Source organism: Amblyomma maculatum, chromosome 1 (genome assembly GCF_055883805.1).
Source record: "Amblyomma maculatum isolate TAMU_Amacu chromosome 1, ASM5588380v1, whole genome shotgun sequence".
Classification (NCBI taxonomy): Eukaryota; Metazoa; Arthropoda; class Arachnida; order Ixodida; family Ixodidae; genus Amblyomma; species Amblyomma maculatum.
The window spans coordinates 239,306,856-239,378,521 of NC_139344.1; the positions used below are offsets into that span (position 1 = coordinate 239,306,856).

At 49.4% G+C, this 71,666-nt stretch overlaps 2 protein-coding genes and 1 long non-coding RNA gene across 5 annotated transcripts; 1 reads left to right on the forward strand and 2 right to left on the reverse strand.

The window, feature by feature from the left end:
* Positions 1-4,044: 4,044 nt before the first annotated feature.
* LOC146206013 (uncharacterized) lies at positions 4,045-41,731 on the reverse strand. 3 transcript variants are annotated; one of them, XM_084590647.1, is made up of 3 exons: positions 41,402-41,730; positions 23,707-23,864; positions 4,045-5,752 (listed from the first exon to the last, which is right to left on the reverse strand). In XM_084590647.1, exon 3 carries the CDS (start codon positions 5,742-5,744, stop codon positions 4,191-4,193), a length of 1,554 nt encoding a protein of 517 aa, XP_084446773.1. In that variant the 5' UTR covers positions 5,745-5,752; positions 23,707-23,864; positions 41,402-41,730; the 3' UTR covers positions 4,045-4,190. The 3 variants fall into 3 exon arrangements, with proteins under 3 accessions (XP_084446773.1, XP_084446774.1, XP_084446776.1); XM_084590648.1 differs by lacking the exon at positions 41,402-41,730 and adding an exon at positions 41,227-41,379; XM_084590650.1 differs by lacking the exon at positions 23,707-23,864 and having other exon boundaries at positions 41,402-41,731.
* Positions 36,916-37,676, forward strand: LOC146206014 (la-related protein 6-like). The gene has a single exon (XM_084608419.1). The coding sequence runs from the start codon at positions 36,921-36,923 to the stop codon at positions 37,674-37,676; it is 756 nt and encodes a 251-aa protein (XP_084464545.1). The 5' UTR covers positions 36,916-36,920.
* A 21,688-nt stretch (positions 41,732-63,419) lies between the features above and the next one.
* On the reverse strand, positions 63,420-66,300 carry LOC146206015 (uncharacterized). Its single transcript, XR_014703236.1, has 3 exons — positions 66,118-66,300; positions 64,588-64,664; positions 63,420-63,479 (listed from the first exon to the last, which is right to left on the reverse strand). It is a non-coding gene; the product is annotated as an uncharacterized LOC146206015 (long non-coding RNA).
* Positions 66,301-71,666: the final 5,366 nt, after the last annotated feature.

The window sequence follows — 71,666 nt, forward strand, 5'->3', positions numbered from 1 at the left end:
TCTCTGCCAAACACAAAATAAATTACTCAAGATTACAACTTATCTCTAGGCTGCATACCTCGCGTCGCGACTTAGCAGCCGAAAACGCGGCCCGCTTCACTCGCCCAATGAATAAGCAGTCCTGAAATCACAACAATGCTTCTACAACGAGAGTGGGCATTTTACTTTGTCATAATCAGATACCTTGCAGACCTATGAGTTCGCGCCTACGCTGCAACATCCCTTTTCAGTTCGTTCTCACACAACAAATGCATGAAAGATGCAGCAGCATACATTCGCGTTTCCCGATTTCAGAACACACATGTGTGTTCTGAAATCACGAAACACACACACACACAAAATCTTCCTGAATGGGTAATCATACGCAGTCGATTTAGGAGCCGCTTGCGCAAACAGCTACAGAATTTAAAATATCTTGCACAGTCATATCCAGAGAGTTTGGACTTCTAGGAAATATTTTTTCAACGCAATATCTTTGTTATATTCTTGAACATCACGATAACAATCGCTATACCGTAGATCTTCCCTCGGTCAGCTCCAAGTTTTCTTTTTTGCTTTTTTTTTTTTTTCAGAACTACGGCCGATTGGACTTCCATGATGGTTGACTTATCTGTTGTGAACGCAGGGCAAACATCAGAATCAAAATTTCGGTGCGCATCATAACTTAGATAATTCCGATCAAAATGTTCATAAAAGTATCTAGCAACGTTCCACGGTTTCCTGACAATTATTTTCAAAAACACAGCCAATACGCTTTTTAGGGCACTTTCAACTACTAACTACTCAGCCAACATGTGCATATCTGTATCTCATTAAATCCCACTGCCGCTTCACAATTAAAAGGCGTCCCAGAAACCTGGGTCTCTGCATCGGTTCGCACATGTCAGAGCCGCACAAACTATTCGTCAGCGGCCACGCCGCATTTGCGGATCGCTACACACCAACGCGCCATGGTATGGCAGAGATCAAATTCCGACAAAACATAAGAAGGCAACTGAGATAGCTATGACGCCGGCGCCCCAGCATCCGGTCGAGTGCCGCTGTACGACTAGGGCGGTGCCGCGCATATGGCTCTCTTCTGTTTGCTCGTCTGCACGTGCAAAGCTGAGGGCGACCCAGCCGGCGGCAGCAGCAGCTGTCGAGTATATGTATATGCGGTGGCCGTGAGAAACTCGTAACCAATCTTTGCTCTTTACACTCATCAGCGATCGTATAAAGAAGTTCAGGGCGAGCATATGCGTCTCAGAAGCACTAAGAAAGCAATAGGATCTCTCCCTACGAAATACGTTGTGGCAAGAAATGAAGCCGCGTGTTGAAACAGAGAGCAGTACGACGAGACTGTGCCCCGAGAACGCGCCACACATATGTGCGTGTGAGAGATATCAGCTCATACTTACCAAACATACCATAACTAGTACATCAGCTGCTACACTTGGAGAGACAGTGCCTCTAGAGAAAGGCCTGGAAGTCGGCCCGGAGGATCATTAACTGACCCGCTACTCTGAACTAGGGAAAGGGGGAAAGACGAAAGATTTTCTTATAAGTGATGACGCGAACATTAGCGATGAGAATATGATGGAAGCACATCGGTGTAGCGAGCAATAGCGACCGTGGGTCAAGACAGAATGTTTAGGCTTACAGCCACGGGTCGAAGGCGACAATAGCCTGTAAGAGTCAAGAAAGAAAGAGATCACGGTTCAAATTATCCCCTTTCAAAGTAGGCCTTGAAATAATCCCTATTACGAGGCCAGGCACGCCTCGAACGCATAGGAGAGAGCTGCGGCAGGCATAGCAACTCCAGGGGTTTACCTGTGTGGGACTCAAAGAAGAGATTAAAGCCACCCGGCTACCGCGTAGATTGCGCAATGCTTTCCGCAAATGGGGATTTTCGCTGAGGTGTATATCGAAACACAGAGTCGGTATGAAAACAGTTTTTCTGTACTGCGAAATATCTGCCCCAGTATTCCGCATTATACAGTAACCTCATATTTTCGTACACCAAGCCCAGCACTAAAACAAATACAGTACTTATGGCGCCGCGAAACCAACTGATGGCGACTGAGAGTAGCGAGGCCAAGTCTGCAGTATTTTTAATGTGCCAGCATTATAGATGCCTCGCGTTGGGAAAATCCGGCTAGCTACCAATCAAGGAATTTTCCGACACCACCGTGCCTTTCTGCTCATATCGGCTCCAATGTTATAGAATTAAGACATAAATGTACACAACGTTGCGGAATCGAACGAACCACTAAAGGAATAATAGATGGGGTCGAGAAGTCGAGTTATTATACGGACAGAGTTCGAACGAGCGGGCGTAAGCGGTGGAATACGTTTCGTCGCTTTCAGAGTAGTGTACAGCTTGTTGACAGCTAGTGGCGTCACTTTGGTATTATATTTAGAATTCATTTCGCTTTTGAGCTAGGCTCTTTTGTTATTTAGTTGTCTTCCGTGCGTGTCCAAGAATAAGGCGCACCCAAGAAAGCAAACTTAATTTCAGGGCAACCACCGACTCTCCGATATATCCTTACCCTCAATGTAGGCATCTTTCCCTCTTTGGCCCTCACATCATCACCACTTGTGCCCTCCTTCGCACTGAATCTCACCTCACCAAGTGAATTCCTCGTGAGGAGAGGGTGAGGACGTCCTCATAAGGGCTCGCCCCCCCCCCCCCCCCCTCCTCAGGGTGTCCATATTCAGCTGTGACATGCAAATAGAGTATAGTGCTACACATTCCCATATGGCTGACGAATCGATCACTGCCCCTTTTTACTTCGCCCTCCAACGTTAACTAGTTCCAACCAATTATCTTCTTTTAATTATTACCTTTAGGAATAAAGTGTTCATTCAGAAAAGCCTTGAAAAACGGCTGGCCGAGATATTTGTACCAAGATGCCGCTAGCATTTTTTTTTTTTTTTTTTTTTTTTTTTTTTTTTTTTTTTTTTTTTTTTTTTTTTTTTACCGGTGACTCGCGCAGCAAGTAAGCTTCAAAGCGAAAGTCGCGCAGCTTGAACGTCGCAAGACGCAAGACGCGTGTCGCGCAAAAAAATCCGCTTTTCACCGTAGTGCTCTCCCAAACGGGGTTTGGCGTATGCACCGAGCGAGATTTATCCGTCAGCAGCTGTCATCTGGCATATAGCTTCCGTCTAAGGCCGGTAAAGAAATCTGATAACTCGATCAACTGTTTTCCACGATTATCTACATCTCAATTGCAAATTTATTGCCGAAGCCGATCATTAAAATATTAGCTCGTTAACCCTACATAATTACAAGAACGAAAGAATTTAGCGAATTCAAACAATCTCGGTTGCTTTCAATAGGCTAGGACACACCAACTATTTTAACAGCTAGGTTACACTTAGCTGGGACACATGGCATCGAACTTGTGTGTTAGCACTATACACAGCAGGCCTCTTATAGTTAACTTTTACCGCTTTACATAGAATACGTCAGCGGTGACCACGTGGATGCTGCCATCATATACTATGTGCTGGGCTAGAAGGACACCAGATAACAAAATAATGGTCATGGTTATGGGTCTAATTACCCAAAATTTGTTAAATGACGTTATTCACTTCTTGCTGCATGTGTGGTCGCAGTCTTCATTGTATTGGTTCAAGACTGACGGAACACCCAGCACTCGTTAAAAGGTAATAGATCTAGCGATATTCATCAGTCCTGCTTTTTCTCAGCTGCGCCGACACTGGGTGGTTAAAGCATAAAGTCTACCTACGTGACATTAAACTGTGCGATGTTTTACAATGGCGCTCAATGCGGGCAGTTTTTTCTTCGTCGATGCACTCATCACCTGCATTGAAGCCTCTATCTACTCTGTGCTTATGAGCGCGGAAAATGGTCCGTGAAAGATTATTTCACAAATTTCCTAATTATTTCAAAAGTATTCGTGCTTGCGAGAAGCTACCATCAACCCTCTGCGTTTTGTATGCCTAAACTGTATGAAAGGAGAAAACGGTGCCAGAGATCACGGCGATATCCTAAAAAGCACTTAGTAGTGTGACACTCGAAGAAACATTACACTTGCAAGACTGTGTGCTAACATCGCAAAACTTTAATTTTCATGACAGCGAACTCTCACCAGTCTCGTGCATTCGCACGCGTCTGAGCTAAAGGATCACTCATCTAAGCATCTGAAGGCACACCAGGTGCCGTCACTCTGGGCAGTGTACACGCACTAGATTTCCGTCTCCAGGCACTTGACGTTTCCCATAAGCAGCTCTTGGGACGAGCTGAGGTGTCTCTGGCATTCTGCTTCATCACTAGAAAAGGTGTCGCTCTTGGAAGAAACGCTGGCCGCCCATTCAGCCATCAGCGGCTGTTTGTCCAGCACGAGGGCGTCCTCCTTCGGCGCGTACACGCGGAACTGCTGGCCGCTTGTCGCCGGCTTGGGGAGCGGCGCCGGCGGCAGGCCGACGGTGTTACACCTGTGAAGGTCCTCGGGCCCGGCTGTACCAGCGTACGACGCCAGAGATGTGTTGAGCGGCGTCTCGGGCGCTGGCGCCGTTGTCCGGCTTGACTTGCCGTAGGAACTCGAACTACTGTCCAGAAGGGTGAGCTTGGCACCGCCGTCCTGCGGAAAGAAGTCTGGCACCGACTTGTGCTGAAGTCGCTGCTTGCCGTCTTCCGGCCCTTGGTCGCGCAGCGATCCTCGAGGCTTCTGCTCGGCCGGCTTGAGGCGGACGCGACTCAGGTCGTCCTGGCTCTGAGACGCTGCCGCGCCGGCGACGGGTGGCCGCTGCACCATGCCCGGTAACGCAATGCCTGTAACCTTGCGCGGCACCGGGGGCTTCCTGGAGACGGTGGTGTCTTCGCGCTGCCGCAGGTGCGCGATTCCCACCCGCACGGGCTCTTCACTCAGGATGTTGTGGCAGCTGACGGCGAGCCGAGGCTCCATCTGCGGCGTCTCCGGCCTGACGACGGTGCGCTGCTGGGGGGCCCGTGTGCTGGACTCGAATGACGACTCGTCGTCCAAGTCCGAAACAGATTTCGACGTCTGTTTGAACGCCGTGAGTGGTACCTTCCCCCGACCCTTGACCGAAGACGGCTTGCTCTTTGCCGAGAAGACAGCGTCGTCGTCATCTTGCAAGCCCAGTGAGGCGAAGTCACCGACACTGGCTGGGGCTTTAGGAAGTTTGCCGTTCTTCATCTTCGCTTTTCGAAGGCTGTCTGGTTGCGACCGCGAGCCGACAGGGATCTCAGAAACCTTGGGTGGCTCGGGAAAAACGGCACCGTCGCGAACGAGCTTCGCCTTTGTTGTCCTAGGAGAGCTTGTCACGGGTTTCTGCTGCGCCCTCTTGGGGTTCGACGGGTCAACCGATGTGTTGTGGAAAAACTCGCCCTTTTCAAGCGCAATGTTCAATAAGCCGTCGCTGGGCCGCGCAGGAGTCGCCGCGCCGTTCAGGTCATCCCGCGAACCCAAGGAAGCTTCCTTGAAGTCTGCGGTCGTGACGCCCTTGACTCCATTCGACGTTGGCGGCGCCAACTTCCGCGGTGCATCCTTGGAGGGCATGCGCCGGATGCAAACACAAGCCGACAGCGACACAAAGAGAATGCCGAGCACAATGGCAGAACCGGACGCAACGGCCAGGTAAAAAAGGATGTCCGGGTAGTTGACGATGAAGCCGCCCGCGACGACGCCAGCTATGATGAGGAGCATCCCCGATAGGTAGAGCAGTATGACGCACACTCGGGAGCACCCTCTCTCCATCGGCGGCCTCGAGGAAGCCATGGCGGTACCTGCGACCAAGTGAAGGCATCACATTAAAACGTATTTAACATACTTTCAGTCCTATTCGTAACCAAGATAGAAGTGGTTTAATAATTCCCTCGCAATAAGAGCGCTCTCCAAGGATGTGCATACAGTGCAGTCGTGCCGTTATAAGCACGCGATACACGAATGGCATGTGAGCTGTTTCTGTGCATTTAGCATGTTCGGGCAGCCTATTACAACATCGTGCTGCTTAAACCAAAAAAGAATTACATCGTTTGAAAAGCTTATCTTTCCTACATTCCTGGAAGATTTCTGGCTTGGCTTGTACGTTTTAACGTTCCAAAGCGACTTAGGCTATGAGGGACGCCGTAGGGGAAGGCTCCGGAAATGCTGAGGTTTTCTTTAGCGTGCACCGCTGACATGGTACAGTACACGGGCGCCTTCCTTTTCGCCTCCACGGAAATCTCGCATCCTTCGATTCAGCAGTCGAGCGCCCAGGCCACACATCTACTCAGTAGGGACACACTGTTCCTTGTGAACGAGTACTAGATTACGAAAGAGTAGAAAAGATAACCATTTCTCCTCGCGCAGCGCTTACGAATGTCGATCGTTCTGTGCTCATGAGATAACAAACCAGAAACCTACTTTATAGGGACAATGACGGAAAAACAGTTGGACTGTCTGGCCACGGATCCATCGCGCGAACTCAAAGAACAAAACAGAACAACACAGAAAAATGAGCCTCCGCGAAATCTGACCTCCTACGAAGAAGCTCATGACAGAAAACGCCCAAAGCTTCGTGTGAGTGAGGCCCCAAAAATTAGCTGTGGTTTATAACTCTGGTTAAACCTAGATAGAAGCTGAAGCTTCTTTTGCCTGGCTACACCTGTGGCCGAACTTGATTAAACACACTCTTAAGCAGTGGTTTAATTTGTGGTTTCGCGCAGTTTCCGCTTCAAAATTACGGGGAAGACAAGCTCCGCCTTTAAGGGTATGACGCGATAGCGTAGGCTACCAGCCCACGTATAACGCTCGGCTGTACCCAAGCCGCATGGACGTGCGTGCGTGGCCTAGAGGTAACGTGAATGCTAAGAATTCTGGCAGGCTGATTCTAGTATCACTTTTCCACGTGAAAAGATATAAGCCCGGGTTGGCAGCTCCTGTCAGACGTAATGTCTGACCACCCGACGTAATATCTGGCACACATCGACACTGACGTTGTGCTTGATCTGGCTGGCATAGTGGAGCTTCCACTTAAAAAGAAAGAAAGAATGAAAGAAAAAAAAAAACGCGGATGCAAGACGTGGCCAGCATTAAATGCACATGAATGCACACTGCGGACAGCGACACCTGCCTGTGGTCTATTCGATCAAAGGCGGGCGCTTTTAGGGAAACTACCGCTGCGGCCGGCCGCGAGCAAGCACGCGTGGCTAAGGCCTACCGCAAAACGGCGCCTTTCGGAAGGCAACGCGTGTACACTGCCTCAAACGAGGATGCGCCAAGTCGTTCCTAAGTCATTTTTCACTCGGATTCATTAGGTATACTACGCTGCCGGAGAAATTTCCCAATCCCGACTATCGAAAAATATTTTCATAAGCGCTCCTATGGTCTAGCACCGCGATAAGAGCAGAGCGAACGTGTGGAAAGGGGCTGCAACGATCTTTAAAGAGGGGGATGCCGCTCCCCCACCCTTACTCTACATTATCCTCTCGAAATGGCCAGCAAATCACCTGAATGTTTTTCACCGAGAAAAGGGACGGCCTCGCTGCGTCGGCGCTTCTTTCCTTTCCCGCTCCCGGCGCTAGCAGCCAGGACACGCGGCGAAGACAAGCGAGGCTTCGAATACACATCATTTACCACGCCAGTTGCGGGAGACAGCTCTCGGCCGAAAATGATAGAGTTCGCCACGGAAAGCGCACTGTATCAGCGCCCCTCTCTGTCGCGCTTCGAACTTCCGTCTTTTTTTTTTTTTTTTCGTCCCTGTCTGGCAACGCCGCAGAATATAATGACTGCGCGGGAAATACTACACCTCACAGCCTCAGCGCTCAAACCCGCTGGCCACGCTTGCGACATCGCCAAGTGTATGGTAACGCTCAGACTAGCCATGTGGACGTATCGAGCAAACGTGAATAATTACACGTGGTCTTGTTAATCATCTTACGTATTGTCTTACAAATTAATTTTCCCGACGCACTTCTTTGTTTTCCTTCTTTTTTATTGCACGCTCGTTGCGTAAGCATGCTAGCACAGGCAACTTGTTCTCGTTTTTATAAAGTTGCAATTGAACGATTAAGTGAGGACGCTTTCTTCCCAGGAGAAAAAAAAAAAAAAAAAGAGGGTGCCCGAAACACACAAATGGCGCTGTGACCGCATGTGTGACGTCGGAAGTTTTGTTTGCTCGCTTATTTTCTTTTGTATGGTAGGATGGTAGATGCACTGCAGTTGCCAATCTCTAATCAAACTGCCGCTGGCTACTTTCGGAATGATCCCACACGGAAGCGTTAGCCAATATCTAGCCGCAACTCGGACGAATGGCAGGCTTCGCAAAGGATTGCTGGTAGCGTGATTCAACTGATAACACTTGCCTGGACAATACCCGCAGTATATTCGTTAAGATACATCTGCGGTATTGTTGACGTTTAATTCATCATCACCCTCAAGCCACAAGTACTACTTTTCACTATTTCTTCGCGAATGCCGCTGGAGACATTACCGCTACAGCGAGAGGCGCTGCTCGGCGGCAGTTATAACTGCACCATCACGTTTGTATATAGCGCCGCTCTGTGAAACCAACATTAACGCTTTGCACACAGTCCTGTCCACCAGGCGTGGCATTAAACGCAGCGCGGCCGATGCAGAAAGCCGACTGTTTGAGCGCAGCTTACGAGGTCTTGGAGATCGAGCGCCCGTTTGTGCGAGCACCAATTTCGCGTGTCTTCCCCCATTGTTATGTGTTTTTCTTTCTTTTTTTTTTTTTTTTTCACTGGGCGCGTTCGGCAGATGTGGCGTAATGAGCCATCGGCCTGCCAGCGAAGCCTTTGTGCCCCGCGGACTGGGCGAGGCTTTCATTGCGTCCGAAAACAATACGAAGCGCCCCTTTGTGCCGTCGGAGGAGGAAGGCTACGCAATTTTGAGCGTGATAGAACAACAATGGCGGTGCGGATATTTTCGCTGGTCATTTTTTTTTTTTTTTCCTCGCGTTAGCAAACCAGAGGGTCAATCTATCGGCCCGAGAGAAGCAAGAAAAAAAAAAAAAAAAAAAAAGGCGCGGACCTTCGTGATGCTGCGCGAGGACCTGTTACGAGCAACGAAGTAAGGAGCCAAAACACAAAAAATATACATATAAAGAACAGTGGTTTAGCCACGTTCGTCGGGCGCATTTAATCCGGAACAAGCATATCAACGAAAGCGCCTGCTTCTGCAGCCCTTTCCGTGCCCATAGTAACTTAACAATGGCCGTTGGACATGATGGCTCGGGCAGAGAATACCGGAAAAATCTCGTTTATTTCAAAGCTGCGTCTGGATCTGTCCTTTTATCGGGAAACATATACAAAGAGTAGGCTACCAGTTGTGAAACGGGTCACACAGCGGCTGTAAAATGAATGGATGATTATCGCAGGGGAAGGGAGCGCAAGGATACGACGTTGTGATTAGCATAGTTCTGTTGAGGTACTCTGGCATTTTAGGCGGCGAGTAGCCGCGTCCTATCGCTCGCTCGCGCGCACGCATGCGGTACTTGTGTGAGGAGATAAAGCTTGCTTGAGTTGGACAAGCGCGACCAGAGGTAGGCGGGGGAGGGGGGGGGGGGGGGGGGGGGGGGGGTCTACAATCGCTGGTGTGGTGCCATGCGTTCAGCTTTAAGAATCGTCGTTTGAAGCCTGGATCATTAGAGAGTCTTCGCGCCCTCGAAGTGAAATTAAGTTGGCCTATTATTGGACTTCCTCGGCTAAGACCTTCTAAGTAAGGTGTTCCCGTTCCAATCGCGGTTTTGCCGTGTCATTTATTGCTCATAGCACACTTCAGGACGCAGTGAAGTTTGGATGAGCTGTAGGAGATGGTGGCCCGCGCAGGCAAGGCCATCGCTCAGTTGCAGGTTGGCGAGTTGACCGAGAAATATATAAAAACATGCTTACTGGCGGCATGCATGATATATCAGCGAAACAAGATGCACGTTGTGGCACGGAGAGACAGCCGCAATTTCGTATTTACAGAACGTGTCCACCCCAATTTTGTGACCTCCCAGTGTCAAAAAGCGCTGCAGACAACAGCAATATAGCGATGCAAAAGTTAACACCCCCTGCTCGCTCTGTACATGGTACGTGTTGTGTTAACAACACACAACCCCCCCCCCCCCCCCCATCTCTAATTCATTCCGCTTCTGTGCGCATTGGCATAGTTTTACCTGTTAAGAGCAAGTTTTGAGCTGGTAGCCGAACTCTGGAAGTAAGGGTAACTGTACATAAGTGTTTACTGCAGGTGATCAACGTGCAGGCGTAAAAGTCAGATCCCAAGAAGAGCTCAAAAGGTCGACGGCCAGCGCTACGCGCACAGTGAGTGGCTCCTCCGCTGGCCCAATAAACCACCAATTTTATGGAGCGGGGGTCCCAGAGAAAAGCGACCAGCGCGGGCCTGACAACACTATGTTGGGGCTAGTTGCTCAGTCAGTGCCAGCTGCTTGCTCTCATTAGCGCCGTTAAGCGGCGTTCGAAACGAGTTCCAGTAAGCGCAAAGCAAAGACAGCCCGGGAGCAGCCTCGAGTCAAGCAAGGCCCAGAACACTTTACAAACGAGCTCCGGGCTCCGTTCCCTCGGCGTCGAGGTCCTCACTCCTTTTGCTTTTTCTCTCCTTGCTCTTGGCGTCTGCCCTCGCGCGAGAGGAGGACGGAGGAGCTTCGCCGCCAAACTGCCGGCCAGAGGAGCCTTGAAACCAGCTCTAATGAGTGTGCCCAGACGGGATAATGTCTCCGTAACTGTGTCTGTCTTTCCTCGCAGCTTCTTAAACCAGTTCCCGGGACCGCTCGTTTCTAACCTCCGAGCCCGGGAGAACTAACTGGAAATCGAATCTACCGGAATAACAACGTCTCTTTGTTCTCCCAACAATCGTGTGCACGGCCCAGAGAGAGAGAGAGAGAGAGATGGAATGAAGGAAAGAAAGAAGCTCCTTACCGCCGAGAACCCCACAACAGCGGAAGAAGGAGCGGCCGGCGCGCGGCACGGGTGAAGCAGAAGCGCCTCCGACGGGGGCCCGAGTCCCGGTAATGGCCCGAATCAATACGAGAAATTGCTCTCCCGACCCACGAACTAAGGCCCGAAACCGACCACGATGACGACGGCCGTGACGCGCCGCAACGCCGGGCACGCCCCCTTGCGAATTCTCGAAAGGCGTGTTGGGCGCAACGAGGAAATTCCGCGCCGTTTCGCCGATGCGCGCCCGTGACCGCGAAATTGCGTCCGCGGGCCATTGTTGGCGATCGACTCTGTTCTGGCATACCGCGGGCCACTTAATCGGCTAATGCGGTCGGCCCCAAACCCTCCAATTATTCACCAGAAGGCCTGTGCCGACCGCTTCACCTGCACGCGGAATTATCGGCGAAGCCAATGAGCCCTTCAATGCGCAGCGCTCCACTCGCGAAGAAAATGCGTTTTCTACACATGCGTTTTCCCTCCTCTTCGCTTGCTCCCTTCGTCAAACAACTGAAGTGAATTTACGACGCGCAAAGCCGCTCTCATTCACATACAAATTTGGGATGACATTATTTCTCCCTTGCCGTTCACAAACGCTCCTTTGTAAATTCAGCATTTCGAACATTAGACATTGTGACCTGCACGCGCGGATTATCTGACAAATCGCTTGACCAGTATTTACCAAATCGCACTCGACTGTATCAAAATATCCAACTGTATGACTTGTATAAAGCAAAAGTGAGGCGAAAAAAGTTTTGCACACGCTACATTCACCTGCAAGTATATAGAGCCACATGTCAACGTGTAGCTAGCAGTCTTCTCGCCGAAGCCGTCTTGGCCGCTGCACTGATAACGCGCCACGAAAGAACGGCTGGCCTGAATCTACGTGGAACACCCCATATAATTGAAAGATGATAGTCCAGAAGCGGACGGTATAACCAACGGCTCGCACAAATTGGTTGGTTGGTTTGGTTGGTTTGTGGGGCTTAACGTCCCAAAGCGACTCAGGCTATGAGAGACGCCGTATTGGAGGACTCTGGAAATTTCGACCACCTGGGGTTCTTTAACGTGCACTGACATCGCACAGAACACGGGCGCCTTGCTTTTCGCCTCCATCGAAAAGCGACCGCCGAGGCCGGGATTCGATCCCGCATCCTTGGGAACAGTAGTCGAGCGCCGTAACCACTGCGCCACCCCGGCGGGGGCTCGCACAAACTGCACAAAATTGTTCATATATGGACAGGACTTTCCAGTAAAGCAACGTCAGCCTGCGGTACAAGTGTACTTGCTGGAAACATCGTTCCCGAAATGTGTTCAAACACAATATTCGTTAATCGCGAAATGCATGCATTTTGCTCCCTAATATACCCCCGGCAGGAGCGTCCATGAAACGACTGTTTTAGCACCAGCTATAGTCTCAACATGCCCCTGTTCTACGCTGCTTCATGCATGCAACCAAAGTTTGCAGAAAGCGCGTTGAAGCGTCCTACACTTCCTCCGCCCTAGCAAGAGAAGGGAGACTTCTTCATATAAAGCAGGCTGCTGGCGGGCGCACGCCGCTAGCATTGGCTGCAGCCAGCAACCAGGCGGAACGAAAAAGTCTCCACTGCGCGTCCTTTCAATGCCGTTTGTTCGCTCTTTCGCGGGCAACGGGCGGACGCGGTAGCGCGCGGCAAGCGAACGGCGGAAGAAGCAGTCAGGCATAACGGCTCATACAAGGGAAAGAGCTGGCCTTTCTTTTGCTTTACTCGCTGGTATAGCTATAGAATGCAACTGACCAAGAAGAGGGCATCTCTCTCCCGAGTCCGGCTCAGTTGGCCAGCCTATACCTTCGCGAAGACGATCACTTCCCGAAAGCAATTTCATGATGACCACAACCATCTTTTTCAATCGCCCAAAACCCACGAAGGAAATGCGCGCGCGCATCTGTGCTGCAGTAAAGAGCCTGACCTTTCGAAGGCTGCCCGCGATTTAACAGAGGTGGAACAGTACACTCGCGAACTCCCGGGGAAAGACGCACTCGCATAACAGCGCAGCAGAAACATCCGGAGATGCAAGAGGGGCACAGGAGCCTCGAGCGCGCGCCAGAAATACGTGCAAGCAGAAAGAAGCGCTGACGCTGCTGCGGTGGGGCAGACGCTGCCTCTCGGAAATCGAAGCTGAACCTATCCGAAGCGATCGAGATTCGAGCGGGTAGTTTGGCCATCTTTTATTCATGACGATTTCTCGGGACGAGCCGGAGCAGAGCCGGTGCTGCGGTGAGAGGCGGCGCCTCTGGGCTGGGGCGGTTTGTTGGTACGAGGCCCACATCAAAGGGATCGCGGGCCCGTCTCTGGCTCAGCAAACAATTGAATGAACACGAGGGAGCCCGCTCTCTTTCGCAGTTCCTTGGCGCCCCTCTTCCCCGTCGACACGGCTGCCGCCGCTATTACGGCCCCGGGTCCGCCATCCTGGAGAAGCGCAGCTGCAGGCACGGCAGTGCGCCCAGCTGCACGTGCTTCAGTCACGATGATGCCCGCGCACTGACTAGAGAGCGCGCGCTTTTCGATGCGCGTCGGGACTAGCCCACTATTGGCTTGCGTCTCATCGCCACATCTTGCTTTGTTTGTTTGTTTGTTTGTTTGTTTGTTTGTTTGTTTGTTTGTTTGTTTGTTTGTTTGTTTGTTTGTTTGTTTGTTTGTTTGCCATTACCGCTGACAATCCCGGTGGTATCATCATGACCCGCAGGAGGACCCTGGCGGTGTCCGAGTAACTAAACGAGCCGATGTTTTTGAGGCTTCGTAGACATTCACACGCTTCTGGATACCAAAACAAGTCTGCAACAAGTCGGCGTTCAATTGAGAAGCGCTACCTGGGAACTATGCTACCTGGGGAACTATTCCAAACAGCATTTTGAAAGGTACGTTCAGAAACACCTCTCCCACTACGCATTCGCATGTCCTCAAGCACCAAAAACAAACAAACAAACAAAAAAGCAAGTTGCACAGTACCCAGCTCCTTTTTATCACCGGGGCAACTCTAACACAATCTATATTTTTCACCTGGCACGCTTTCCACTCGAACACGGCGGCCATGAAGCAGACAACAATAACGACGGCTGCACGAACTTGTGCCTCAAAGAAACAATTTTACTCGGCTCTGACACGCACAAAGCACTTCATGAGCGCTTTGTTCGTCTAGGTGAGGGAAGAAAACTAAGGCCTGCATTCGAATAGTACCGGTTTTCAAAACAGTTAGGCAAACACGCACGTCAGAACGCTAATTTAATAATTACTGATTGATTGCAGATTCAAGAAAGTTGCCAGCCACGGCCGTTTTGTGTCCCACTGGCGAACTGGAATATCTTGAACTTTTATACTACCCTATAAGAAAAGTCGTTTCTTGCTGGTCCTGAAAGTAAAAAATCACTACTCCCGTATGACTCTGATGATGAGCACACGAAGGGGCCTTGGATGTGGTGGCTTCAGGAAGCCTCTTAGGAAGGCATATGGAACATATGCGCTGGCGTCAAATTAAGTGCTTTTTTTTTTTTTTTGTAGAGCTTACATGCCATTAGCCTTCAAATAAAAAAGAAAGCACTAACGCCTGGAATCCAGACCAGACACCGCCTGAAAAAGGGGGGGGGGGGGGGGGGGCTTAAAACTTAAATTACTGGCTTGCCTGTAACCGATACGAACTGATACACACGGCAGAGCATAAACAAGAGCTCGTGTTCTTTTTACCTCACAGCGGCCTAAAAAATAGAGCAGTAGAGTTGTGGCGAGCCGAAGTGCGGTATTTCAGAAAGCTGAGCAGACATGCGTAGGACTCGCATTACGCTTGACCGCCCCTGTGGAGGTTGAGAGAGGCGGTAGTGCTGCACCAATTCACATCAGCTTTGGCTGTGCGTACGGTGAGATCTTTCACTTGAGACTTTTTTCCCGCCAAAGCGAAACAAAGCAAATATTGTTGGTGTTAATAACATCTATGCCACGACAGTTACTTCGAACATAAGGATGAAAATGTGCTCTAAGCATCGTCTTGATTGCACACTCTTCCAACCGTGACGTGCGTGATTTGTTGACGCGGAATATGCGTACTGATGACAAGCAGCGTTTGCCAAGGCAATGAAAAGGAACCCATCAACAGCGATACACATCATTACGTCATTCTTTTTTTTTTTTCCCCTTTTCGTTTCCCAAAAGCCAGCTTAATATAGAAGCGCCCGTGCAGCCACACAGGAGGCAGAATTTATGTGTGAAGCTCACGCGTCGTACTAAAAATGGAACGTGCGGCGCTTGCAAAGCGCGGAGGTTGTGGCACGGGCTGAGGAATACAGAGCAGCTCCCGAACGCATCTTGACGAACGACGATGAGGATGAATGGAAGGCCCACGCGGGGAAAGTTTTCGCCCCAAACCGACGCGTTACGCTCTCTCCGTGCGGCTTTATTCCATGCTTGGCACTTATTCGTTATTTCGCTTCTCAGTTTCTTCCTCAATATACCGTCAGGGTTTTTGTTCAGTTCGGGTGTCGACCTGTGAGCGTTCTTCAATGGGAGACACGACGGCGAAACGATACACGGGGGAAGATTGATGAATGCGGAGGAGAGCGGCCGCCGCGATGAATACACCCGGGCCCCAGAAGCGACGGGGACTGCGCGTGTGACACACCAGATAGCGCAGCTCGCCTGAGGAGCCGCTGTCAGGTACCCGAGATGTGCATTAAGGAGCCAGAAAAAGCGCGCGAACGAACCAACAAGCACGCACAAACGCGGGCCTCTTCACTTGTAGTGACAATCGTGCCTCCCTCTTCTGTCGTTTTCGTCATAAAGAAACACACACACAGAATTGTCGGCTGCAATCTCGGTCGGCGTCAGTCCATTTTCCAAAATTCTGCTCCAGAACTTAAATCTGCAAATGAAAGAACCCCGATCACCGCTTCCGGCCTGGCACCCTTTTTCTCGCCGCTTTGAATCGCACGAAATGAACGGAGACAAGTGCGAAGCTATCTTGAGCCACTGAAACGTTCGCGACGTTGAAAGAAAAATGAAAGAACAGGCAAAAAAACTGCTTGCGACGGAGCGCAGAATTCCTTTGTTTGCTTCTATAGCAGCAGAACAACGGGCCGAATCGCGGCTTTGCAAACTGGCATCCCACAGAAAATGCTGACAGAGTATCATTGGAACTGATTACAATAAGTATGCTGCTATGAATGTGTAGCTCAAACGATCAACACACAAGACGACTGTCCCACGTAGCCTGCGTGTACAAAAGCAGCACAAGCGTAATTTGGTACGCTTCAACTATAAATATAAATATTGTGGCAACACCCCCGCAATAAACTATCTCTGGAAATTGGCGTCGATCGATATAAATGGCGGAAAACCCGAGAGATGAAGAAAAAAAAAAAAAACAGTTACGAATAATTGCAATGAATGACGTCGCAGCTACTCCGCCCGCGCACCCGGTGCACAACGACAAAATGTGGTCAGAAAAAAATAATAAACGGGCCTCAATATCCGCTGCCAGCCACTTCATGCTGTCAGACCCGCAAGACGTATTCCCGTCTCAAGCTAGCGAAATCTAATGTGACAGTGTAAAATGACAGCGACATGGGAAGACGCCTTTCTGGCCGCGCTGCACGTTCCTTTTTCTGCACCGGCCGACAAACTAGAACACTTGAAAGGGGCAGTTATGGATATCTAGCTGCTTACAGGCCGAAAGAAAAGGCAAGCGCAATGGCTCCACGAAAAGCGGCTCACAAGGGGGCGAGTGTGTTTCACATCCATGGCGGTAATATATGCGAGAGGCCGGCGCACACCAACGGGCTCTCGGTTTTTGTCTTGCACGCGTTACGCGGACAAGGTCTTCTTCCCAAACCACACGCTACGCCAGAGAGACAGAAAAAAAATGAATCCAAACGTTCGTTCATCCGCGGCGATTCGAGGACATATATCACTCCTCCAATGAAGAATGTGCGCCGACGGGAGGGCTGTCCGCTGCAAGGGCCTCCCTTCGAAAGCGCTATCGGCCACAAACATTCCTCCATTCCTCAATTTTGCATGCATCGCCGTGGAAGCGGGCGGACAACGCTTGGTTTGCTTCGTGGAAGAAGCTCAGGAGTCTATGCTCAGTCGTTTCAACTTGGGAAAAGCGAGACAGAGGTAGTACAAAGCTTTTCGAGTGAAGGGGCTGCGCACATACATCACTCATGACTCAGCCGAAAACGCCAGAGCTAACACGGCATGCCCTTCTTGAACATCTCGTAGTCGAAGAAAAAAACAAACTCAGTGTCGATGTACACCGCTACAGTAAAATAAAAAGGCACCGCGGCGAACAACCCCGCTGGTTTCGGCAGAAATTTACAGTAGGCGACAAACAAACCAAAGAGCGACGAGCAACCATGGTGATACAGAACGGGCCCCTCAGTGGGCAGTTCTCATTCCTGGACAAGCGTCCGGACCGTAGTATCGAGAAAGACAATAAAAAATAATATCGGGAACACCGTGAAGCGGTCGGCGAGCCTCCCAAACTCAAGCGCAGGGGGTGCGATGCTTACGGACTGTGTCGTCTTTCGCAACCGCTCCCGAACGCCGGGTGTATCAGTTGGGCGGCCCTAGCGGGCCGCAGTCGGGCAGGCTGCACCGCCGCTGTGGAGATGCGCGCCCCGGTTGAACTCGCAGAGCGGCGATACTTGGGCAAATACGGCAGCAGCTCTGCTGCCCAACGGACGGTGCACCGCCGGCTCGGCTGGTTGGCAGCTGGGAAGTCGAGCGGAACGAATGGGCCTACTGTGATGGCCAACGACTTTGTAAAGCGCTGCTTCACGGGACGAGGGCCCCTTGCAGAGAAAGTGGACGGCCTCCGGAGGAAGTTCGCGTGCCCGAGCGCACGCGAGTGTACTTTGAATGCGGCAGAGCTCCAGTCGCGAAGCACACACCAGCGCGCTTTTCCTCGGGCACACCCGGATATGAAAGCAGGCAGCAGGTAACTGGCCCGTGTGTAGTATTAAGAGATTTTTGGCCGAGCAGCGCGCACACACACGAAGAACGCGCGAGCGTTAATGCCGCGTAGGTTTCGGACGCACTACCGGGCCACTCCTCTCTAATTATGAGACAGGCTTGATCCGAGCACAGAATTGAACACGCTTTCCCCGCTGTCTAGGGCATGCGCCGGATTGCAGTGGGGAATGACATAATTCGCACGGCCGTCGCAAGTGCGTACAGGAATTCCCGATCCACGGTTGTCCTCGGCAGTGTAGACTTTTTTTTTTTTTTTCGGCTGGCACACGTTCTCACAGAAGGCCTTTGCGAGGACTTTGTTTTTTACACGCCCAATAAAAAGGGGGGACGGGACGGAGAATAAATTCTTGCCAAGAAGGTCTCGGAAAACTACTCTTGCAAATTATCCCAAGAGTGACCCCAATTCTGGGCAACGTCAATGGCTAAGAAACAGAGAAGAGAGCTCCGCCTTTACGCAGCAGAGAAAGCACACGTCGCGTGAGGCCCGCAAGACCCCGGCGACCAAGGGAATCTCGCAGCGCCGAGCTACCACCCATGCAGGATGCACGCTGCGGGAGTAACTCTTCCGGGCGCGTTCTCTGCTGCCTCGCTGGGCGCGAACTCGAAAGGCGCAAAGGCCGCGAGCGGTCGGTCGTGCAGTCCGCGATTATGCAAATGAAATGTAAATGAAGGACGATCTCAATTAGGGCGCGATAGCCAAGTTCAATCGGTCGGCGGGAGGCCGTTGCTGCAATACTAATCACCCGGCGCGCGCTCTCTCTCTCTCCCCCTCTCCTCTCGGGCTTATTACCGAGGGCTTGGATTCCTGTGGCGGGTCGAAAGTTGAATTGCGGTCGTTGCGTCCGATACTCGCTCACCGGCCAGTCGGCAGGGAAAAGAGAGCTGTCCCACAATCGACTTTTCCCCATTGATTCCCGAAGCCCAATTCTCACTGCGCCCCCCGGCCCGGCTCTCGGAGGACGCACTTGAGCGATTGGTAAATGAGGCCCCGGAACAGGCGGGATTCGGTGAGGCTGGTACCTGCGCTGTAAATGGCTTCACGCCGTCACAGGTAATTTGCTCGCCAATGAGCGCGGGGTCACTAGTCGAGGGACCCTTTGGGAGTTGTTCGCCGACTGACAAGGATGATGTGTCGGCGGCGGCAATGGTCCGTGGTCATTTGCGGAACGGAGAAGTCAGCAGGCTCCCGCTATCAGCTGCGCGCGCGACCCGACCGGCACAAATGGCCCTCACGAACAAGAGGGCGGACGCGCTGGAACGTTCCCCGTTCCCTGGCGCAAAATGGTTTGGCTCTGATAGCTGCTTATTTCCAATTTGAAGCCTGTTGTCCGCGTCTGTGCCCCAGATTGAACGCGGCGATTCTCCTCCATTGTATTTTTTTTTCCCCCTTCAGACAGCTGCCAGACTCGTTTGCCATGCAGTAGCTAATCAGAAGCGTGAACCAGCCTAACGTTTACGACCTTAGATACGAAATTTCGAACACGTTAACCAATAAGGCACAGGACTGGTAGTAAAAGCCCTCCCAGTGTTTTGCTTCAACATTTAGGCAATAAAAACGACCGGCTGGCGATACGATGCAGGCAATCTCAGAGCATCAATTTTATCAGCTAACCGAAGTCTGCTATGAGATTCCAGCCGGCAGTGTAGAAAAACGGAGGCCGCTAGTTTTTCTACTTTCTTTGGAAGCCTCGTTACACAGACAAGAATTTGAAAGAAACAACTGAGTGTAGACTTCAGTTTTTAGACATATCCGAGTATGTACCGGTTTCTTTATTGCGATATCAGTACTGCGCCAGGTTTCGAGCCGTCGCGTGGTCCCGGCGGAGACAACGCTTGACCTTGAACAGCCGAGGAGGAGGAGGAGCAGAAGAAGAAGACTGGTAACTTACGCTCTTCTGCCATACTCCTAAAGGATGAGCCTAAGTGTTCCGAATAATGTAGCACCTACACTGATAGGGCGTAATAGGGGAATAATGTAGGAGGCAAAAGAAGCTTCATCCGTTGCTATCGCAATTCAACTAGGGTTAACCAGAGTTAAACCACAATTTATTTTTATTTTTCTTTTTTTTTTTTGGGGGGGGGGGGGGGGCACGTGCAGCATCATACGAATTAATCCCAATCGCTCTAGATAAAACCCGACAGCCCCAAAGTGAGGTCCCGGAAATAAATACAGTTTCCTCTTATTGGACAAGCAGCTTAGAACGGGTCAGAACGAAATAACTATCGCATGTGTTCAAAGAAAGCTACACCCCAGTGTTAGCGCTCCCAATAAGGCAAGGATAATCAGGTCCGAAAGACTTCGTTGGCACACAGGCAGCAACAGGCTGATAGACATTTACCGCTTTCTCTCCACTGTGCAACACCGGCGGAACGGCGATCCCACGAGAGGACACGAAGCTTATCGACGTCCACAATCTCCGGGAGGACAGCGTGGGTGAGTTTCACGAGTAGGGCGACGGCAGAGCGCATCCCCGACCTGAGAGGTGGTCTCGGGGCGGTATAGTCAGCGGAGCGGGAAGCCACCATGCCGTTGCGCAACCATTCAGCTGCACTAACAGGAAACGAACAGCGGCAGTAGTGTATGCATAAATGTCTTCATTCCAGCACGCCACGCTTTCACCGCAGTTGGGGTCATGAATATGAATGGCGCCTCGCGCTAACGCCGGGCGCGGCGGGCGCCCGAGTATGCGCGCGCACGCGGCCTTGCCACCCGTCTCGCATACATATCGGTACCGTCCCGACGCACAAAGGAGACGCCGCATATTCCGCGGAAATTGAAACGGCCCGCGGAACGACCCGCAACTGCGCTCTCCCTTTCTCCCCGCCGCGCGCGCGGTTCTTCAGAACACGCAACAAGGCCACGAGAGGGAGAACAGATCTGCACTAACCCGCTGGGTAACAGGAAAAAAGAAAATTTAAAAAGAACGAAAGGAATGGGTACGCTGGAGGGGCTAGGAAAATATCCCTCGATGCCTCCAAGCAAACAAGCATACGCACTCACTCCTCAGGAAAATTCCAAATTAGGAAATCTTAAAAACACTACCAACCAGCCGATGACCGGCAATGAGTGGAGAACACGCGCGCAGCGCCCCTTCTCCTGACATGCTGCGCAAACAGAGGGCGTTTTTGTGACACGTATCCGCACATAGAGTCCCGGCTTTTATCATACAAGTACTGCGGCGACCCTTATTGCGAATTTCGACCTAGAAGGATACGCCGACGCAGTCTTATCTCTTGGAAAACTGTCCCAAGCTTGTTGAAGCCTCCTTGAGCGCAGACTGTTGCAGTGCCTTCCGTGAATCATCAGCTTAGAGGCCAGATCTGAGTAGCGCGGCCTCCAGCCATTCGCAGTTCTTTGCACACAGCTGTGCACGTTGCAGTCAGACTTCTGTGGCACATTCATAATTTTTGCTGTAGTGTATTAGACCCTATGTATCAACTATATAGCTCGATAAATATTTCGCCAAAATATCAACATGCCACACGCACTTCAATATAGTTTGAAGGAAACCGCTTGCCGCAGGGATTACTGAAAATGTTTCCCATTTAAAAAATCTGCTTCCTTTCCTGCGAATGCACTGCAAACACATGCACGAGCAAACAAACAAAAAAAAAAAAAAAAAAAAAAAAAAAAAAAAAAAAAGCCCGAGTGCCAGCATTTCGATCTAGACGACTGTTCCAGGCCGGAAGCTGTGCTTTCAAATTGCATCACCTGCTTTATATGCGCGAAACAAACACAGGTGAACATGTCCAGTGAGAAACAAATATCTACTGGTTGAGCTCCTTTACGACAATATGGCTGCTGCCACACTAGAAAGGCACCCTTCATCCATCATAACATTCCTTTTATGCCCTGAGGCAATAAACTTTGAAAAAAAAAAAAAAAAAAAAAAAAAGGCAAATCGATCATTTTCGAAGAGATACCTAGCTAGATGAAATGAGTACCTGTTTAAGGTGTTTTGCGTCGTCGAAAGCATAGCAAGAATAATTACTGTCCGGCTGATTTTGCCCATGTTTCATCATTGGCTCGACGATTGTCTTCCCCTCGTTATCACCCATTGAAAGTAAATACTGGATGTGTATCCAAGCTTGAGCGGCGGCGTAAAACATCCACACTGCGGCTGAAAAGTAAACCACGCAACCAGGCTACTTTCGGCAAAGACTCTTGAGAAAAATGCGATTTCCTAGTTCGGTAACCATATCCAGTTCTTTTTTCAAGCCGGCTGAAGACGCATAGTAAAACAGATATGGAGAAAAAAAGGATCCTTAAACGGAAAAAAAATATTTTCCGCGCAATATTAGCCTCTCGTGTACTACTTCGGAAATATCTGTATTACCAGCTTTGAAAAAGCAGTGGAAACGACCCGGTTTCTAACGTCGAAGCGTGCTACGTTTTATGCCCGCAAGGAAGTTCTCGCAGCCCTGTCAACGCATGCAACCAAAATCACGAAGAACAGCCTAGTCAACAACTACACGTAGTCTATACGGTGGCGAATAATTCACTGTTGTAAACGCATCAAGTATAATATTTTAATGAGGCAGCCATTAACGGGTAGATCCAGAGGATTTTTTTAACATCTTGAGTTCAATATCGCATTCTACTCCTTGCACATCCACGTCTCAGTTGTCATGAACTAAATGCTAACACACAAGCCAAGAAAAAAAAAAATTGATTTCGACGAAAGTTTGACGCCAGGGAGACCAACAAATGACGTCAGTAATATATACCGAAATATCTCTTCTGCGTGTTTATTGTCTGAGCAGCCGTTTGTGACAGCTCATTATTATTTTTTTTTTTTGAAACGACCGCAAACAAGCTGAGAATTTTTTCTTTGAGCAAACATCGAATACACGTCTAACTCATGACGTCACACGCGGAAGGTGGCCCGTAAAATTTGACCCGGCTGAGGCCTCGAAGCGGGGGCGTTCATTTGCGCTAGGGGTGCCTCGATGGCCAGAGGCGAAGACATCGAGGCACCCAATTTGCGCTGATGCGCGTGCAGTCATGCGGCGATATTTGGCGCCCAGGACCCCGCGAGACAGACAGTGGAAGTTTCAGCATAAGGCGTGAATATCTGAAAAAAAAAAAAAAGAAAACGAACAACGGTAGCCCAAAATAAAATTCATTATTCAGAAGACTCTTCGACGCCAGCCTAATCTGAAAGACCAACACAGTTCGTCATTGCTGCGCAGAGGCGAGGCAATAGCTGCGCACCAAATCCGCACCGGCACTTGCTGGCCGAACGGGAAAGAATGCGGACGAAGGGACGTGAAGTGACGGCTAATTTCACCGACGAAGTGCGTCGTCGTCGGGACAGGAATAACGGCGCCGCGCGGCAATATTTAAAGCTTCGGTGAATTCAAACCGCAACCGCCCCCCCCCCCCCCCCCCTGCTTTAACTGCCAACATTCTGGCAACACGAAATAGACCAGTTAAACACTTCCCCATCGGTTCTTTAAATTTTCTTCCTTCCGGCATTTGTCCAGATGTCAGGGACATACGCCAACTTCGAGGGCATCGCTACGGCCACAGCAGTTCGTGATAGTGCAGTCAATACTGCGCTGGGACACGTTCATTCCCCCGCAAGCAGCAGCAACGCGAGAGCACGTGGTGTCTGAACAGCAGCACTAAGCCTCACGCGGGTCATTAGGAAGGGGCCAGCTCAGATATTCCTCGGACACGAGTTGCTGCCGGCATCTGGATGCTGCTCAGGCAACGTGGTCAGACAATCAACCAGAAAATGGCAGCAGCTCGGTCATTCCACGATACAAAAAAGACGGATTCTTGTAGCTTACCTTTTTTTATAGCTGTAGACACGCAGTTTCTTCAAACACGTCAAAACGCCACGAGTTCGATCAGTCCACCGAATGTTCGCCGGTCAGCGATCGAGAAGTGGTCGATCTGGCCGGCATCGTACTGCCAAGTGGTCCGCAGGAGGCATGCCAGACGCTGCCTGCGAAGAGAGATGGCGAGGAGGCCGTCTTTTGTCAACCACAGTTTAGCCAGCAGGGCCAAGGCCGCCAAAAGTGAAGATAAGCTATCCACTGCCCTAGCTTTTGTCACTCAGCTCCCTACAAATAATACCCCCCCCCCCCCCCCTCCATCCCTCCCCCCAGCACCCTGTTCCGCTTAAGCTCTGCCCCTTCCGCTCTTCATCCAGAAGCTGCAGAATAAGCTCGCTCGGGTGTTTCCCTCTCCAAAGTAAACAGTGGGGGTTGCGCCTCGTGGTACCGAGACGTCCACAAAGGGAGACGCCTGGACGCGGTTTTTCATTCTTCGCCTTGTGGCGGCCCCCATGTCACTTTTTCTGTCCGTGGTAGTGTTATGGTCCCTGGTAGTGTCTACAAAAGACTAGGCGCGATGGAGTCACTGCAGCTGGTGACAGGGGACGGGTGGGGGGGACGCGCCGTTGCTTCAAATCATGCGGATGTTGCTGAACACTATTAACGTGGCCGGCTCCCAAAGTGTTGGCGGGGCGGCCTTTGCAAAGGCTCGACGCCCCATTTCCGCTTGTGCCCGCGGACGGTGCAAGACTGCATGGGAGATAGCCAGCAGGTGCGTGGCGTGCGCCCGGCGCCGACAGCTCGTGGCACGGCGCCAGCCAACTGTTCCGGAATAGCCGACGCCCGCGGGTTCAACACACGGAAACTCGCCCGAGAGTCTGTTCCCGGGAACAGCTCGACCCTTCTCCGGAAGGCCCGCTGAAACACTGCCGCAACGCGCGAGCTGCACAGTTAGGGCGAGGAAATGCTGCCCCATCATTTGACGAGTTCACACAGTGCCCCTTCCCTGACTTTGAAAATCGACCGCTCCAACGTTGTGACCGCGCAGAGTGGAACACTTCCGCTTTGGCGTCCCTCCCTCGCCGCCATATACGTCGTCTCACAAGATATCTGCAGCACTGCGAAAGGCATAGGAGTCATTGCAATTGTGCTCCTAAGCGCCTCTCGCCCCTGCGCACTATAATAGAGAATTGTGCTCCTACTGTCAACCCCGCCAATTAGGGGGGCGAGAGGCGCGTAGGAGCACAATTGCCTATTGTAGTGTGCGTGATCCCGATTGGACCAGGATGCCTCTGCCTTTCGCAGTGCTGCAAACATCTTGTGAGACAAAGTATAGGGATCCAAGCCTCGAAATGTCTAGGAACAGCATGCATTTCAGCGCCGCTGGCATGAACCTACACTGATGCGATGGAATCCTGGGAATGCATGCGGAATCGGACATGTTTCAAACTAGACAAAGTCCTCAAAAAAGTGCGCCAACTTTGTATGATGCCTGTTTTAGTTCGGCCACTATGGCTCACTACTCGGATTAGGTAAAAACGGAGCTTTGCGACAAATTCCGACCCAACTAATATTCTTTCCTTCGATTTCGTCGGCGAAGCATCTCAAGCACGTATACATCATAACTTGCGTCAAACTTCCGTTAAAGGCGCTTGTAATGTCGCCGGAATCTGAGTTACTCGATTGAGGCAACTGCCACACAGACCAGGATATTTAAAAATGGTGAGAGGAAGGAATTTCAGCCTTTCCACAAATATGAGGTAGTCTGGGTCTCATGTCCCAAAACAAAACATGTGTTATAAGAGACGCAGTACACGGGCAGCTCGCAGGCGGGTTACCTACCACAAAAATCACTACCAAGGAGCGATGACCAGTACTGACGAACACAGAAGCTTCTGTTCAAATCAGGCATGAAATACGGCAAAAATGCACAGAAAAAGCAACAGCAGTAAAGTCAACCCTGCCACGAATTGCTGGGTTTTGCATGCCCATTTCACCTTTGATTACAGTACTGCATGCGAAAGCAAAGTTTAATCGCACAAATTGAAAAAAAAAAAAAAGAAAAGCACCAGCAAGAGGACCGAACATAAAAGAGTAACCGCAGCAAACGTGCTCCAAAAGTTCATCGTCGACAGAAATAAACAGTGCTGAAGGCTTCGTAAATGTCTGCTAAGGCAAAAAGTGCCAGAACCACGCGCAAGCATGACAGCAGTTTGTCAGGCTTGCCAAACTAACAGCTGAGAGCATGTCCAAATCGAGGCTCATGCCGAAGAAACGACCCTTCCACGAAGGCGTTGATTAGGCGACTTTGGTGTAAGGAAGACTAATGAAAGAGCAAACGACGTTAAAAGGCCACGTGGACCGACGGGCGCTATCTATGGTCATGTTATCTATACCACGTTAACTGGGTATCGCTTGTGTTGTCAGTCCTCCCCCACTGCCCTTTGGTGTCGGAGAACTTCGTGCAGTGAAGCGGCCTCTATCCCAGAAGAGTTTTGACAAGGCACGACAGAAGCGGAAATCACCTGCGTTCTTGTTCTCTACCCTGTCTGTTGCGGGCATGAATTCCTTTGAGAGCTTTAAAACTGCTGCACCCTCACGGGCGGCGCGGAGGTGTTGACGACAGCCGGTTTAGCTAAGCCGGATTTCGTTCAGAATATAAGAATATTCAGAATATGTTTCGCGATCGCATTGTTCCCAGATATCGGCACGACGAAGGACGACATACGCGCCTCACTGCGAGCCTGCGGCAGTAGTCGGGAGATAGCGCCGTAAACTGAACCACATCAATCGCTGCGTCGACAGCGCCAGTGTTTAGATTTCTGTGCATGATGGCGGCGGCGTCCGTCAGCACATCGCTACGACGAGAGAAAAAAAACAAGAAAAAAAAAACTTTCAGCTGCGGAGCAAAGGAACAGTTTTGTGCTATCTGTATCGCCTCCCGACGCAAGGTCGATGCGTGGCCTGGATCCATCGCCAGTAACTAACAGTTAATCGATGAAAGTCTTGACGCGTATACCACTCATTGCCGCAAGGGAATATGCGAATAAACGAAATGCGACAATTCCCTGACTGCACACAAGCGCGACGGCTGCTTAGCAATGTTCCAGGGCGAAACCACGGTTGCTTGCGCCCTGACAAAAGGCGATCGATCTGCACGATGTGGAAATAATGCGCTCCAAGCGTAAATTGTCGCGACGTCACCCGTACTCGTCACAGTACTCGGCGTGGAGAATGCGGCATCTTTCTGCGCCTCCCATGTCCTTACATCGCCGGCACCTCCATTCTGTGCCTATGCTGAGGAGGATGGAGACATGGCTCGCGTGCTGCGCATTTTCCGCTTGACGCACAGCCCATGCAGCAAGCAACACAGCTGGCCGATAGAGTTGGGCAGTCAACCGTTGTCTCCAAAGGCTATTCTTGGACCATGTCTGTAGCTTCGAGGCTATTGAAAAGAGGACATTGTCTATGGGTCGTTTGTCACCCCCCTTCCCCCCCCCCCCCCCCGGCCACAGCTCAAAAGCGCTAACTCATCACGAGTAAACCGAAACCATGGTCTGTTTTGTTCGATGGATGTGTATGCTTACCACCTCTTTATCCCTCCTCCTAGAACCAGTGCCTGCCCCAAGGCGCCTTTCCTCTAGAGGGGAGGACCTGGGGTAGAAAAGAGCCTTCTCTGTCGGGCAATAAAGTTAACTCCCTCACTCACTCTAGAACCAGTGCCTTTATTTTTTATAGCACTTAGGGATGACTTCGGATATCTCATCTCGAAGAGGGGCGCAGCTTGCGGGCTGGAGGCGGGAGCACAGAAAAATTCCAAACGCCTAGAAAGTTTCCGGCGCTTATGTTGACAATAGCAGCCACAAATAGAAAGCTTCCGCTCGCACTAAACGGTATAAGACTACAAAAACTGCTGTCATCTCAGTGTACCGCTTTAATGCCCCCATTAGTAAATCCTGCTCAGGGCAAGATCAAAATGATTGCTGGCGACATACGAATGCAACAGCGAGTTTCCTGCGGACAGTCTGCCCGTGAGGCTGGAATCTCGACTCAAAGTAGCGTGCAGGAATTATGGGCCGCAATGTGTCACGAGCAAAGCGCTTCCTACATGAAATGCGCATTTCCGTAGCGACAGGGATAGCCCCACACCCTTATCAAAACGCCACGTGGAAGTGGCGGCGCTCCTTTGCGAGTTCATGGGGGCCGTACGTCGGGGCACATAGTGGTGCGGTGATTTGTCGTGTTAGGTAACACAATAACTGCCCGAGTAGGACACGCGAGGGGCTGACCGAACGAGCGATGAGGGCACAAAACATCAAGCGCGGGCAAAGAAACATTCGCAAGCGGCAGTCTCGCACGCTGCCGACGGCATGAGGTGCGCTACATGTTTGCTGCACGGGGTCGCCGCAGCGACGGACGGAGTGCGAAGAAAACGGGGGTCAGCGCAACGTTAGTCTCATTTCATGGCCGGCGCGCACGCCTGCAGACGTCCGTTCTGTGGCGGCCAAGAGCGCATTAAGCGACAAGAGAGAGCCCGCACCGACCGCAACGACGGACACCCATGGCACGAAACAAGATTCGTGTGGCACGAATGTTCAAGAACGCCAGCCCGGCCGAAGGGAAATAGCGTCCCTCCTCGCGCTGGGAGAATCGCGTCATTTTCGCGAGTGGCTGCAGAGACGACAGAGAGCATTCCGAGGCGGCCGAGCATGAACTCCATTTCTGCCCGCGGAATTCTGCCGCTGGTCGTGTTCGCCCCCTCACCCTCATTGATGTACGCGCTTTCCCAGCAGGGCCTTGCTAATAAAAGGCTGGACGGGGCACGAAAGGGAGGGAGGATGACTGTACGATGAGTAAAACGGAGAGGCATAGTTGCCGGGAAACACTAGGCGTGCCACGATAAGGTGCCCGCGAGGGAAGAAAGCTGCCGAATGCGAGCGGTCGTTTGCCCCCTTCTTCCCCTCTTGCTTCGTAGGAAGCGCAGCCTCCCACCTGCACCAGATGCCCCACGGGGTCCCCCGCACGCACCATTTCTTCTCTTTTCGCCCACGCCGCACAAGGATGCTGCGGGCACTCTGAGAGAAGCTATCGCGTGGGCGGATTTGACGGCGCCACCCCGCTGCGGCATGTGCGAGCCCGAGCCACGCAACTTCGTCCAGGGGCCGGGACTTTCACGAGAAGAGGGTATGCGGATACCATGCAGAGCCCGCCCAAGCCCCCTTTTATGCGATTAAGAGCTAATTAAGCGGGAGAACAGCAAATATTGCAAGAGTAATGGGGGCTGCACGCAAGGATCAACACGCGTCGTCTATTTCAGGCCAGTGCGCTCAGCATCGGGCTGCTGTTCATTTGCATTTAGGAGCGTTCGATTGTGCCCGCGTTTGGTGCAATGAAATGGCGCCCTCTGGAGCGAGACCGGCGGGAGCTACGAAGTGCGGAGGCGCGTGGCAACCGCTCGCGCTGGCGTTGCCCCGCTTTTGCCAGCGCCAAAGCAAGAGGCAGCAACGCGGCACAGCTTCAGGAGGACGCTGGTAATGACCGGCGTGGCTGTTCGCCTTGAAAGCCGTATTAAACAAATACAGCTGTTTCCATCGGCCTGATATGCGACCACCTGGTTTCACGAAACGTGTCCGTCCTGCTGCCGAGGCGATATCAAAGGAAACAAGCATAGGGCGAACAAAAAAGTCAGGTGTCGTTTCAGGTCGGTCCAATCACGGGCCGACTGCTCTGCCGCGGTGCACGCGGAGTGGCATCGTTTAATTGCAGCCAGCCTAATGATGAGCGCCGCGCGTCGTCCTCGGATCCGCTTTGTCCGCCCGTCTCGCGGCTCCGACGAGAGGGCCATCAGTACACCGTCGCGGCACCTAATGGGACCGACACGGCTCGATCTTGGCCGATCGACTGCCCCGGACACGGCTCCCGGCGGCAAATGGACGCTGCAGTTAATCTGACAGCTCGGATTAACGGTCCCCTTGATCCGGACTGGAGGTGGATCTCGAAATAATAAATTGCCCCCGTTCGGGACAGCTCACGGGTGCCCGACAGCGCGAGCTCTTTCCGCGCGGCCTCCGGGGAGATTACAAGGGAACCGCTTCTCCTGGCGAGCATTAGTCCTAAATAGTCATACGCCTCGTGCATTATGGGGCCGGCACAATTTATATTCCATTTGTTCCCGGGAAAAAGGCGTAGCGCTGAAGCCAATCTGCAGCTGCCGCCTTTAGGGATGAAAAGCAAGAAAGCTGGCATACCGAGTAATCTCCACTGATCTCGCCTCAAGGGTCTAGCCATGCAGACTCGTCTCAGGGCCGCGTGTCAGCTTTATCCGCGCAAAACTAGTTCCTTTCTCGGTAACGAGCAACCTTCTACGATTCCGCGAACCAAGTCGAGCAAATCACAATTGAGAACGCTCAGGTGCACGTGCGAAAAACAATAACCATCGCAAACGCGTGACAAAACTGGTACCACGTGTTTGCGGCCATCGAGGTCGAGCCCCATTTTTGCTCGAGCTTCTGCGCACCGCCAAACGCAACATTGCAAACCAGGCCGTCGCACTTTGCTCGAATAAATCTGCGTTGTACAAAGCGAGCGGCGCAAAGAAGTTCGGCATGTTCGTGGAGCGAGGCAGGCCCGAAGGGCCGCGTATAACATGCAGTGCGTCAGAGGCCAGAACAGGCGCACGCCTGCGCGAATTCTTTACGGTCCAGCTTGGACGCACGCCCACTGTGCCGCGCGTGCTTCGCGTGAGGTGATACACTCCAGCTTCCTTTTATTTGGCCATTTTCTTCCACAGCTACGCAGTGTTACTCTGCGCTGGCCGGATTAACCTGTTCAGGCAGCTCCAGAAGCAAGACGAGGGGCGTGCGCGGAATCAATAACAGTAAAATCTGCCCGCGAGTTGTTCGGTAGAAGGCAGCCTTTCTTACATTGTTTGGAAATTAAGATCCAGACCTTACGGTGCGGATATCGGCTCGTGCGTGACGCGCGTGAAGACAGCTGTGGGCAGAACAAAACGTGCCTTAAGACGTAAAGGAAAGAAAGAAGGAAGACACGGGGGCAAGTATTTCGTGCGGTGTCGGGATAAGCATTGAAGAGTACTATTACACGCTCCACATACACACCACGCGAATTTCTCAACGGCGTCAAGAAGCGACGGTGGTGAGCGAGCTCTTTGCCTTGAATTCTTATTTCGTTGTCGATGGCGCTCAAACCGGCATGGGTCTGTGAGAAACGACGTAATTGAAGGCCCATGATTAATGTCGCTCACCAGACACGCTATTTTTGCACTTCTAGACTCCATTGAAACGTGGCACTCGGGATTCGATTGCGCGGTTTCATGCTCGGAAGCCGAACGCCGCAGCCACTTAGCCACCGTGCCAGTTGCTGCGCGAATTCATCTCTGTAGAGATCAGCTCTCTCTACAACCTGTAATTACTTGTGAATGCCACTGCAAGGAGCATCACAAAAAAAAAAAAATGGCAAAGATGCCATCGCATGTGACTATACGAAGCTGTCGGCTACATTTAGGAGCAGGAAGGAAAGGAGCAAAGTGAGGCAGCTAGGACACAAAAGGCAAGAAGACAAACTCAGTACCCTACGACAGGCACAATGATATCTGCGTTCTGTTAGTTCAGCAGACCCATTAGGTAGCACCACAAATAAAGCCAGTAGCATGTGCCGAGCTGGCAAGCATAAGCCCCCAAGGGGAAAAAAAAAAAAAAAAAAAAAAAGAAGAAGCATGTACCCTGCATGCCGAACGACAGTAAAAAACGATGGACCCGAAAATGAGCGGGAGAATACGATGCACGGGCAACTTGCAGACTCTTATATATTGTGCTCGAGAACTTGGTCGCCGAAAGTGAACCGGTGCCCTACACTACGCCGGCGCTTTAAAATCACATGCCGTCGTGTTATCGAGGACTCTTAGTTTTTCATATACCCTGCCTCTCCTGCGCTTGCATCAACAGAAAGCAGGCACCTGACCTGCCTCTGCCTTTGTATCCAATCTGTTCTGTTTGCGAGGCTTCCAACAGTTACACGTCCTGACGAGCATCTGCTATTAAATTAAATTAAATTAAATTGGTTCACAGGAAGGGAAAGGCGCAGTATCTGTCACACTTGTGTCTGTGGACACCTGAACCGCGCCGTAAGGGAAGGGAGGAAGGTGGGAGTTAAAGTGGAAAGAGAGAAAGAGGAGCCGTAGTGGAGGGCTACGGAGTAATTTCGACCACCTGGGGATCTTTAACGTGCGCTGACATCGCTAGTCGAAGATGACATGCTAGGAAAGAAAAACAAAGCCGCGTCAACCAGCTATGTGCTTGGAGAACGGGAAATTACGAAGAGCAAAATAACATCGCTCGTGTCCTAACATGTACAAACGAAAACTACACACGGGTAGGAAGCTATGCACAAGGCGAACCTCGAACGTGCCCTCAGAGTCCAGTCAAACGTGCAGTTTGACAAAGAGCTTTAATTTTGATTAGCCTATTACGTCAGAGTTCCAGTTCTCTCACACTTTCATTCCAAGGTGTCTTCGTCGGGCTTTATTTCGATTCATGATAAGGGATAGGGGAGAAGGGTCGTTTTCACATTTTACACAGAAACAGGGCCACAAATATATCCGCGTGCTTAAGACACCATTTCTTATTCGGCTGAGTTGCATTCAGGCAGAAAAAAAAAAATAATTTTATATTTGGCATGCGGTGCATTGGCGGCGGTCGACTGCTAGTGCTTCAGCCTTCGGAACGCTGCCGCGTTGCGCTGTCAGCACATACGCTATGCGTAATGAATCTCGGCTCGCTCCTCCCCTTCCGACACAGCGGCCCACATGCATCCGAGCGAAGCTTGACGGCCAGGCAGAGGTTGAAGACCACGCGCCGAAATCCCAGCGAGCCGAAGCGCCCGCGTCTTTTTGCTGCCAACAGCGGTTGCGTTAGGCGGCGGCGTCGAGACTTTTCTTTTTACGCTTCGCGGTTTGTCTCGCCCTTTTCGTCGTTCAAAAAGCATTCTGGGCGCGCGTGTTTATCTGCGACGGATGACGACGGGTGCCCCTCTCCACTTGGCCGGCATCCAACGCAGCGGGTGGGTCGAGCCAGCGCGCACCCGCGACACGCGGACGAATTCAACGCCATTTTGAGAGCGGTCTCTCTGGCGCCGTCGACGCACCACCTTGTTTCGTTTCTCGAGATTGCTGCGACCACCAAGAGACGAAACACTTGACCGTAAACGGGTTGAGTTACCAGGCGCACGCCGCTTAGAGTCAGTCGAGCTTATAGCCACATTACAACATATACCGAGTGAACTACAAAAACAAATCACTTGACCGGCACATTCGCACGCTGAGAACATTCTGCTTTCAACCGTAGTTTCAGTGAACGAAATCAGCTGCGGCAGTGACTCGACGTGCACGTTGCATCCATTGGCCGTACGTTTGAGATGGTTGCAGCGAGAAAGCCACGCTTCCGAGTAAATGCCAGCGCCCCCCTATCACGTTCAACAAACATCCGCCGTTAATTATCTAGAATCCCTCGTGGCTTCGACATGGTGACCGTCGCCGCGGACGTGTCCACGTTAGCCACTAACCGCCTGAAAGCATACTACGACCCTGTCATTATCATCATCTCAGAATGGCGCCTTTTCACGGCAGAGGGGGGGGGGGGGGGGGGGTGTAAGACGGATGGTTGGCACTTGGAGCAACAGCAGCCAGATTACTTTAAACACACACATACATGTGGTGTGTGTGTGTGTGTGTGTGTGTGTGTGTGTGTGTGTGTGTGTGTGTGTGTGTGTGTGTGTGTGTGTGTGTGTGTGTGTGTGTGTGTGTGTGTGTGTGTGTGTGTGTGTGTGTGTGTGTGTGTGTGTGTGTGTGTGTGTGTGTGTGTGTGTGTGTGTGTGTGTGTGTGTGTGTGTGTGTGTGTGTGTGTGTGTGTGTGTGTGTGTGTGTGTGTGTGTGTGTGTGTGTGTGTGTGCGCGTGGCATCAATCAATGCATGATCCTGCAGTACAGATCTCCTCAGCTACTCAGCTGTCTGTTCGGACATTATTAATTGTATCCCTCAGTGTAATCATTAAAAAAACAGCGCAGTGTAGCCTTATCATCGCACCAAAATATATGTGGTATCTCTCGGCCCTGCGTCTGAAAATAACGCGTTTCTAGCTCCCTTCAGTCTCACCAGCTCAAATATGCGAAGGAAAATGACGCAAATGAGATCGCCACTTTATTTTCCTTGTTAAATCAGCATTTTAACAGGGAAGACGTTGATGTTTCAGCAGAATTCGCGGCAACACGCCCCGCCGGCGTTCACAGCCGGAAGCCATATACTACAGTCGGATACAACTATATAGTCTCCTGTGACCGCCGCACAGTGCTTCCCCGGCCGTGCCAAAAAAAAAAAAAAATGTTGTTGAAACTTTTGTCTGTGCCTTGGCAAGACGAAATTACAAAGATATTTGGTGCATTTTACTTGCTTAGTTCAGCTAAAATTTAAAACAAAGTCTACTTCATTTGCACATTGTGATTGGTCAGCGGAGTGACACGGGAACAAATTGTTGTCAACCGCTCTTTTTGCTTTTAAGCTGCATCCTTTACAGCGTACGAAGCTATAACAAGACGGAAGCTGCGCATTACAGGAAGAAGATTCCAGGACGTGTCAAAAGCTGTCTGTCTAAGGCACACAGGTTCACTTATTCACAAGGCGTACTTATTCGATTACCGCAGATTAAAGCACCTGCGTCTGAGCGTCCCCTCCACGAGTGCGGTCTAGATTTGAATCGGAAAATGGTTCAGCATTGAACCCCATGTGGGCTTCGAGTCAGTGGCCTCGACACAACAGCGAATAGCATAGACTTCGGCTTCGATTACTGTTCAGGTGTCCATTTGTGCGCGACAGCACACAGTTCTTCGCCTGTGCGCTAACAAATATCAGGGAATCCCACAAAGGCGCAAAGAAGACCAATGAGGTGCTGTTCTTCCACATCATGCAATGCAGCTGGGAACGGGCGCGTGGCATTGCGCTTGCCGTCAAGCTCGATACAGTCAAATAGGTATTCGAATCGGCGACAGCTTAGTGGTGAATAAAGGGACAGTCTCTCGGAGACATGTATAAAAATATTGGCATATTCAAGGTAGATATCACCACACTGAGAGAACTCTCAGTTTATGCGGGAATTTGTATTTGATATTTGCTAAGCAAGTTCCGAGCGGACGGAAGCGCCGTTCTGTGTTCTCTGGTTGTGGCTAAGATGGCGGACAGTAGTGACTATGACCCAGAGTCACACATTTATATTTGTTCAACTTCGCTTGATGTTTATTTTATTTTATTTTTATTTTTGTTTGCGACGTTTCGAGAAGGAAATCTCGCAACAACCGGCGCAGCTGTACTTGCAAATGTAGTTGCTGAAACATGAGACCTATATTGCGGGTAATTTTGTTGATAACATTTTAAAACTACCCTAGTGCTCTCAACTACAGTTTAATAACAAATTCGTGTTCAGTTTACTGTCACCACTGCGCCTGCACTTGTCGTGTGCATGGAGTAGCATAGAATCACTGTACTGATTGCATTTCACGGTTCTTCTTGTATCCCCAATGTCAAGATTGAAAGCGCGACTACCAAGTGAAAAAAAAAAAAAAAAAAAAAAAACAATTGTTGAGCATCAGCTGGTTCAACCCGTGCACTTGCGATGTCAGTGCACGATAAAGAAACCGAGGTGGCTGGAATTTCCGGAACCCTCCACTACGACGTCTCGCATAGCCTTAGTCGCTTTTGGACATTAAAACCTATCATGATCACCAGCAGCAGGTTCAACGCAACTGTGAGAGTTCGCGCACAAAACAAATATCTTCCGAAGGAATGTTTTCTATCAGAAAAACCTCTTCTAATATAGCGACCCTCTACAAGAGGGCAGAGTGCTGGGTTGCTACCGTTCTTGGCTTTCGCACAGCCTGATAGATATTGTGAAGGGAGGAAGAGAGGTGCGAGGGCCGCCAATCTCCATTGTAGCTGCATACACACTGCATTACTCATTCCCCAGTAACCGACAAACGCTAGTGTATGTGATGCAACGTTGGCCACCGGGGACGAGCGCCCTCAGCGACTGGAGCTGTTAAACCGAGTTCCCAACGAAATGGCGCATGCACAAGTCCGTAAAGTTGAATGCCGCTACCACCTGACTGCAATCATGCGGCAGCTTGCACGTATGGCGGCGAATTTATCATTCGGAAGATGCGCTCTTCACCGCCAGAGGCGCCCCCGTTTGTCGTTGCCGCGACTTCAGTCTGACGCTTACCGCACCACAACGCTTAATCGATAACATACGTTATATTCCCTGGCTGCTGCTGTATTTAGGCACGCGTGGTTTGGTCGCCATGGAGACAAAATTTCAGAAAGCAGGGGATGTTCAAAAAGGTTAAAGTTTTTGGTCGAAAAAGGCTGTCACGACGTACTGACGTTAGCACGCCGTTTTATTTCTTTATTGATTCGATATTTAAGGACATAAATAAATGAGGAAGAAAAATAAATTTGCCAGACTTATCAGTGTACGTTTCCGCTTTCCGGCCGAAATGGCCCACCATCTGTAATTTCCTTTCTCCATCACAATAACTTAACTTAAACAGCCGGGCGCCAAGAGTAGCTCTGATAAAAATTGATGATTTTCCATTCCGTCATGCTGACATATCACAGCAAAAAGGGCTTCCCAAAGGCACTACTGATATGCTGAGAGCCAATCAGAGAGGCAAAACCCCGTCACGATTGCTCAGTGGTTAGTCGACTGTAAACCACTGAGCCGAAAGCCCCGGGTTTAATCATGACCGCGTTTCAGTGGAGACGAAATGTACCGCACTCGTGTAGTGTATGTCAGTGCATGCTGAAGAACCCCATGTGGTCTAAGTTACCCGCAGCCTTCCAATTTCGGCATCGCATAGCCTGTGTCGCTTTGTGAGGTTAAAAACAAAGCCAACTATCAATTATCAAGAGCCAAATGAGGCCAATACCAATTTCGAGAATCGGGTCATTAGGTTGTCTGAACAGTAGAGCGCGTCCGTCGCGAGAAGACGATGCGGCGGACCACGCGCGGGGTGCACGCGTCGCCACTGCCTCGAAGAGGACGAAACACGCGGTGCAAGCTCCCGGGCGTTCACCTGCACCAGCGTAGCAGCGGGAGAAGCGGCGTGCGGGGTCAACCGCAGTGAACCTTCGAAGGCGACCAACGAAGAACACTACCGACAAGATGCTGTGCTGGGCAGATGCTGAGTGGCCCGAAAAGGACTCCGGATCCGAGTCGTCCCCCGGCTGCGAGTCGTCCCCCGGCTGCGAGTCGTCCCCCGGCTGCGAGTCGTCCCCCGGCTGCGAGTCGTCCCCCGGCTGCGAGTCGTCCCCCGGCTCGTCAGAGGAGAATGAAGAGCTCACGCAACGCATTGTAGCCCAAGTCGAATTCTACTTCTTGGACGAGAACATACTACGCGACACGTTCCTGCTCAAGCACGTGCGACGCAACCGCGAGGGGTACGTGAGCATCAAGCTGATGTCAACGTACCGCAAGGTGAGGGGCCTGTCCAGGGATTGGCAAGTGGTGCGCGATGCGCTGCGCTCGTCCACACTCCTCGAGGTGAACGCCGCGGGCACCAAGGTGCGCCGCCGCGATCCGGTGCCAACTGATGACGAGACCGCGCCCTCCCGCACCGTGGTCATCTACCCCCTGGAGCGCAACGTCGGAGCCGACGCTGTGGCCGAGAGGTTCTCGCGCTGCGGACCCATCGCTCTACTGCGCATGCTGCAACCTGGCAACCCTGTGCCACCCTGCGCCAGACGCTTCCAGCACCGCCACCCGGACATCAGCGACTGCTGGGCGGCCATCGTGGAGTTCGTGAGCCGCGAAGCAGCCGTGAAAGCCGAAAGCCTGGCCGACCCGCCGATGCGCGTCCTGCCCCTCGATGGTAGAAGACTGCCCACGCAGCGTGGCTCGCCCAGGAAGGCGCACACCTGACAGTCTGGATGCTGCAGACAAATTCCTACGTGGTGTGCAGCCGAAGAAGAAAAACAAAAATAAAATAAACATCCTTCTCTGAGTGCCCAAAGTGTTGCGAATATCCGTTTTTTTTTTCGCCCCCATGTGGCCAGATTCTTTCATAACACCCCTCCTCTCTCTCTCTCTCTCTCTCTCTCTCTCTCTCTCTCTCTCTCTCTCTCTCTCTCTCTCTCTCTCTCTCTCTCTCTCTCTCTCTCTCTCTCACACACACACACACGAAATTCGGTGCGTCAAAATGCTCATGCGAAGAACCCCAAGGCACGACTTGGGTTGCGGTAACATGGAAGAGTTTGGCAAAGCCGAGGCCCCTCGCCTCAGCATTCATTCATCATTGCCGGTACACTCAGCCACAAGCGTATGACAACCGAAAACTGTACGAAGTTTTCGGCTTCACGAGATTCCTGACGGATAATATTTGAGCAATAGAACGCACCGTATTTTCGAATGCTTCCGGATGTACCAGGATTCACAGAACTGGTAGATTCAGCTGGCACACGTCATTTAGTTGCCATGGGCACGCCATGGAAAAGTGCGCGAGGTTCAACCTGGTTCAACAGTCGATGACCCCGGTCCACAAAGGGGTCGCAAAACTGACTTTCGGGTGGCACTTTTTCATTTTTGTCATTTGTATTTACACAGAGTCGAGCGAAACAGGCCCAATCATATTTTGTACTCTTCCCAAGTAGCACAATACCGGGCGGATACCCCCTGGGACCAATATGGTCAAGTTGGGCTCGAGCAACCACTATAATACTCACGAGTCATGAGGGCCCACTTAAGGGGTTAAGCAGGCAAGCCCACTTAAGGGGTTAAGCAGGCAAGCCCACTTAAGGGGTTAAGCAGGCAAGCCCACTTAGCGTATGAGGTGATGTGAACTTACTTTTGACGTCCTGTGACGTCCTGCAACGCAACCTTATGCGCAGATTCAAATTCTAACCGGCCAATGGCAGACAAGGCGACGGAATGGAATAGTTTTCGGGTGGAATAGATTCGTTATATCATTCCACCCCTAGATCTACCAGAACATGCGAATTTCCATGCCTGTCATCGACAACTTTCACGAGCACACTAAACGCGTCTTCGAGGCAACATGACTTTTTTGTTTGTTTGTGTGTGTTTTTTGCGCTTGATTTATGCTCACAACTAAAGGAAACAATGAAGCCTAGGAAACCTATGTATAATTACCCGTAACGGAACATCTTTTGATAAGACGTATACAAGAATTGCCTACGTCATATGTATAAAATATGCGATTTCACACTAAGCTGAGACGCGCTCGCAGCCTACTTCGTCCACATTTAGAGCAAAGACAAGCCGAACAAGAAGCAGGCACACCGGTTAAAAACGCCATCTGAAAGTCGCACTTCGAAAACGTCACGCAGCACTGCATTTTAACGCATATAAGGCAAACTTGGACACAGTTTTGCGGTAACAATGTCGTACAAACACAAGCAATCAGTAGTAACCTAATTGTGCGGCGAAATGTTAATATTTACAGCGTTATTTTTTCTTTTAACGAAACCCACAAATTTCCATTTCTTACATACTTCCTTACTTGTATTCCGGGCCGTTTGCGTAAACGTTCCTTATGCCTAAGCCGTATGGTCTCCGACGTACAACGGCCGAAGGTCAAGCCTAGAATTTTAACTACATGTTTAAATACAAGTACGAAATAAACAGATTTCAGTGTAGAGGCCAGCTAGAAAACCGGAGCAAGAAAACCGGAGACGCATCTTCCTTCATTTCTGACAAATAACCCCCGGAAGATTGATTTTGGTTGCCCACAATTCCGCCTCGCATTTTACGATCTATTCCTTTCCCCTTGGCGTGCAACACGCGTGCTCTAATGACAATTGATGGTCGTATAAACAACGCCCAAATCACGGCCGCACAGTTCAAGTGTACGGCTCGCTTGACTGTTTGGCAAGAGCAATTATGTGCCTAAGATTGGCCTTGAACCGGGTATCATCCGCGAGGCTGCGCTGTGCCTTCAATTAGGCGATTACGGTCTCCGCCTGTCTTTGCGCACCTGGTCAGAGCACTTAGGGCGCTTACTAGAGCGAGGCTTGCAGTCTACATTAAATACGTCGCGGAGAGATCCCCCCGTGGTTGCCGTGCCCCTCTCGACGGAGGCCCGACTCCTTAGAGGCATTTTCAGCTTCGGGTTTAATTAGTCGCGGAGTACGTTGGCTTTCGGCCCCTTGCACTCCATGCGGAGTTTAATGAGACTTCGGGCCGTTCGTGCCGCACTTGCATTGCGCTACTACATTCCCGTACACGCCTTCGTCAGAGCTATACCATGGCAACGCGCGCCGTTGCTATATAGAGAGGAGACGTGTGCAACGGGATACCCCAGCGTTTTGCGGCCGCGTTGCGCCATGCTTTCGCCAAATACGCAAAAGGCACGTTTCCTGGCTGCTACTTGCCGCGCATGGTGAAATCGAAAAAAAAAATGTAAATGCGCAATACTGCAACGAACAAACCAAAACTGCGGATGGGGTATACGCCGCACAGTCAGTTTGCTGAGCTGCTGCCGCCCAGCGCAGGACAAGACCCGAACAAACAGCGAAGCGAATTTCCACCAAGATAATGTTGAAATACTCTCCAGCTCCGGAAGACGCCTGGACAAGCAACACCAAAACTAGGTAATCGGTGATCTTTTGCAGGCCAACTGCGAAGCTAGTTTGGTGTGGCCTATGAGATGCACGCGCATATATGCAAGCAACAATTTGTAACTTTTCACTTGCGTAACAAGGATAGCACGGCTGTAAATGCACTCGCACGGCCGAACTGACGAATGTCAGCCATGCAAGAAACAACTGACAAAAATCAGCCACGCAAGAACAAATCCAAGAAGGAGCTCCGTGCCTTTATCAGCGCAAGCGCAACGGTGCCTGCGTTGATGCCGGCAGGGAGCATCTCATCGCGCTCTCAAGACACCTTGTTCCGCGAAGGCAACAAAAAGAAAACGAACCGAAACAAGGCACTGCCGACGGATACAGTAGAACGGCATGAAACTTATAACATGAAATGAATCAGCGCATACATCCCTCGAAATGAAATCTGCAGAGTACACAATTTGCGGCGTCAGCGTTACGTGCTCGCGGCTGGGAACGACCGGCAAGCCGGAGGCATACTTTGCAGTATGAAAGCAACAAGTGGATTTTCACACGGCCGTCTGGTCGGACCCCCTTGCTTCAAACCGGTAGAACGACTCTTCCGCGCTTCACCGCGAGGCCCGTAGCATGAGCACCACAAGACGACAGCCGGCCCTGTGCGCAGGGCCAGAAGTGTCTGCTCGCGCCGCGGTTTCTCAGTGGCCCATCACACAGCACGAAACGCGAGCCGACCGCGACAGGGCCCACACAAGCGCACAGCCTGGCGAAACGGCGGTTCATAGTACAACGTTTACCTATACACTTCCTGGCACGCGAGAGAGATAAGAAGCCGAGGGTCCTCTCTACGGACGACGCGCACGTAGCGCGCACTAGGCACCAACGGGCCTCACCTGGCTCCATCTTCACGCGCCAGGGGCGGCGGCCAGCTCCAAGTCACGACAGCTGGTCCGTTCGCTCTCTCGCGTAGTACACGGCACAGATCGCGGCGGAACAGAGGTGCGGCCAGATTCGCGGGCGTACGCGGCGCCAGCGGTGGCCGTAAACAAGAGTCCGACGGCCGCTTACCTGGCTGCCGCCGCTGGCCCTGCTAGGTAGCCGAGTTGAAGAGCGTCGTGGAGAGGGGAGCCCCGGCCGGCCTTGTGGCCAGGGGTTGCCGGGGCGGGGGCCCGCGAACGCTTATCGTTGCAGTTTTATCCCGTCGCTGAGGGAATTATCGGGCGAAGCGTCGTACGGAATGGCGTCGCTCGAGCGACGAGCGTCGACGGAGGCGCGCTACGAGACTGGCTGCGTCTTGCGTCAGCAGGAAAAAGCGGTCGACGGGCGTCGGGCAACTGTGGGACGCGCAGGGAGAGGGAACGCAGACCGGTGCACCCCAGCCGCCGCCGCGTCGGCGTTGCTCGTCCCGCCAACAGAGTCGAGCAACACCGGCTGCCCAGCTTCCCACCTGCGGCGCCGCTCGCCGCTGCGTTCCCTGCACCGCGGCGACGCAGGAATAATAATAATATAAAAAAAAAAAATGGCTCTCGTTTTTCACGGCCCCGCTCGTTCGCTCTCGGCCGTGAACTCTGGGAGCACGGCTCGACCCCGACGCTCCGATTAACGTTCAACCCCGGCGGAGTGCTTTATTTGCGTTTTGTTGCTCTTCAAACTTACGCTATCCGAGAAAGCAAGCGCTCTTTCTTTTCTTTTTTTCTTTGAAAAGCTGCAGGAGACATTCCGATGTAAAGTGGTTATACGCAAATTTATTTCAAGCGCTCAATCGAAGGTCGTCCCAATTAAGCCATTTCCTTCGTCTCGTTCATTTGCAGAGAAGGCCTCGCTTTGACACCTCGCGGGAGTTATGGCAAGTGCTTGTTCAGTCCTCCCACTTCCAAATGTCTCTCTGTCTGTCTGTGCGGGAACAAAACGCCGCGAGCGTGACTGTGGGGACGTCGACAACGTTCGTTTCCCTCGGCGCCGCGACGGCCACTCTCGACATACGCGAGTGCGTGCCCGGCGCTCGTAAACACGCCGTGCACTTTTCTCGCTCCACGACAACGGCCGCCGGAGCAGAGTGCTGAGAGCGTTCACTTTTGCGGCGATTTGTTTGTTTTTGGCGACCCTTCAGGCCCCCGGGCTTGGCATTAATACCCCCTCCCTCCCTTGTCGCATAATCTCGAAGACATCGTGTGTACTCCAACGCTATTACGGAGCTGAGAGGGAAGAACGCGCACATGACGAGGATTAAATAATAATGATAATAATAATAAGAACAAAGCATAAAACGCCGCGTGTAAACTTTAAAACTTCAGCGAACGACTTGAGAGTAAAGTCGATCGGCCCCCGCGCGGAGTTCCGCATTCCATAGCGTAGGAGGTGCCGACGGCGCTCCCGCGAAGAGCGAACACGACGTGAAAGGGACCTTATGGGAGCCCACCTGCGCGGCTTCTGAAAGAGGGGCGAGGGTGTCGTCAGATATTGTGCGCCATACATGGTAGTTGGAAGATGTGGAAGAGCGGGAGTGGTTTTGGCCTGCCGGTTACTCTGACGGCGCTCCGCTTCGCCTGCGCCCGTGCTTCTTTTCATCTCTCGCGCAGAGGGCGCGCTTAGCTTGCTCTTCTTGATGGCCACATTGCGGGGTGTTGCCTCGGCGAGGATCGAGTATGGGGCGCGTTGGTTGCGATCGTATCACGAAGCTGCTGTGCGAGCGCACCCTTCTTCTTCGTGAGGTCCTCGCAGAGTCATGGGAAATCAGCGCAGCCAGCGCTAGCTCCCATCCTCCACGAAGCGCACACGTAAAAGGACAAACGTCTGCCAATTCGATTGAAGAACGCCGCAACAAACGCATGTAAGCAAAAAAGAACGGCGTAAACAGTGTGCCAGCAGGCGTGCACTTCCCAGAATGTTCTGTATAGGCGTCACGCCATCGAGTTTTGCATAAGTCGTGAATGTCTGCCGACCGAGTTGAGTTGGGGGATTCGTGTGCGCATATATACTGTATACACTTTCAGGGAATACTTTGGTCCGCACGAAACCAGTTGAGAAAAAGAAAAACGAAAAAGAGAACGAAACGGAAGAATTTGAACGAATTTGCCTCTCCGAGCTTTTTTAAGAGCTACGGCAGACGCTTGGAGACACGCAGTAGGTTAGCAGGTTACGCATGACGTGAAGATTGGGTTAGGGCTTTTCAGTGTGAGAAGCGAGAAGAAAAAAAAATGGGGCGCAGTGGAACATTTTGTATCACGGTACACATATTCTCCTTTGTAGAAGGTAAGGCCGCGCCACCCGGTGGTGGCAGCGCCAGTGACCGCGCCGTTTCAAGTATTCTGAGAAAAACGATTTAAGGCAGATTAAATTCTGCTAACTAATGCGAACTAGTTGATTCTGAAAAAAGAAACGTGGTTTCTAAAGATTTTGCCGGCGGAAACACTGCAATCGTGGCTATAACCTGCCGCTGATACTTATCTCATTTGTGATGCATAGTAATTCGGGATCAGCTGCGCTGAGGCCGCGCAACTTGCAGCGCGAAAGAGGACTAACTGCGCACCACATTTACTCAACGTTGCGCGATCTCGGATATTTCACGCAAACCAACAGTATGAACATTTGCAAAATGCCGACTGCAGTGGAGTTAGAGGGTGATGGCAGATGCGTTGCAGCCACTGTGACTGTGGTCGATAACAAAACAGCAAAAAGCGGTAACCGCATGAGGCGACAACCCCTAGCGATCCGTCGCGCGACGCCGCCGCCAACGCCTGTCGTTGTCGCTAGTGCATACCGCACGGAGCGACGGGGCTCAGCGACATAGAGGCACGTTTTCAGCGTTGCTCTGTTACCGCCGCCTCGTCATTCGGTCAAGGGGAATGCAATCACACTAAACAGCATGAAGTACGATAAAACACTGATAAAATTTCTTGTAACGCATCGTATTTTAAAGGGTCACAGCGCAGCGGTGCGCTACTACACTGCGATGCCGACTTGCATTGCAAGCAGGGACTTTCTCCTGCTCCTTTCGAAAATTAACAATATCTAGCCATACAGCCTTTTTTTTTTTCTTTTACTACCCTTCCAAGCTTTTTCTGAATTGTCTCGCTGCACTCATATATACACCGATCAGACGAAGTGAGCGCGTGAAGGCACCAAGTTCTTCGCCCAAACCGGACTAGGAAAACAAACTTCACACGCAAAAGCAAAAAAAAAAAAAAAAAGAGAGAGAGAAAAAAAATCCAGAACGGAAGTTGAGCACCCCAAAGCCTTCTGCGATTGGCTGCCTCGCGAGCCACTTCCGGGCGACACGCGAAGTTTTCTAAAAACCCAGAAACTGAGCGACAGCGACGAGCGGCAATGCTTTGGCGGCCCTCATCCCGTCGCACGACGGCGTCGCGCGGCATGTCGCCGCGAATTGTCGCCTCATGCAGTTAGCGCTTATTGCTAAATTTCAGAAACACCCACCTCCACCGTATGTTCTTAAGTCACGTAGACGCGCTCATGCTTACGCAAAGGAACTTTCGCAGTTCTGTCGCGCGCTTTGGTATGGCTTAACCGACGGCCGCAAGCCAAGGAAGAAAAAAGTGATTCTTGTTTAGCTATAGCTGAGCGCAAGTTTTATATGTAAAAGCTACAAGTACTTTCGGACGGAACAGGCTGTTAGGTCGATCAGGCTTAGCCTAATTGAGCTTAATTAGCCTCAGGAAGGCGGAATTACGACAAATAAGTGTTTAACAGCAACGCACTACTGTAATATGTCCTTTTAGTCTTAGATGGGCCTATTGGGATTTATTAAGCATAACACGCTCAATTAGGCTTAGGGAGGCTTAATTACGCCAAACTCTGTTCAGACACGTTCGGACTTAATTTCCTAACCTGTGCCTTACCAAGGTTTAATTTTGTTAATTAGTCATAATTAGCTTTGGCCTTCACCTTGGCACTCATTCTAGTCATAAAGTCACTCACAGCAAGTCATATAGTATAGCCATGTATAGCAGAGCAAGGCTTGGCTGTTGTGATAGGAACACTCGATTAAGCGGACGGAATACGGAAATCACCGAAATTAATCGCTTTAGGTTAGAAGTGCTTCCGCTCTAAATAAAAAAAAAAAGCGCGAACTAGCGTCTTCTTTGAAACAATAATGTTTTCAGGGTGCCCTCCGGCCGACGTCAACAATTTGTCGAGCGTTTCGAAGTAACAGAAGCAGCAGCTTGGCGTCCTTTCGTTACTTTTCCTCGCCTAAAACAAACAAACCTGACGCATCCTTGCCCCACGTCAACGTGTGTAACAGCGCTCAGCGTCTCGTCTCGCTCTCTCCTCGCCTAGCGCCCATTCTTGCCCAGCTTATATACAAGGGCATTGTCGCAGCCGCCACAAACTACTTACCGTTTTGTTTTTCTTTCCCTTTGTCATTTTCGTTTTTAGCCTGGAGAGCCGTTCAGCCTGTCTCGCGCAGAGATTATTTTTCTCCGCACCCGCCATTACTCTCCCTTGACAAAATTATTGATTGATTGATCGGAGTTTTTCCGAAGCCGAGCAGCGGCGCCGACGTTTCTTTGTGCCGAGCTCAGCCGTTTCCTTGCTCGTGGCACCATCGATATTCGTCACTGTTTAGCGTGACTAGGGCGCCGATTAGGGCGCCCCTGATCAGAGGGCCCGCGCACGGGACACCAAAGCCCCTCCTCACTTGGACGCGCTTTAAAATCAGATCAGCAGCTCACGCTGGCCGTCGCCAGCCGCCGCGCTACGCGCAACGCCACGGCACGCATACGCAGCCTGACTTGGCCCCCGCCGCCGAACCTTCGTCGCAACACGAGATGCCAGCGAGCTCTTTGGCAACGTTTGGAAGGTCGCCGTTGTAGCTGTGATTATAATCTAGTTCGGCTTTCCTAACGTTAAGCAACGAGGTCAGTGTTAGACAAGGTTAGTGGAGCGCACCGACGCACGAACTCAGACTTTGCGGAGATAGAGGCTGGGGCGTCCACGTGATGCCTGACGACTGCGTCCCATATGACTCACTCCACGGGGAGTGTCAGCTCGTAGGAATCGTATGCATCCAGAGCGGACACCTTCCGCTTACTTCCCGAGTCGATTTTATGCATGTCTGCTGACAAACGACCGCAGCCAAACTATAAAGCGAAGCACCGCAAACATCTATGATGGAAATGTGCATGCGCTGAAGCCTGAAAAATGACAACCGGACCAATGAAAACAAAGCCGTTCGGCCAAGGACATCAGATCAAGGCATTAAAGGGGCTCTGACAACAACTCAATATTGCTCTCCGAAAAGGGGAAAAAAGTTCTTTTGATCTATTGTCCGGCAGGAGAATACGCACTTATATAGCCGAAGAAAAAAATGAGTTAAAAATCTGCCCGTCGTTCGATCCAAACTCATGACTCAGTCTTTAGCTTCCGGGAAGGGTGGGCTGCCACATTTTTTAAGCTGGTGGCGCAGCAGCGTAGACTACTGGATCCGGGAAAAGATCACTGACGATGCACGCAACTTGCGAAATAGGCCGGCGATAGTTACACCGGTGTTTTTGTTTTTTTTTTTTTTTCTTTCTAGATTACATAAGCCCCCCTTTTCAATAACAGTGGTCTGTGATTAAAATGCTGTATCCGGTCGTGCCCCTATAACTCATTGTCCCTGTGATGTTCGACGCCGACCATTCATGGACCGAATCAGACAGATTTGACCATAGCGCTTCCGTATATCTAAAGTATGTAAATTAAAAAAAAAAAGAAAGTGCTTAGTGTGCTACAAAATTATACGCATCACGATCCTGTAAACAAAGCCTCGAGGAGGCATAGTTCGGATCGACTACAGCGAATGTACACCAGCACCACCAAAATGCAGATTTTGAAGCGAGAGCTCGATACGCCATGCATCAGCCATGCATCAGCCAAGGTCAACCTGTCTGGCCGCTTGACCTTCAAAAGGGTGGTGTGTCTTTGACCTGATTAAGTATAGGTGTCCATCATTCCGTGGTATTCACCTGAACTATACTGCGCCTTCATTTCCCTAAAACTTAACTTAGTGAAAAGTATGAAGAAAAAAGAACGGCGGATTGAAAATGAAAAAGGCTGTATTACAGGGGAAGCCACCCTCAAGGCGGAGCTTGAGCGTCCCCCTGATTCAAACCGTCAAACCATTCGCTCGTATCACTAGGTTCAAACCATTCTTAGCCCCTCCCCATATGTATGTATGTATGTATGTATGTATGTATGTATGTATGTATGTATGTATGTATGTATGTATGTATGTATGTATGTATGTATGTATGTATGTATGTATGTATGTATGTATGTATGTATGTATGTATGTATGTATGTATGTATGTATGTATGTATGTATGTATGTATGTATGCGTGTGTGTGTGTTCTCAAGTACACCTGCTTGCAATTCCATAGTTCATAATCAGCACTGGCGGAAATTTGGCTTTTAGGCTAGTTCATTTATTCCTACTAAGATGGCGCAGTCTCTTCAAAGAGCTAGCAGCCGTAAATATTGCTGAATGGTTGCCGGAGATATTGCTCAACGTGCGACACAGTCGGTACTTAAAGCCTGGCTCCATCGGAAGGGTGTCTCTAGGAATTCGAGCCCATATGGAAAGGAAAATAAAATAGGGAGAGAAATAAATCGGCTTGTGGCCTGCTTTGGATATCGTTTTATACAAAATGAAGAAATTATTTTTCTCCACGTTGGCAATTAACTGGTCGGCATAGCCTCACATTGCGGGTACAAAAATGAAGTTCTCAATGCCAACTTAAATCAACGACCTGTGTGGTGTAGCAGTAAGCAGCACCAACCGCGGCCGCAGAAGCCAGTATATTCTTCTCCCAGAACGTAATACTGAGGTGGTGGGCATGCGATGGGTCTTGTGCGTTCTGCAACGGCGTCGCACGTGGTCGCTGCATGAACGCATCACCGGCGCCACGCTAGAAAAGCTTTAATGTTTCCATTTCTCCACTGCTTTGCTTTTTTTACTTCCTACCACCCGCAAGTCGTGACAGGGCAGTTTCATTAGCGCTGAATTCGCGTGGGCCAAGCCATGTCGACGCGCTGTACCGGAGGTAATACGAATGCGCTTTTAAAGGCACGGGCCTTACCGTTATCTTTCTCTTGCTGGGCGCGCGTGACACCGGCGGGAAGGCGGCCGCCACCTAGTTATCGCAGCGTGCTCGAGCGCCCAGAGCGGCCACTAACAGCCCTCTCGGCTGTAATTCTTTCTTGAAACCCGCTGCGAGAAAGGAGGGGAAGGCATTGGAAGCATTGATTTTGCACGGCGTCGCCGGAGGCCCGCCCCCCTTCGCCGAGGAAGCGCGCTGGCCGAGCGCGCGCCTTTCGACGCGGCCGCGTCCTCCCGGAAGCGCGCGCCACTGCTGCCAGTCGATGCCCCGTCGTTAACGGCCGCCGGCAATTACAGAGGCCCACCAATTACGCACGCAGCGACGCTTTTCACTGGCAGCTAGACACGGCCAATACAATGGCAGTCCAACGAAGCCAGCCGTCGAGCCGCCTCGGGCTGCCGTCGGCCGCTGCGAATACGGCGGAGGGCAGAAACAAAAAAGAAGCTGCAGTACGACGACACGTACAGATTCTGTCGTCTCGCTCGAACGGGAACGACTTCCCTGCTGCCATCCCCTCCTCTTCCATCGCCCCTCCGGGTCTTGTTTAGGCGCTGTTTGTTCCCGAAACAAGTCTCTCCTTTCCTCCGTAGCATCTCGGCGCATGCACCGCCGAGGCGATGGGGAACGTGGCAGAGAAGAGCTGGCCGATGCCTCAACAGCGCCCATACCTCCGCTGCCGACGAGGCGTTGCGCTGCCTTCATCGAAGTACTGCAACTACGCGGAAAGTGGATGGCCTGAGTCAGCAATGTCAAACTCATCCCGGCGACGCGGTGCTGACGCGCCTGAATAGACTGACTCAAAGATGGATTTCCACTCTGTTTTCGGAATGACTCTTTCGAGAAGACTCAGTTGCTACGTTTCTCGGCGCGAGCTGCTCAGTGCTCTCCAAGAATGTTCGCCCATTGAGCAATATCGCTCGGTATCTGAGGCAGTACTTTAGACTCACGATGCAGGGCTTCTAGCCTGTTTAAGCTCCGCCGCCTCGGCTTGCTTCTGGATGCCAGTTTATAGCGCTCTAGAACACCAGGCAAGCGGTGCTACGCGGTTCACAACAGGATGTGCGCGTGGAAGCGTCAGCGCCGTGTGATTAGCGATAATGCAAACAACGAGTGGGTTGCATCTTCACTAGTGGCAAAGTTCCTGCTTCATCGCGCATGAAAAGTTCTTAGAGTAGTGACATCTTGGTTGCAAACAGCATAGAGATAACCGACCAGGCTTGGGGCTCTCCGCCAATTCCAGCCGGATGGACACCAACAGTATGGACCATTCGTAGTTGACTAACAACTTATGTCAATAGCTTACAAATGTAGGATTATCATATTTATCGGTATTTATGAAGTGGCTCAAGCTGCGAGGGACACCCTAGTGAAGGGATCGTGATTAATTAGACCTCCTGAGGAAGGGCAACTCCGTATATTTTTCAACATATTATGTTCATAATCACACCATACTCCTTGGAGTCCCGTCATGCTGTACGGTACAAAACAAAAAATGTTTTTCAGTATACGATGTAAAATATTTTGGAAGAATGAAAACCAAGAAACTGAAAGGAGGTCTCGGCTAACCTGTAACGTTACAACATTCCAGCTCATGACGTCACGAATACAGCAAGAAAACTTATGTGCGCGTTTATCAGTTAAACTGGCGACTCTGAGTGACAGCCGGGGTCACTATTTGTCTGAAATAGGCAAAACCAAACTCTAAATATAATCTTGCAGCAAGCGCAGAGAGGACATAGATCAGTAAATTAGATAAGCTGGGCCAATTGGTAGTTTCAGTTTTGTCTTGGTTTCTTCCGTACGTTTATAGTACAGCTACGTCATGGTGCGCTCTTGTCTGTTTTGTTCTCCCGTGTTTTATGTGCGCCGTTTTAACATAGAGAACATAGCCAGGCATCCAGTGATGCCACGCCTCTAACTTTGCCGGTAAGAATCTCTCCGATTGAGGTCATAAAGTTGCAAACCTTAAAATTAATTCCATCTGTAACAAAACTTTGATCAACCGTGAAATTTTGGTACAAATTGCTAGAACAGCAATAATAACGCATTGCGAAAGTTTCAGTAAAATTCGAGGAGGTGGAAAAAACGCCGCAGGTGCTCTTTAACTTGGCTGAGATAGTACCGCACACGGGCGTGACGGGCGTCTTTTATGTTTCGACTCCATCGAAACGCAGCCGCCGTGGCCGGTTTCGAACTCTATTTTTTAGCTCGGTAGCAGGATGCTCACTCAGCCACAACACCAGGGGAAAATGAAGAAGAGTATTGTCCCCAACCCAGATTTGTTTTTTGTTTTTTTTTTTTTGTTTTTTTTTTTTTCAGCAAAACCCAGCTTTTTAGAACCAGCCCGGTTCCTTTCTTACGGGTCACAGCGAGCAACCGTGGTGTGCAGCTTTAATTTGTTTAAAAGTGGTTTGAGAGGGAGGATGCATGCAGATGCAGTTCGAGGTGAGAGACGTTCAGAAACGTCTGGCTCAAAGAAGATTTAGGTTTGATACAATTCCGCTTTTTCCTTCCATACTATTACATTTCAAGATAGGCAGTTCTGTTGAAATGTTTAGTGTTCAGTCCATTGCTGGTTTGTAACTGGTCCTATGCGACAAGGAAGGCGTCTGGCAGGGACTTTACGCCGCTCAGAAATGTTGACAGTGTCCACGAAGTTCTCAATATAGACGCGAACTGGAAAAGTGCATATGTAAAACCACTTGTCAAGCGTATGTCTTTTGAGGGTTACACCAACCGTGTTAGTGGTCAATGTCTATTGTGTCTTTTCAGTCCTTAAGGATAGGACGTTTCAAGGTGTCAAGTGAATGACACTCGTCTGTCTAGAAGAGAAAGCTGATTACGTTGCGTTAATCATTCGCGACTGGGTGTCCCGAGAGGTGACGCAAAGCCGCTCAGCGTTCAAAAATTCGGTTGATAACATCATCGTTTTCTCGGCTTTCAAGACTCCCGACAAAAAACAGCCGCGCCCACCCTGTTACTTCGCGTACTGAAAGCCCCGCACACAGAAGTCGCGTTAATTAAACCTATTAGAAACTGTCCAGCACTCAGTACGCCCACATCAATTCTGACTCAAGTTTGGGCCTTACTTGTCGGTATTTTATCAGGCGCAATAAATGCGTAAATTGCACAAAGTACATATAATACACGTCTTTGTTACACTTTTGAAATCGCCATTCATACGTCTTCGCTCCCTGCCTGAAAGGTGAATACTAAATCAAGCTACATTGTTAGGTTAGCGGCATCTGATAACAAATTTATCATTTTTACTAAAAAAAAAAAAAAAAAAAAAAAACGGAGAAAGCTTTAAAAGTCAGAAAAGCGCGTAATAGCGACGTGCCCATGGTGCTATCACTTGCAGATTCGTACAAGCGCTGAAGCTGACGGTTTTGGGTGCTCTCTCGACAAATGATATTTCGTCGTCAATGGGTGATACGAGAAAAGCAGCACGGCGAGAGTAGCAAAGATTGCGAAGAGTCGCATAATTAAAAATTTACAGGACTGTGCTTAAGTCCGCTTAAGAACAGACATGGCGAATTCCTCACCAACTGTCACCAACTATCGCTAACCACATCCGCCACTATCAACATCATTCATGTCATAACTACTGTCAGCATCACCAAATATCAGTATCATAATCACCATCACTATCACTCATTATCGCTACCATCGCCATCTATCACTGTCATCATCACGACCATCACTATCGCTGTGATAATAATCACCAAATGCCACAATCATCATCACCACTGTCATGAACTGCTATCGTCATCGCCATCGGCCATATTATCAGCCTCAGCTCTACCGCTATCACAACTACCACTGTCACTATTGCTATAGCCAAACATGGTACCATATACTGTCAATAACAACTACCAATTATCCCTGTTATTTCACTATCACTATCTATCACTACTATACTATCACCAACTATGGTAACACCATATACTGTCAGTAACCGTTGGTAAGTACCATTTCACTTTGTTACTATCCCTAATTATCAGTATCTCTGTCATTATCAGTAGCTATTGTCGCTTATATACATATACTATAAGGGTCTATATAAAAATTATCGGGAACAATTTTTTCCTGGCGTGACTGTACATCCCCGCCCGCTCACACCACACATGCACGATGTTGTTGGATGTGACTTTCAAGACGCACCACGCGCCAGTCATCTGCTAGCGTTCGTTCAGGCTAGATCCTGTTTTCAGTGGACCCTTGTCAAGTGACTGGGTGCAAGCACGAAATGCAGCGAACAAATGAACAGCAGTATAGGCCATCAAATTTGTGTTGGACTGGGGAAATCAGAACGGACTCAGAAGTTTCGGCATGATTCACCACGTATTCAAGGATCAGCATGTCACAAGCCGCAGTTAAGTGTCGCGAGCACTCCAAAGATGGCCGAGAGAGTGTGGAGAATGAGCCCCGTGCTGGACGGCCGTCGATATCGGCCGACGACAACATGCAGCATGTGCATGAAGTTCTGAAATCAGACCGTCGTTTAAGTGCCCCAATAGTCGCAGATGAATTTGGTATTGAAAAGATGACAACATTTTCACTGAAAATTTGGTGATGTGAAAGATGTGCGCTAAGCTCGGCCCGAAGGAAATTGAATCATGACAGTGCAACCAGCCAAATCTGCACCACGATAAACAACTACCTAACAATAGACAGCATCGCGATGATTCCCCAACCCCCTTACAGGGCCCGACTTGATACCAGCAGACTATTTCCTTTTCCTGAGTGAAATCTTCCCTAAAAAGGCACCACCATAACTCCCTAAGGAAGCTTTGGTGCGAGCCCTCAAAGGGGTAGTAAGGTTCCTTGCACCAGGGGTGCCCCGTCCGAGCCGGAATACGTGTTGCAGCGGAGGTTCCTTGCGCCAGAGGCGCCCCGTCGGAGACGGAATGTAGCGAAGACGTGAGTACAGGAGTTGACGAGAAGAATAACTAAATATTTATATAGACCACTTACAGAGAGTAGTCCCACTCTCCCTAACAGGCGGCGCCACTAGGACGACCGTCACTGCTGGCATTCGGAACGCATCGGCGCGCAGTGCGGACTGCTGCTGCTGTGCATCTTGTGTAAGAATGCCTGCTGACTTTTAAACACCGCTGCTTTGATGCAGGTGTCATCTGTATTGTTGAAATATTCTGCGAGGAAGTAGAGCTAATGACCCTGTTGTTTACTGGCGGAAGAACTGACAGACCACCGTTTTTCCCGGAGGTGTATCACGTGTTCATGTTCTTTTCTGGGACAAGAAAGCGCCTGTGAATTGCAAAGAAAAGTATACCTCACGCACCAGCTCATTTTAGCACCGGCAGTAGCAATGGGAATGCGAGAACGACCCTGACGTTTTCTGAGGATTTGTATATTGCGTCTTTGCACTGCTGCGCGTTATTTTCACAGGGTGTTAAAAAGTACCTTGACGTGGCTATTAATGTCTACGCATTCAATTTCAGAATTCAGAATTGATTTGCAGAGAATGAAAGTCAGTGTGGGCATGTCAGTGAATCTGCTTACTTTAATTAGGTACTGTTCCCAAGGATATGCGGGATCGAATCCCGGCCTCGGCGGCTGCTTTTCGATGGAGCCGAAAGCCCAGGCGCCCGTGTGCTGTGCGATATCAGTTCACGTTAAAGAACCCCAAGGGGGTGGGAATTTCCGTAGTCCTCCACTCATAGCCTCAGTCGCTTTGGGACGTTAAATCCCTCAAACCAGACCAAACTTTAATTAGACAAGCACTGCTGCAATACATGTAATATCTGCTGCTTTTATGAAACTAATGCGGGGGCCAGTGATGAACTTTACCATTTTTTTATATCCCCGCTTGCTTGGGCTGCCTATTGTGGGTTCTGAATTTCGGTGCAGTTTCCAGTCACTTTCGCCCGAGCGCAGGTGAACGCCGCTGAGTGCCCGATGCGGCCTTCAAGCAGCGTAATAGTCTTTTGAAACCAGGACGTTTACAGGAGGTAAAATTATACCTTATCAATTGTGGGGGTTACAGGCGCGTCCATATTGAGCAGTAAATATTGTGCACAATGTTAAATGGTGAACATTTATAATGCGTCTCAGCCAGCACGGTCTGAACATGCGTTCGCCCTTTGCGCAAGAAAATTTAAAAAATAATTAGGGGATAATCAGTTTGTAATCTATTCAGTTTTACAGAAAATCATTTCTTTTCCACAAAGAGCGCTAGGGGGGAATTGATAAAAAAAAAAAAAAAAAAAAAAAAAAAAAACGAGTCAACGGCTGACGGGTTTGTCGACACGTTCTAGCCAATGCAGACAGTTAGGAGGACGCAATAAATTAACTACGTGGTTAAATTAAATATTATAGCACCTACACACACACTATGAGCATTCACATGAAGTGTTTTGGCTGTCTACAAGCTCGTTGTCCCCGGCGATAACGAGCACGCCGCGCCGTGCAGCCGAGTACCAGCGCGCCGGAAGCCATCAAACCAGAAGGCCCGAAGGCAGGCGACGGCGGAAAGGTCACATGATCCAATATGGCAGCGCCCATGCGCTCGCGTTGTAAAGGGTCTATACACAGCAAGTATTTACAACATTAACAGCAGAGTTGCAAGGTGGAACTGTCTAGCAGGGAAATAAATATTCCCACCTCGGCATAGCCGGAGGTGAAGAGCATGTAAACCTAGCCCAGAACGCCGGACTGGACCGAGCTCGGGCTCTGTTTTAACCACCTAAGGTCCAGCCCTAATTTACACAACGTTCAATCACAACGAACATCAACGTGATTGGTTCTTTGTGACGTACAGTTCCCACTTCAACTAAACCCTCTCTCACTAAAAAAAAAAAAAAAAAAAAAAAAAACAGCTAAAAACGCCTATACTCGGGGACACTTTTTCTTGGCAATGGGCGCAAAGGTAAGGAGGCGGGGCATCTTTAAACGTGTTGCTCCGCCATGTAGTCCGACCGCGCGGATTTCGGCCTGCATAGACATTGCAGATCATTTCTTTCGTTTGCTTCGACAGCCAGCGTCTCTTGAACTTGACTCGAATCTTGTCTGGTGAAAACGCTTCCAACCGTTGCAGGGTGGACGAACCAGTCACCAGAACGACCCAAACAGGCGGCAGTCACCATCTTGTCTGCAAAGTCTTTAAAACCCGTGACAGACATCGCACAAGAAAACCCGGTGGAACCAAGACAAGTGTTTTAGGCATAACAGCTTCATTTCGGAAAATCGTTATAAAAAATTACCGTAAATAACTGATTTCAATTTGGCTTTGCAGAAACTGGTCATGTAACTAGGGGCTATACTCAGCTGCGTAGAAAGATGATGCGTTTTGGCTGTGTTGCTTTGGCTCCATTTCCAAGAAAAAGTGTCCCCGAGTTTAGGGTCACGTCCTTCCTACATTCCGCGGTACACCTGGCCGTTCACCTAGCCGTTGCAACGTTGGGGTCAATGAGTAACGTTGCCTCCCAGCCGACAGCCACCGTCTCTCACCCCTCAGCTGCAGTGACTTGCCACATTCGCTACTCCGGCTTAGTGGTTCAAAAACAAAGAGAGAAAGAAAAGAGCGGTCAGTGGCCCTGTCACCGCTCACCTGTCGCCACGGCCGTACCGCTTTTCTTCAGTGCGATCGCCACCACATTCCATCAAGTGCTGGCGTGAATGGACGTCTCACCTGCGACTTAGGGTCGAGACAGCGCGCTCAAGCTGGTGTGCACAGTACCGTCTATGTCTCCCTCCTCGGAGACTTCATCCAGCTAGTAACGCGCCCCAGACTTCGCGGCGCCCTTCTGTCTGCGCACCACCTGCGTCCCCTCATGCTGCAAGACTCCGAAGAGGAGCTGAGGCCATCTGGTGAAATTCGCCACCAGATTTCGGAAATCTGGGGAATTCTTAGAGCTCCTGCTGTCGAAGTCCACGAACTGCTACACCAGACAAAATCTGGTGATATCCGGGGAAAACCACTCACCGGCGCTGCTGATCCTAAAGTTTAGCACTAGGCGGAGCAAGCGGCCGCTCAATCTCAAGAGATGTATTTGTATGTGTCTATCCATCAGTTGCGACTTACTTGCCAGGTTTCTGCGCAGCGCTACCGCTAGGGTTTCCTTCATCGTTCCATCTAGAGACTAGAGTTTAGTCCCATCCATGCAGCGTGTTGAAACGGTCGCAACCGCCGCTGCGCCTGCGTTTTTGTACCCACGTGGTCTCGTGTTTCCATCGTTCCTCTGGTTTTTGTCGTATGGTGGTGTTGTGCTTCGGATTGCGGATGCAACAAACGCCGTTCAGCCTTCGTGAAACCGGTGTCCTACGATCCACTGCAACTTCTCAGGTAAATACATCGCGATTTGGTAATTTTGGTAATTAAGGCTGAGCTCACGCGAACGCGATGGCGACACGCGTCGCGCGAAGCCTTCGCGCGAACAGAAATGCATGTGTAACTTGGCTCGTTCATCGCTCGGATCTGCCGAAATAGAAAATTTCGCTCGTTCGTCCGGAAGTGCATGCGCGGTCATCCAATAACATGAACGCGAAGCGTACTTTACTGCCGCTCATTTCGCATGCTCTCTTTCATTTTGCGGTGATGCATTGTGTTTGTGCGTTACTCTAAATTTTTCGCTTTGTATGAACAATGGTGAATGGCCAAGGATTCGAAGAACGTCTAATGGCAACCAAAGTAAGAAAAAATTACGTGACTACTCTTATATAGTGCAAGTTAACACATGTTAAATGCTTCAAATTCGATACGATTTGTTGTAAATCCATTTTATTAATGTTCTCGCGAAATGCTTCCAATTCTTGCAATAGTTTTGATTGTAATTGTTGCATTTACCAATAGCTTTGCGGTATACTATGCTAGCAACATGGAGCATCGTCGCCGTTTTGCCAGTTTCGCGTTGCCGTCGGTTCGCACTGTCGCGTGCATGCATCTTCCTCAGTAGGCGACGGAGCGAACCGTGATCGCTTTCGCCGCGCCGCAATTCGTCGCGTCGCTCTCTTTTTCACTCACATGTAGCTCAGTCTTTATTTGCTTGTGTTGCTTTAATTATAGCATTTGCCCCAAATTCCCAGATTCTTTTTGCAGACTCAACCGGAGCACACTGTCGCTATGAGCAATAGAAGCAAGTTTGAAAAGTGTTTGACGGCTTCAGAAGGAGACGACGATTCATAATGTGCCAAGCCCGTGAAAAGAGCCCGAAAATGCTATGACAACAACAGGAAGTATCTTGAATCCTGGGAAAAGGAATTTCCATGGTTGACCAGTGTGACGGCACAAGGTGCTAAGCTTCCATTTTGCAAGCTATGTCGGAAATCACTTCAACCACACCGCGGCAACCTGACCAAACATGCACAGAGTGCTCACCACAAAGAAGTTGTCAGGTCTGCATCATTTTCGAAGACACTGAATTTCACAAAGAAGCCAGACCTCTTCGACGATCTGAAACGTGTGGAGTTGGAATTGGCTCTTACAACGTGCTGCCACTGCCCTACCTTGGCGATTGATAAAAAAAAATGGCAAAGGAAGCACTCTTGAGCACCTACGTCTTTATCGCACCAAGTGCACTGCTTTGATCAACTCTGTCTAGTCCTCCTCTCTTCGAGACGAAGCTATGGCTGACATCAAAGTCAAGAAGTTATCTCTGATGCTGGATGAGACCACAGACGTCACGACTGAGAAGTTGCTTGCAATGTGCACAAGGTATTTCAGCGAGAAATCCGGCGAAGTTGTAACTGCCTTCTTGGAGCTTTATCTAGATTCATGCTACTATTGAGGCACTTTTTCAGATTGTCAGGGGTGCCCTTTCTGAGTATGGGATGTGTCTTTCCGATTGTGTTGGCATTGCTTGTGATGGAGCTGCTGTAATGGTTGGGGAACACAACAGTGTCTGGTCACGAATCAAGGAAGAGTCTCCTAATTGTATTCTGAACAAGTGTGTCTGCCATTCCTTGCCCTCTGTGTGCAAAAGGCATTTGAAACCTTGCCTTCTATTCTAGGCTACCTCCTAACTGAAATTCCAGGATGGTTTTCAAACAGTACACTCTGACGCCATACTTACAAAGAATTCTTTGAAGAACTGAAAGAAGAAGTAAGTGGGAGCACAAAATGACAAGAAGACTGGCCACATGCCGTTTTTGAAGCTGTCTGGCACGCGATGGCTTGTTCGAGGGCGTGTTATAAAGAGATTCCTCGAACATTGGAATGAGCTGAAGGTTCACTTTAAGTTAGCCATGCAAGAAGTAAGATACAAAGCTCGATTGATCCACGACATGCTCCACGATGATGCCAACTATCTTTATTTCATATTTTTGTCGCCCGTCGTCACAAAGTTTGAGAAGATCAATGCCTTCTTCCAGTCAGTGAACATTGATCCAGACAATATGTTCAAAGGGCTTGACTTGCTTCACCGAACGCTTAAGTCAAGAATTTTCAACAGACAAGGCCATAAGCTTTCCTTGACAATGACAGACTTTGGAGCTCAGTTTGTCAGTGAACTCCTCCGTTGCAAGCATCAGGATGCCAACCTCAATGAATCTACCGTGCAAGGGTTGAAGCACCGCTGCCAAGACTTTCTCAGTGATTTGCTAAAGGAAGTGGAAAAGCGTCTTCCTGCAAATCAAGCAATTTTCAAAGGCACGAGGGCACTTAACCCTTCACGAGTCTTGTCTCAGACTGCAAGACTTTCGGTTGCACAACTACCACTTCACCACCTAATTACAGATAACCTGGACGTTATTGCAGTACAATACAGGGAAATTGTCATGCATCTATGGAGTGCATGAGGAGGCAGTCTTCGACGGCAAACTTTCAGAGGATTCTGTGCCATTCTGGGCCGGAGTTTTTAAGTATGAGAATGCCATAGGTGAAAAGCCCTACAAAGAACTAGCATGTATGCACTGACATGCCTTTCGTGCCCGGTGTCGAATGCAACAGTGGAGCGGGTCTTCATTCAAGTAACATGTGTGAAGACAAAGTACCGCAACTAGATGTCACTGAAGACTTTGGATGCCATTGTAAGGATTAGGTCAACATTGGACTCCAGGCAGATGTGCTGCGTGAAATTTGTCATTACCGATGATATGCTACGCAGGTTCAGCTCAGATATATATGATGCCCAAAGTGACGATTAGGGGCTGCATGACATGCTTTCATTTTAATAAAATAAGTGATGACAGCTGATTATTGGTCATTTTTAAGCATCTTAGAGAAATTTTGGATTCTGGGAAAATCTGGTGAAATTTCGCCGAGGTTCTGGTGTCGCGGCCACTTTCCAATCTGGCAACGTTTGAGCTCATAGCCACATACCTTCCCCGACTTCCCGCTCTAATCCGTTGTGCCCATCGGTCCCTTACAGGGGTCTTGCCACGGTCATCCAATATATTATAGTATTTTAGTCTGGCAGATAATACTGGACTTTATTATTCTTTTTCAGAAATTTGAGCACCATACACGATTTGCTTATTGAAGCTCCTCCCACCGACAGAAATCGCCATGTTGAAATGCTTGGTGACGTTACAGAGCGATACCGGCCACCGCATCGTCTGCTGCTGTGCCGGTGCCGATAAGCTGCCGATACACTGTACTGTGTTCACGCTTGCTAACATGACACCCAATAAGTGTACTCGGCACGTTTCTGAGTACAGAACACAGACTGCAGTGAAGTGCGATTTAGTTCTTGCTCAGGCATCTTCAGCTTGACCGCCGCCATCGTACGATGACAGCACTGCTATAGTGCCTGGAATATACTGGCACTATTCTAGGCACTATAGCACTGCTCCCACCGCCGTAAACACCGCCGCACCGGCAGCGCCGGCAGTGCACAACGCCAGCGATATGACGGATACCTTGCGCCAGCGTCCGAGAAGCATGGTAAAATTTGCTTTTCTCATAATAATAATAGGCCCTCGAAGAAAAGGAGTTTCAAAAATGAATGCTTTTTGTGAAATGCTGACCCATACGGTGAGAGTTTCTGCTCACAGCCTGTCTTCTTGTACGTTAGCTCCGCTGCTAAATAGCCGACAATAATCATTTTCTTTACTACGAAACAGTAGGGTTGAGAGTAAAGAAGTTTCATGATCAAGTGGTCCATTTACTAAAACGCCTTGCTGATCTATTACAAAGTGCCGTCTGCTGTGGATTCGACGCGAAGTAATTATTTAGGCCTAGCGACGATTAGGGAGAAGCAGACAGCAGAGCACCGACGTCCTTCGCACTGTAAGCTGGCTGCATCCAGTGCTCCTCATGAGCTTATCGTCTAATTTCATGATGCGTGCGGCTAGGGCCAGACTTGGGCCTGATCACGGGAAGCGTAAACGATACTGCTTATAGACGGGACGGCCGGGATGTATACGAGTGTCTCGATGTAGTGCGCCGCGCCCTATGCACTACGCTGTTCCGCTGTCGAGCAGCACCCGAAAATTGTACAAAAGCGCCGTTGGACGGCACTATATACATTGCGCAATTTATGAGCTGATTTTGAGACGTGTTTCAGTGTAATGTCAATGCTGTTCGAGCGGGTCAGCTAGTGCGGCCTTTTGTACTCGGGCGCTGACATGCACCTGAATCCCGCCAACAGATGCTGCTATTCCCTAGGTTAATGCCGCTAACAGAGATCGACGAAAAGCTCAGTATGCGGTAACCTCGGTAAGCGTACATGACTGCTGTTTGGCCGACATTACCGCGGCTTCGCGTAACCGCGCTTGACGCTGATCGTGCGCAGAACATGCAGCAGACGGCGCGGCGTCAGCCCGTCACCGGATGCACTGGTTGCCAGATCAGCAAGCTGTTCTACTAAGAAACGAAAATACTAGGTTTAAAAATATCTGCAGCTCATATGCAGCTGAAACTTTGAAGTTTAGTTGCATGGCACATCAGGAATAAGATGCAATAAACAGCTTATATTCCAAAATTGGTGTCATGACCCCTTTAAGGGCCTTCCGGTAAAAAAACAAATACGTAAGAGTCGTTGGCAAAGGTTTGTCGGCACTCAAGGAATGTACACTTTAAAGACTTTTGAGGCAATGTATCAATATCTCTAATATAAATATTTTTCCCAAAAATTTTTCATGCGCTTTTTTTCAATCACATATATATTTGTGTGCGTCTCATTATATTATTACTTGCCTACATCAATATCACTGAAGCTATATAGCCATATCATAAAATATTCGTTGTAATCGTTCAGACCTACATTTCACAGTTCTTACGGACACGATTCCTGCGGATACATTCGGCCGAAGCTTTCGTCTACACCCCCATGAGCCAAGATACGCTTTTTAATGTACCTCAACGGGCGGAGATAAAGGCTAGATGAGAACAAGAGCGCCGAATCTGCGTACGTCCATCCATCCGCCCGTCTCTTTCTTTCTTTCTTGCTTTCTTTCTTTTTCTTTCTTCCTTTCTTTCTTTTCTTCTTTCTTTTTTTTCTTTCTTTCTTTCTTCCGTTCTTTCTCTCTTTCTTTCTTCCTTTCTTTCTTTCTTTCTTTCTTTCTTTCTTTCTTTCTTTCTTTCTTTCTTTCTTTCTTTCTTTCTTTCTTTCTTTCTTTCTCGCTCTCCTCCATGCACACGCACGCGTGAATTCAGTCTGTCAGCGTGTGAAGCGTGATGTGCGAGCGTGGTCTTCCGGGCTTTCTGCGCAGTAGAAATGCGTATATGCACTGAAAAATACCTGATTATACCTGATTAAGCATACATTCCCTACCAAAACGGCTTTAGCCGAATAGGCGGCATGATGAAAGTTGGGCGGAACGTAGCCTGACGTGTTTCGGCTGTCAACTCACAGAAGCAGTTCACGGACGTAGAAATCGCAACGACCGCAGCAGAGTCAATCACAAAGCTTGCTTGCGATCATACTGCGTATATTAGAGAACAATCACGCGACAAGCGGCACATGCACAGTGTGGCGTTTGCTCAGCTACACGCGTCCAGTTTTTCATTTATATGGGGTGTTCAATCATAGCTTAGAGTGCGGCTGCTGCTTGCGAGCTTCTGAGTCCGCCTCGAAGCTTCCGTGCACACTTTACCAAGGCACACAACGCACCGAAGGGCACAAACTGCAGTCATAGTCGCCGATGTACACGCGCGTGAGTGCGTTCGGAAATTTGTTCTGCAGTCTGCAGATGCCCTTCATAACTACACGCATTCTTTCACGCCAACGGAGCACATTGCTACCGTACGCATGCTTTGCACGCAGGCGCACGCGATGCAACGGACACTAGAGTGATCTGTCTTCTGTTGGATGGTGAGGTATATATGGGCGCTTGAGGCGGCCTTCCTGCCGTGACGGCCGGGCTAAAAACTCCGCACCAGCGTCTGCCCCCTCGTCCTCTATGCCTATACCGTGGGCGAGAATACCGACCGTCTGAGAGCTGTGCGCTCGCCAAGGCTGGTACAGTCGTTGCGATCATACACTGTAAAAAAATATTTCCCTGGTTTACTGAGATAGTTGGAGGTAATTTATTGCCGAGCTGTTTCCGTAATTGCTATAACGGACATCTTCGAAGTAACGTAAGAACCGTAATACGGACTGTGTTATTTCATTACGGAATATTAGTTTCTGAATTAGAACGCCGTGCCTATTTCTACTTTACGGAATACATTCCATTACAGATCGTCTATTTTCTAATTACAGCAGGCAACGCGTAACACGTACGAACGTCTATAATCCAATTACGGAACTTGCTGCTTCCTTGAGTTACGGGCCCAGTCAGGAAAACACGATATCTCTTCGTTTTTACCGAAATTACCTTACAGGTTGTATATGTCAAGTTCATATCAGCCGATAGGATATGGTTCTTGATTTGTCCGTTCAGAGAATGCAAGTGCTTTTTCAGCGCGTGTAGTTTTAAGCTGCAGAGTAGCGTCATCGACCACATGTTCCATAAAGAAGTTCTGGGGCTCCTTAAAAGTTCATAATGTTTTGTCCTGCATCCGCTGAATGAACATGCACGCATGCAATTTAAGTAAGGCTTTGCACGCAGAAGTGTTTAACATGTATTGAATGGAACCAGTACATACTGTTTATTTTACTTTATACATTTATTATCTATTGCCTTCTTTCTTCCGGCTCCCCTGAAATTACAAAAGAAAGGAGGTTAGTAAGAACCATCAGATTCTGGGTGCTGTGAGAGCTTGTAAAATTTGTTTCATTTGAAAAATCTATATAAGGCACTGCTAAACATATACACTTGATTTCCTATACCGTTTGATAGAAAATTGACGATTATTAGAAACTAACAATTATGCAGAAAATTAACGTGCAAATATTTTTTTTTCTGCATTAGGGAAAGAGACCTGTAATGAACCTTCTTTTACTGCTACATAGAATGCTAAGATAGACTGAAGAGAGGCACTACAATTAAAATTACAATCCTCTGCATCATAAAAGCTTGCTTTATAGGGCACAGCAAGAAGCCAGAACCTTGTTTGAGGCCAAGAACTACGTGACCTTCAGAGATTATTGAAAATCATAAGTATCGCAGTTGCCAGACAATTTCTTTATGTTGCATGTGTCGGACTTTTTCAGTGAGCACAGGTTCAACATATGGCAAAAAAGCCAGCGGACATAGTAGCCACCTAGCCATAGTCATTCAATGCAGAACACTGGGGACAGGATGATGCATCCTTCTCATACATTGACTACATGCCAAAACTATCATGCCTGTTACTACCTGGAGCTAAGTGAAAATGTAAAACATGCAACAGTTGCTTGTAAAAAGTCATGCAGTGAGATAAAATGCGAAAAATATTCGAATTATATGAAAATAAGCATGAATTTTGTTTAAGAAAATATTGAAAAATGTATTTAAAGGGAATGTTTGACTTGTTTAATAACATCACAAAGATCCATGAAAAAAAAAAAAAAAAATAAGGGAACTATAAAGCAGCCATGATCGAGATCAGCCACAAGAGCACTCATATTTCAACTAAACATGGTTCGACAAAATAAATATAACTGACATGATTAGCAAAATTAAGGTATGCTTAGTCTGCAAGAATTAAGGTTTAAAATAACTGCAAGGATGAATAACAATCAGACTGGTCATCACGTAAAAACCCCGAATGAAGATGGCGACTCTTTGAAACGATGATGTAGGTTAACAGGGACCGTGATAGCAGCCAAATGTTTTCTCGATTTGCTACGATTACTATGGGAATGAATTCAAAACGGTCATCTTACCGTATGTTCCAGGTGCTGGTGCCAACTTGATCTGTGACTGCACGCTTGTATGCGACCTTTATCCTCCTCGCCGCTTGCTGAGATAGGGTTGATGGAGATTTTTGTCGGTAACACAGGAGTGACTAATTTTAGTCATGCTTCTAGTATAAAAAATACACTAGATTTGCCATGATTGATGTTTAGCGTTTCATGATGCCACATGAAGCCCCGATCATCGGCAATGCAGCGGTCTTCGATAGCTAGGCATGAACAAACTATTCTTGTATGCCTAAACATAGTCTCCTAGTATAAAGGAGGCTGTGGCCTAACACACTTCAATAAAAAAATTGTAGAGAAATTAAGCATTCGTTATAAAATACATACAGAGGGAGCAGCATGCAGCCAACAACACCAAGGAAAGTACATGGGATTTTTTTTTTCTGTTGATCAATTTCACTAATAATGTAATCACGGAGATTATTCATTTTGAAGGTAGAAGAAAAAACAGCCACATGCCACCGGTGGAATCCGAACCAGACGCGAAATGATAGGAGGTCGGACTTTCAGATCCCACTGGCGGCATATGTTGTTCTTTTTCTTCTTTCTAATCGTTATCCGCATAAATATATTACTATTGCGCTATATTACTATATTACTATATCACTATTACTATATTACTATTACTCTTTAACAAAAAATAAAAAAACTCCTAAATAATGTTGTTCTTTTTCTTCTTTCTAATCGTTATCCCCATAATTATATTACTATTACTATATTACTATTACCATTACTCTTTAGCAAAAAAATAAAAAAAATCCTAAATACTCCCCTTGGTGTGTGTGGCTGTTGGCTCCCTTGTATGTATTACACTTTTACGCAATTTTGAAAACTAATGCCCAAGGCTGATTATTTTATTACTCTAGGGAAAATAGAGAACATATCTGAACCTGAACAAATTCATTTATATACATTTTTTTTATAATTCTACATACAAATACATAAAATCGTAAATCTAGTGCTGCCAGATTCACTGATTCTGCAATGTGCGTAATACTCCTTACAAAAGGAACTTACAGAAGTGCACAAAATGACGAGTATACTCATTTTGAACGATGAGCGGTTGCACGTAAATCAAGCTTAACTCCAGTCCCTAACAAATTCCCAAAGCATGCACACACGAGCAGCACAGTTAGTCATTGACGCACAGTTTATTGCATGTTAAGCCTGGCCAACGCAGCAAACCAAGATGAGAGTCAAGGTACTGCACTGTGCACTTGCAGCGTGCCGTTCAAAGCCACTCGCTACGCTTCGCCGGAGAGTACATGTAAACTTTCGATATAGTACTACTAGCTCATCTGGAGACAGCAAGCGCCAAAAAAAAAAAAAAAAAAAAAAAAAAAAAAATGTGAGGGCAGTGCAAATAAATGGCACAATTGCAAAAAGAACACATTATTTATCGAAAGTGGTAAGTGAGTAAAGCTTTGGCGAAATGCACCGCATAGATCTCGGACAGCCAGTCATAACACTGTAGGCAGTAGGAAGCCTTCTCACTTGTTTGACGAGCAGTATGGTGTCTGTCGCTCGCCGATCATCAGGATGAGACCATGAGCATGCCGCAGGATTGTAAGCAAGCTCGATGGTTCGTGCGTCGTCATGCAGAGAACATTCCAGTGCCAGCGGTCCAATCGTTCAGCTCCACGCCGTGAGCCCGCTTGAAAAAGGCGCGAGCTTGCAATGCGCGCCAGCCACGACGCATGCGCTCTTGCCCTAGCGACGAGCGGACGAAACAGTCGTCGGCGGGCGAACGCACGGCTTTCAGCAGAAGACGACGCAATGGAAACGTTATTCTCCGCTGGAAATATCCGAATCGCACAAGGGCGTGATTGTTAAAAAACAACAGAAAACAGCTTAGCTCGAATAATCCAGGATGATGCGAGCAAAAGCGTGCTGGGAACGCTGTGGAATGTTGTTGAGCAGTTGTTTGTTTTCTGAAAGAGTACCTCTCCCTTGTTGACGGACGCCTGCCGCATCACGAGGGAAGGAGCGAACGAGGGAGTGAAAAAGAAAGAAAAAGAAAACATACACAACAGGCGCCTGCCATGGCCGGTATGAGAAGGTTCTCTGGTTACCGGCGGAGAAGGCGTTGCTCTGCCGGTTGGTTCGCTGATGCCTTGTGTACTATGCTCGAAAGCGACAGCATCCGGCCAGAGAAGAAACGACGCGGAGAGCGCAGCCCGGCGGGAAAGCGTTTGAGAGTTCCTCCGTCATCCAAGTTCCAAACTGGAAGGATGGAAGGGACTGACGGTCTTTTACGGATGTTATGTGCGTAAAATGACGTTTTTTTGTTTTGTTTTTTTTTTTTTTTTTTTTTTTTGGAGTGGTTCACTGAAACGCGCGAGTCAACCCCAACAGGCCCGATCAAGCTCGCGTCGCTAGGAATAGTGGCGAGCTGGATTTCTGCAGACTGGGACGACCTCTCGGAACGCTTGTTCGAACACTAGTTCAGGCCCGTGCTGCCTTCTGGGTGGACCAGATGGGGAAGAATATTGTGCACTGTAGAGGACTGGTCAGTGGCAAGGAAAACAGTGTCGACAATACAGTGAGCGGGGGCAGGTTTGTGGCACGTAAATGACGTTGGCGTTTTGTAGTTGTTGCCGTCCTCAATTTTCTTATTTTTCTGTCGGCTTGCTTATCGAGGAAAGTTTGTCGTTTTCTTTACTATCTTTCAAGTGTTGACTTAGAGTCGTGGTCGGCCTAGATTAGAGCAAATGCGTTATGTAGGGAGAGATTAAGTGTTAGGCTGCAAATAATACGTAATTGGACAGTATTTACACTTGTAAAGCGCCCGTACAGCCGAGGCTGACTGAGAGAATGGTGGAGGAGACTCCGAACAGACACCCTGCACAAGCGACATCTTTCTATCCACGATCATGATCACCGCATGCCATGGAGTTAGTAATGATTTGCCGCGTTACCAGTCTTGTAATCACCATTCATTTCTTGTGTTTCCTTTTACACGCCTACAGAAAGTCGCATATGCTGCCGAAGTTACGAATGTTGAAAAATGTCGCTGATTCAGCTGTTTAAAAAAAAAAAAATCACCATTTAGATAAGTGGGGGCGCAGTCTAAATAAGCAACGCTTTTCGTTTTACCGCGAGCTCAAGTGTTCTTACTCTCCCTGTCCACTTCTCCCCATGCTCCCCATCTGACTCCACAGTCATTGTAATTTTCCTTTCGGTAGGTTCTGAGCTTCGCATGAGGTGAAGCTTCCATTTAGTGGTAGACAAATTGCATTCGCTTTTCACTGTACACGAGAAACCTTCATTTATTCTTCTGCACTACCAGCAGCGTGCAGAACAAAGGGATAAAGTTTCATGGCAGGTAAGTTGCGTTTCAGTTTTTTGTTTTCGCTGGCAAGGGCTACTTAAAAAGGCGCCTTAATATCCACCATGGATGCGAACAAGAAATTGAAAATGTATATCTGAGCACGCTCACTCTTTTGAATGTCTGCGATATATAGGTACAAAGCGGATCTCAGGGCGACCTGTTCTCTTAAAGGAGAGTTTCTGACGTTCTCGTAGCCTATCCTATTGTCTCCTTTCTCTGTTTTGTTTATTTGTTCTACATATATTCTATCAAAATTTCTCTCATTTCCGCTATAGGCTCCCTTCTTTCGCATTTCGTTACCTCCACTCTGTCCGTAGTAACCGTTCCAAGACACGAGACAAAAATTAAGGCATCGCAGCTTTAGTGTTCACGAGAGATTTAAATAAAAAAGGAGAGAAGGTGAAGAAATGCCTGGCTGGTGCATCACTTCGGGTAGCTATTAAAGGAGAACGCTCAAAGCGAGGCCGGATGGGGAGCGATAAACGTTCTCTGAAGACATTTATATCGCTCTATTTCTCGTGACGCTTTCATGCTTTCTACGAAGCCGCCATATACGCGAACTCTTCTCAGTCGGCACCTTCGTTATGCGAACACCCTCGCTTCATAAAACGCTCATGCGAAATGTTTTATTCACGCGCGAAAATTCGCGACGAGAACACTTCGGGCTACTTGTCACCGTGATATGCCAGGATGACGTTACTCTAGTTTTCTTTTTTCTTTCTTCATTGTCATATCTTTTATTTTGGAGCAAGTGGCCTTGCCTAAAGGCCGTTTCTACTTTGATGATATTCGTTACCACACCACGTGCAAAAGCAGCAAAGCATGTAGTATCGCAAGACTATCGCCGTGTCGCGCACGAGCAAAAAACAGATTGAAACCTAAACTGCCCTCTTTTCCGGCTGGGAGTGACGGACGATAAGTAATAAGCCTGGAACGTTCACGTGTCTAGAATCAGCCGTTAAGAACTCCGAGCCTAATGCAGTTTGCTGCTTTTAAACGATGCATGTGCGTACTAAGAGGGACGCGAAGATAGAAGGCATTACTGCTCGAAATCCTGGCAGGCGGTCGATACAGGGCAGTGGGCGGATATGCTTCAAGAGTTAAGAAGGAAGATTAGCGAGGCACTGCAAAAGGGTAGCGGAAAACAGATGAAAAGTGTCGCTCGAGCTTCATACGAGAACGTTAAAATTGAAACTCATAAATGAAAAGCGACCGAAAGGAAGCCCTAAGGTGGAGCTTTGTCTGCGGCTTATTCGCCCGTGCCAAACGAAACGGATTTTGCATACTCACCAGCGCCGATATGCCCAGAACACGAATGCTAGGATAACAGGACGATGACGCCTAGGCAAAAAAAAAAAGAAAAAACAAAAAGAAAGACAAGAAGAGAGAGAGGAGGGGGAAGATGCGGACATTGTATACAAGTGGGTAAGCGTGTATGGAATACCCCGGCTCGAGCGGAGTTCCATTTAGCATGCATATCAAACGAGGTGGCTTGATGGAGAGTTCTGAATAATTTGCCCGACATACGTAATAAGGCTGCCCGCTGCGGGGCCCGTGGCAAGAAGGTGAGACGGGTGGAGCATAATCAGGCGTGCGTTCGCTGGCGGCGCGTGTCCGATCGCGATGCTAGACAGGCGCCGCTTATTCGCCCATCATTTCCTAGATAATGAACGCGACACTGCACCCTTCCTTTCCCTAGTTATCAATTAATCTGACGCAGTCAAGGTTTCATTTGAGGCGTGTTTAACGCCCGAGTGTCATTGTTCAGGGATGAGAGTGAAGTGGTAACGATGAGCCCCTATGTCAAACTACATGGCAGCATAGCCAGCCCACTGTCGTGACACGCTTGTGGTCTCGTTTTGATAGGATAACGTTAAAGGCTTGTTCTCCAGGAAATGCCGCGTTGGATTTGGCGTTTTCGGCTTTGTGAGCGATAAATCCCGAGCATGCCTCTGGCAGGTGGAACGGCCGAATATTGATTGGTTGGCGGGTTGTGTGACGTCACCAGACCTCGTGAGACATTGGGAGGGTTTCCCAGAGCTGCCAGGTGTGAATGAACCGAACAGGACTCCCAGGTCCCGCTCGTACGGCTTGGTTAAAACGGGGCTCTATATCTATGTCGGGTGGCCATTCAAATTTTCACATGTGGCAGCTTACGAATTAATGGCAATGAGTATGTGCGAGATAGTCAATCCAGGTACCAATTAAAGGATCACGGATTAAACTAGTAAAAAAGTAGATACGCAAGAAGAGGCGCCGATGGGAGCCCATGATCAGTGCTGTCGCATCGAGCTTATTGTCCCCCAGATTTTTTTATTGGGAAAAGATGACAACGAGAGGGCCACGATTCGTACTAAGTGGTGGACGTGGTGTGCTATAAGCTGTCGGACCCTTCAGAGTTGGTGCTGATGCTTTCGCAAAGGGCCCGTTTCGTGGCGCGCTGTGTCCTTTCGCAAGAACGGCGTAGAGTGGGAACATAACTCTAAATTTCTAGTTTTCTCAAAACATGAGCACGAAAGGAACACTCAGTGGCAATTACAATATGATTTCCACTGCCCCACGATCGGCCCTGAACAATACAATAGCAACGCTCTAGACAACAACAGGTCGCGTGATAGCTTAGTATTCGTTCTGCATGCTCCTATACGTATTTTTGCCACGCGAGTTTCTACGCGTGTGCGGCTGGACGTCAGGTAGGCGAGTATGGCGCGGAGAAATGTGCATACTATGAAAGACAGCTGTATTGTACTGTCTGAAAAATACAGACCTACAGAATTGGAAGGGTACGAATGAATGAACGAATAAAAAAAAAGTATTACCTCAAGCTCCGCATTTAAAGGCACAACCCGTCTGCGGCTCTTATTGCAGATCCTCGTTCCAGTGCATGCACACTGCTACAGGCTTAATTAGCCGGTAATCCCTTAATGCGTGCCTCTGATAATCTTACATATACTCATTAGAATACAGTCGTAAGCAATCATATTGTGTGAAAGACCACCCGACATATAGACATAGAAGCCCCTTTAGCCAAGTCGGTACTAACGTGCATGTGTGATATATACATACAGGATTAGCATGTATGACTCAAGATCACAGGGCCGCGGAGGGTTTGGGTCCCATTTCACTCTCCCAAGGCCGATTGGCAGCGCCTGCCAAATCAGCCATGTTCCGTGGTCTCGTGACGCTACATAACCCGCCGGCCAATCAATGCCAAGCTATGTCACCTGCCAGCTACCACCTGCCAGAGACACAATCGTGAGTTTTTGCTCGCAACGCTAACGCCGGATTTTCTTGTGAAGGAGAATTTAACAGTGTGTCACAAGCTGCTCCTGCCTCACATGTAGAGCGAAACTTACGGTATCTCCCCACTCTTCCGATCATGCTTCGGCATGAATCGCGGGACAGCGACCGGCAAGCGCGCGTCCTTGACGATGGGCTCCACATTCTTCCACCGTGGCTCCAACGCAAACAGCCGAGAGTATAAAAAGGCAGACCGCAGCACGCCCGCGGCAGTGCACTCTAAGAAGATTCAGTCTTCCGGGCCTCTCTCACGGCCGCTCGCTCTGGGAAAGCGTCTCGTTTAACTTACCGAGCCCGCGATCAACTCATCGTTCTCCTCATATGTACGGCCGCTACTACCGATTAACTCAGCGACTTCAACGCCTCATCTAACAAGAAAGCCTTGAGAATTCTTTTTGCCGCAGACCGTCAG

Coding starts and splice junctions, on each gene's coding strand:
- LOC146206013 (XM_084590650.1), bottom strand. CDS start 5,744: ATGGCTTCCTCGAGGCCGCCGATGGAGAGAGGGTGCTCCCGAGTGTGC.
- LOC146206014 (XM_084608419.1), top strand. CDS start 36,921: ATGCTGTGCTGGGCAGATGCTGAGTGGCCCGAAAAGGACTCCGGATCC.